This window comes from Callospermophilus lateralis (genome assembly GCF_048772815.1).
Source record: "Callospermophilus lateralis isolate mCalLat2 chromosome 5 unlocalized genomic scaffold, mCalLat2.hap1 SUPER_5_unloc_1, whole genome shotgun sequence".
NCBI lineage: Eukaryota > Metazoa > Chordata > Mammalia > Rodentia > Sciuridae > Callospermophilus > Callospermophilus lateralis.
Window position 1 is genome coordinate 96,225 of NW_027510147.1, and position 72,089 is coordinate 168,313.

Consider the following 72,089-nt stretch of genomic DNA (forward strand, 5'->3'; position numbering starts at 1 on the left):
ACCCTCTGCAAAGTCCCCTTCATGTATGTGTGCATGAATTTGGGGCCAGAGAATAAGGCAGGTTGTGTCCTGGCAGCACAGGCCCATGGCCCACCCCAGCAAGGTTATGACCCGTGATGGAGGTTCCTATACACTGGGTCAGGGTTGACTGACATTTTGCATACTAATCTGGTTTAAAAAATAAGATGGCAAATGTGGCCACATGCATGTTGACTATTTGTCTCTCAAGAAAAAGGAATATTTTAACAGTAATCTGCATTTCTAAATATAGATGGTTTTTTTCTTTGTTTTTTAAGAAGCCTGCATACAAGGAGGACAGGTTTCCCAACATTTTGGAATGAAACAGAATACTTCCACCTAATGACTTCACTAATTCCCCTGCCTCCATACCAAGCCCCATGGAGGAGTTTGTGCCCGCCTCTTGGGCCCACTTCAAGGGACATGGGCATGGGGTGCTTCTGCCCCTAGTGGTCAGAGAGCTCCAGGAACGCAGGCTGGCTCCCTTCCCTGGGAGTCCCTCCCGGTGGGTGCCTTTGGGATGGAAGGAAAGTGAGCACACAGTCCACCTCCCTGGTGGTCAGCTTTCCCAAATGCCAAGGCCATGTGGAGGAGAGGGAGGGTGAACCCAGGGGGATGTACTCTAGGTTTATGGACACAGACATGTAGCCATAGTATTTGTTTTGAAAAAAAGAATTCATTTCAAATTTTTAAAAAAATACTTAAGATTGTTCCTTTCCAGAAAGAAGCACAAGGGAAGGAGCTTTTTCCAGGTGTGATGTAAAAGCAAGAGGAACCATGCAACCCACTCAGGCTGTCCTGGACTCTGCTCTCAAGGACTCAATGCTAATTCAACAGTCCAGCCCTCACTTTGAAGACAATGTGGTCTTGATGGATATCCACTGGAGTCTTTGCAACCAACTCAAATATATTCGAATTTTGATTCCAAAGTATCCTGATAACAGATTTTGATGTATTCAGAAAGAGGAATCAAAGAAGCCAAGTAGATGTGCACAGCCTGGCCAACGCACCCTGGCCAACACACTCAGCATCTCTCCACAGGCCTAGGCCAGTCATGCAAGGCCTGACTTTGAAGTACACAGATGTGTGGACCCATCTGGGCTTGAAGAATGGCTTTTCTTTGGGAAATCAACAGGTCAATCTCATCAATGAGAATTTCAGTATTATTATCTTTTTTTTATTGTTGGTTGTTCAAAACATTACATAGTTCTTGATATATCATATTTCACACTTTGATTCAAAAGTGGGTTATGAACTCCCACTTTTACCCCGTATACAAATTGCAGAATCACATCAGTTACACTTCCATTGATTTATATATTGCCATACTAGGGTCTGTTGTATTCTGCTGCCTTTCCTATCCTTTACTATCCCCCTCCCCTCCCCTCCCCTCCCCTCTTCTCTCTCTACCCCCTCTACTGCAGTTCATATCTCCCCCTTGTATTATTTTTCCCTTTCCCCTCGCTACCTCTTGTATGTAATTTTGTATAACCCTGAGGGTCTCCTTCCATTTCCATGCAATTTCCCTTCTCCCTCCCTTTCCCTCCCACCTCTCATCCCTTTTTACTGTTAATCTTCTTCTCATGCTCTTCGTCCCTACTCTGTTCTTAGTTACTCTCCTTATATCAAAGAAGACATTTGGCATTTGTTTTTTAGGGATTGGCTGGCTTCACTTAGCATAATCTGCTCTAATGCCATCCATTTCCCTCCAAATTCTATGATTTTGTCATTTCTTAATGCAGAGTAATACTCCATTGTGTATAAATGCCACATTTTTTTCATCCATTCATCTATTGAAGGGCATCTAGGTTGGTTCCACAGTCTTGCTATGGTGAATTGTGCTGCTATGAACATCGATGTAGCAGTGTCCATGTAGCATGCTCTATTTAGGTCTTTAGGGAATAGACTGAGAAGGGGAATAGCTGGGTCAAATGGTGGTTCCATTCCCAGCTTTCCAAGAAATCTCCATACTGCTTTCCAGATTGGCTGCACCAATTTGCAGTCCCACCAACAATGAACAAGTGTACCCTTTTCCCCACATCCTCTCCAGCACTTGTTGTTGTTTGACTTCATAATGACTGCCAATCTTACTGGAGTGAGATGGTATCTTAGGGTGGTTTTGATTTGCATTTCTCTGACTGCTAGGGATGGTGAGCATTTTTTCATGTACTTGTTGATTGATTGTATGTCCTCCTCCGAGAAGTGTCTGTTCATGTCTTTGGCCCATTTGTTGATTGGGTTATTTGTTATCTTGTTGTCTAATTTTTTGAGTTCTTTGTATACTCTGGATATTAGGGCTCTATCTGAAGTGTGAGGAGTAAAGATTTGTTCCCAGGATGTAGGCTCCCTATTTACCTCTCTTATTGTTTCTTTTGCTGAGAAAAAAACTTTTTAGTTTGAGTAAGTCCCATTTGTTGATTCTAGTTATTAACTGTTGTGCTATGGGTGTCCTATTGAGGAATTTGGAGCCCGACCCCACAGTATGTAGATCGTAGCCGACTTTTACTTCTATCAGACGCCGTGTCTCTGATTTGATATCAAGCTCCTTGATCCATTTTGAGTTAACTTTTGTGCATGGCAAGAGAAAGGGATTCAGTTTCATTTTGTTGCATATGGATTTCCAGTTTTCCCAGCACCATTTGTTGAAGATGCTATCCTTCCTCCATTGCATGCTTTTAGCCCCTTTATTAAATATAAGATAGTTGTAGTTTTGTGGATTGGTTTCTGTGTCCTCTATTCTGTACCATTGGTCCACCCGCCTGTTTTGGTACCAGTACCATGCTGTTTTTGTTACTATTGCTCTGTAGTATAGTTTGAAGTCTGGTATCGCTATACCGCCTGATTCACCCTTCCTGCTTAGCATTGTTTTTGCTATTCTGGGTCTTTTATTTTTCCATATGAATTTCATGATTGCTTTCTCTATTTCTATAAGAAATGCCATTGGGATTTTGATTGGCATTGCATTAAACCTATAGAGAACTTTTGGTAATATCGTCATTTTGATGATGTTAGTTCTGCCTATCCATGAACAGGGTATATTTTTCCATCTTCTAAGATCTTCTTCTATTTCTCTCTTTAGGGTTCTGTAGTTTTCATTGTATAAGTCTTTCACCTCTTTTGTTAGGTTGATTGCTAAGTATTTTATTTTTTGGGGGGATATTGCGAATGGAGTGGTTGCCCTCATTTCCATTTCAGAGGATTTGTTGCTGATATACAGGAATGCCTTTGATTTATACGTGTTGATTTTATATCCTGCCACTTTGCTGAATTCATTTATTAGATCTAATAGTTTCTTTGTAGACACTTTTGGGTCTGCTAGGTATAGAATCATGTCATCTGCAAATAGTGATAATTTAAGTTCTTCTTTTCCTATTTTTATGCCTTTAATTTCTTTCGTCTGTCTAATTGCTCTGGCCAGTGTTTCGAGAACTATGTTGAACAGAAATGGTGAGAGAGGGCATCCCTGTCTTGTTCCAGATTTTAGAGGGAATGCCTTCAATTTTTTTCCATTCAGAATGATGCTAGCGTGAGGCTTAGCATAGATTGCTTTTACAATGTTGAGGTAAGTTCCTGTTATCCCTAGTTTTTCTATCGTTTTGAACATAAAGGGATGCTGTACTTTGTCGAATGCTTTTTCTGCATCTATCGAGATGATCATATGGTTCTTCTTTTTAAGCCTATTGATGTGGTGAATAACACTAATTGATTTCCGTATATTGAACCAGCCTTGCATCCCAGGGATGAATCCTACTTGATCATGGTGCACAATTTTTTTGATATGTTTTTGAATCCGATTTGCCAGAATTTTATTGAGGATTTTTGCATCTAGGTTCATTAGAGATATTGGTCTGTAGTTTTCTTTCTTTGAAGTGTCTTTGTCTGGTTTAGGAATCAGGGTGATGTTGGCCTCGTAGAATGAATTTGGAAGTTCTCCCTCTTTTTCTATTTCCTGAAATAGCTTGAAAAGTATTGGTATTAGTTCCTCTTTAAAGGTTTTGTAAAACTCTGCTGTATACCCATCCGGTCCTGGGCTTTTCTTAGTTGGTAGTCTTTTGATTGTTTCTTCTATTTTCTCAATTGATATTGGTCTGTTTAGGTTGTCTATATCCTCCTGCCTTAATCTGGGCATGTCATATGACTTAAGAAATTTATCGATGCCTTCACTATCTTCTATTTTATTGGAGCATAAGGATTCAAAAGAGTTTCTGATTATCTTCTGTATTTCTGAAGTGTCTGTTGTGATATTGCCTTTTTCATCCCGTATGCTAGTAATTTGATTTCTCTCTCTTCTTCTCTTCGTTAGCATGGCTAAGGGTCTGTCGATTTTATTTATTTTTTCAAAGAACCAACTTTTAGTTTTGTCAATCTTTTCAATTGTTTCTTTTGTTTTGATTTCATTAATTTCAGCTCTGATTTTAATAATTTCTTGCCTTCTACTTCTTTTGCTGTTGTTTTGCTCTTCTTTTTCTAGGATTTTGAGATGGAGTATGAGATCATTTATTTGTTGGTTTTTTCTTTTTTTAAGGAATGAACTCCAAGCAATGAATTTTCCTCTTAGAACTGCTTTTAATGTGTCCCATAGATTCCGATATGTTGTGTGTGTGCTTTCATTTATCTCTAAGAATTTTTTAATTTCCTCCTTGATGTCTTCTATAACCCATTGATCATTTAGTAACCAATTGTTCATTCTCCAAGTGATGCATGTTTTTTCCTTCCTTCTTTTATCGTTGATTTTCAGTTTCATTCCATTATGATCAGATAAGATGCATGGTATTATCTCCACTCCTTTATATTGTCTAAGAGTTGCGCTGTGACATAATATATGATCTATTTTTGAGAAGGATCCATGTGCTGCTGAGAAAAAAGTGTAACTGCTTGATGTTGGGTGGTATATTCTATATATATCAATTAAGTCTAGGTTATTAATTGTGTTATTGAGTTCTATAGTTTCCTTATTCAACTTTTGTTTGGAAGATCTGTCTAGTGGTGAGAGAGGTGTGTTGAAGTCTCCCATGATTATTGTATGTTGGTCTATTAGACTCTTAAACTTGAGAAGAATTTGTTTGATGAACATAGCTGCACCATTGTTTGGGGCATATATATTTATGATAGTTATGTCTTGTTGGTGTATGGTTCCCTTGAGCAGTATGTAGTGTCCCTCTTTATCGCTTTTGATTAACTTTGGCTTGAAATCAATTTTATTTGATATGAGTATGGACACTCCTGCTTGTTTCCGAAGTCCATATGAGTGATATGATTTTTCCCAACCTTTCACCTTCAGTCTATGTATGTCTTTTCCTATCAAATGCGTCTCCTGTAGGCAGCATATTGTTGGGTCTTGTTTTGTGATCCATTCTACTAGCCTGTGTCTCTTTTTTGGTGAGTTTAAGCCATTAACATTTAGGGTTATTATTGAGATATGGGTTGTTCTTCCAGCCATATTTGTTTATTTATGTTACTAAACATGGTTTGTTTTCCTTTTTGATTATTTTTCCCCCCTTTACTGTCCTACCTCCCACTGTTGGTTTTCATTGTTATTTTCCATTTCCTCTTCCTGTAATGTTTTGCCGAGGATGTTTTGAAGACATGGTTTTCTAGCTGCAAATTCTTTTAACTTTTGTTTATCGTGGAAGGTTTTAATTTCATCTTCCATCCTGAAGCTTAATTTCGCTGGATACATGATTCTTGGTTGGAACCCATTTTCTTTCAGTTTTTGAAATATGTTATTCCAGGATCTTCTAGCTTTCAGAGTCTGTGTTGAAAGATCAGCTGTTATCCTGATTGGTTTACCCCTAAATGTAATCTGCTTCCTTTCTCTTGTAGCTTTTAAAATTCTCTCCTTATTCTGTATGTTGGGCATCCTCATTATAATGTGTCTAGGTGTGGATCTCTTATGATTTTGCACATTCGGCGTCCTGTATGCTTCTAGGATTTGGGATTCTGTCTCATTCTTCATGTCTGGCAAGTTTTCTCATATTATTTCATTGAATAGGTGACTCATTCCTTTGGTTTGGACTTCTATACCTTCCTGTATCCCAATGACTCTTAAATTTGGTCTCTTTATATTATCCCATATTTCTTGGATGTTCTGCTCATGGTTTCTTAACAGTTTTGCTGAGCTGTCTATGTTCTTTTCAAGTTGAAATACTTTGTCTTCATTGTCTGATGTTCTATCTTCTAAGTGTTCTACTCTGCTGGTAGTATTCTCAATTGAGTTTTTAAGTTGGTTTATTGCTTCCTGCATTTCTAGGATTTCTGTTTGTTTGTTTTTTATTACCTCTATCTCCCTGTATAGTTGATCTTTTGCTTCTTGGATTTGTTTATGTAATACATTGTCGAAGCGGTCGAAGTGATCTTTCATTGTCTGATTTTGCTGTCTAATGTCTTCCTTGAGACTCCAGATCATCTGCAGCATGTATATCCTGAATTCTTTATCTGACATTCCATCTGCTGCAGCTATTACCTCTTCTAAAGTTGAGTTGACCTGCATTGCTTGTGGTCCTTTCTTTCCTTGTCTTTTCATATTGCTCGTGTTTCTTTCTGCTTGGTGAAACTGTTGTGTTTTTGAAATTTTCCTCCTATATATTTATATTGCTCTTGTATAGTTGAAAAGTCTCCCTTGCAGGGGCGGGCGGCAGCTCTGCTCCTCCTCCAATTGGGGTGATCTGTCTACCACGCTGGTGGGCCGCTGGGCCTGTTCCGCCAGTCTGTCACAGGCCTGCCTATCATGCGGGCTCGGGTGGAGGATCTGCTCTGCCCCTACTCCAATTGGGGTGTCGTGACTACTACGCCGGCAGGTCGCTGGATCTGTTCTGGGCGCGGATGGTGGCTCTGTTCTGTCCCTGCTCCAATTGGGTTGACGTGACTACGACGCTGTCGGGCCGCTGGGCCTGCTCCGACCGCGGGCGAAGGCTCTGCTCTGCCCCTACTCCAATTGGGGTGACGGGTGGCGTGTCTACCACACCAGCAGGCCGCTGGGCCTGATCCGCCAGTAGGTCGCAGATCTGCCTACCTTGCGGGCTCAGGAGGTGGCTCTGCTCTGCCCCTCCTCCAATTGGTGTGACGTGTCTACCACACCAGTAGACCGCTGGGCCTGTTCCGCCGGTCGGTCGCAAGTCTGTCTACCTTGCAGGCTCGGGCGGCGGCTCTGCTCTGCCCCTACTCCAAATGGGGTGATGTGGCTGCCACGCTGGCGGGCCGCTGGGCCTGATGCGGGCTCAGGGAGCGACTCTGCTCTGCTCTGCCCCTCCCCCAAGTGGTGTGACGTGTCTAGCACGCCGGCAGGCCGCTGGGCCTGTTCCGCCATTCTGTCACAGGCCTGCCTACCTTGCGGGCGCGGGTGGAGGATCTGCTTTGCCCCTACTCCAATTGGGGTGTCTTGACTACTACGCCGGCAGGTCGCTGGACCTGTTCTGGGCGCGGGTGGCGGCTCTGCTCTGTCCCTGCTCCAATTGGGTTGACTGACTACGACGCTGTCGGGCCGCTGGATCTGCTCCGACCGCGGGCGAAGGCTCTGCTCTGCCCCTACTCCAATTGGGATGACGGGTGACGTGTCTACCACACCAGCAGGCCGCTGGGCCTGATCCGCCGGTCGGACGCGGGTCTGCCTACCTTGCGGACTCGGGAGGCAGCTCTGCTCTGCCCCTCCTCCAATTTGTGTGACGTGTCTACCACACCAGTAGACCGCTGGGCCTGTTCCCCCGGTCGGTCGCAAGTCTGTCTACCTTGCAGGCTCGGGCTTCGGCTCTGCTCTGCCCCTACTCCAAATGGAGTGATGTGACTGCCACGCTGGCAGGCCGCTGGGCCTGATCCAGGCTCGGGGAGCGGCTCTGCTCTGTCCCTCCCCCAAGTGGCGTGACGTGTCTACCACGCCGGTAGGCCGCTGGGGCTGTTCTGCCAGTCTGTCACAGGCCTGCCTACCTTGCGGACGCGGATGGAGGATCTGCTTTCCCCCTACTCCAATTGGGGTTTCTTGACAACCACGCCGGCAGGTCACTGGACCTGTTCCGGGCGCGGGCGGCGGCTCTGTTCGGCCCCTGCTCTAGCCTGGGTGACACGACACCACTTTGGCGGGTCGCTGGGCCTGTTCCGGTCAGTATTATTATCATTCGCCTGCAAATATGTCTGCAAAGGTGAAAATATATATAACTAATATGTTATGATGTCTATTTTGATTGATTTTAGTGATAACTGAGAAGGAAAGAAGTAGAAAAGGAAAAGCCACAGTGTCTTTTTATCTTCTAAGGGCACATATAGAGATTCATATGGGTAACAAATCACCATCAGAGTTAGTATATTAGACACCAAGTGTATACCAGCTCCAAAGTAAAGCAATGTGGCTAGAATAAATATTTCTAGACTTCCCACCATGACCTACTCATAAAAGCCAACAAACACACAAACAATCCAGAGAACCACTTACATTTCTTCTTTTAATTAAATTTACTTCACAGAATCCAAATGAAAGTAAATCTGCCTCAGGTTTTCAGTTGAAGCATCCTAAATAGTCTCACCATAGTCCCCCTATATCTCTGAATTCTAATGCCATTTGTGCATAATTTTAAATTAGAATTATTTAAATGCTCATGAAGAATTCCAGGAACTCCAGCTTACTCATACTTTTTGAATCTTATTTTAGAATTTCTGGAGTTTAAAATCCATGTTAGCCATTGAGTTGCATGGGCAGTAGGTTGGAAAAATCTGAGATGTAAATATTTATCCTCAAAGGAAAACAGTGGTGAGAATGTGGATAATAGGCAGTCCAAGTGGTAGACTTGGAGACAAAGATACAGATAAAGAGATACCAACAATGATGTAAATAATTATAAACATGTAAATACCAGCTCAGGGAGGCTCAGCCCTAGAGTTAGTTCTAGCTTTCATTGGCTCCACAATTACATATTCATACAAGACGTACCAACTAATGGTATGATTTTCTTCCTGTTGGCTTCCTTGCCAGGGAATACATTGGCCACCTGTGACAGGAGTATAGCTGGGGTCATCCGGGAGCAGCAGCCCTGGTCCCCCTGGCCATGGTGGGGCAGGAGGCCCCACCTGTGCCCCTGCCAGCACCCCGCATCTGAGGCCATCGCTTGGGAAGAAAGCACACCATCTCTATTGCTGTGCCCCAAGCATTCTCAAGGCAGGCCCAAGGCTATACCAGGAATCCCTGTCCTGATGCTCCTGGGCCATCAGGCTGGCAGGAGTTAAGGAAGCAGTCCCAGCTGTGCCCCCCTGACTCCATGGTAGTCCCACCTGTGGACTGAAGAAACATTATGAGTCCCCACTCAGAGGGGAGTACAGCTCAGTGTTTAAATTCCTTCCCCAGAGACACATGGCTAGTCCATCACGGGCAGGAATAAGAACTGAAGCTCCCTGGCTCCTCCTGTCAGTGTGTCACCTCCCTCTTAGCAGACTCATGGCTGACAGGGACAAGATGTGAGAGGCACACCCACATATGTGTGTGTGTGTGTGTGTGTGTGTGTGTGTGTGTGTGTTTAGGCTACTCTCATCACCAGGCTCCCATTTCAGGAACTTTGTCTCTTCCACAGCCCAGTAGAGCCAGGGCAGTGGGGTAGGTTGCCGACAGACCAAAGAAAGTACCCAGAGACAGCATGGGAGACTGTGGTTTATTGAGGAAAGCTTACAAGAGATCAGAGACTGCTCCAAGAAGAGTTCAGTGGTGTCAGGCAGACAGTAGCACCTCCACCCCTCATGGGGCTCTGCCAAGCCATGCCTCCTCACAGTGTTCTGTCCCGGGGTGGCTGGCTGGATGTGTGACATGTATTCTTTCCACAGTTCCCTCAGTTTCATGCCTGTCCCCACTCTGAAAGGTGTTTTATATCCCGAGTTGCAGAAGAGTGGCATCGCCAGCATTAGCTTGCTAAGTGAGCTTGTCTGACCAACATCCCAAGGAGAACTGTCCAGGTATACATGCAAGAAAGTAGCTTTCTACAGATAACACTAACTTGCCCTAGTTTCCAGTGTGCCTATATAAAGCCAGTGTCCTGCAAGATAGTATGTATCTGGACTTCCCAGCCCAGGCTTGCTTGTTCCTTTACCTTGGCTGGGTTCCTGAGAACAGAAAGGGGGCCTTCAGGGACATGTATTTTACTGTCTTCCTTGGTTTTAGGGATGGATACAAATTTAAATCAGGGTCAACTTATCACAGAGTCTGGGCTTCTGAGACAGCATGGCTTCCATTCTCTTTAAGATGTTAAAATATATATAGTATTAAAACAAAAAATTTAGAGTCACACACACCTGGTGTTGAAACTCTGTTCTGCTGCTTATTAGGTGCAGATCCTGGGAAAGATTTTTTAAATTCCATTTTGATCCAACTCATCATCTGCAAATGGGGATAACACTAACTGTTGCACAGAGTTGTGGATAATGGCTACTGAGAACTCTTACATCATTGGGGCTGTAATTAAATGAGATGATATGAAAAGAAGAGCTTATCACTGTGGTGAGTTTAAAGGAAGCATCAAAGGATAGCTTCTATATTATTAGGACTTTGATAAGAAATATCTACTGTTGATGTCTTTCTTCTTATACCTTAAAAATCAATGATGACACAATTGCACTTATAAAATGAAGGTCCATCTTCATACATATAAAAATATACTTGTGAGTCCAGTTATATCCAAACATTTTACTATTTACATCCAGATTCCAGGTTTGAGAAAGTACATTCTCTCTCTTGCCTCATTTCTACACCAAATAATCTCCAAATATTTTCACAGCAATAAAAATAATTTTTTTTTGCACTAGGGATTGAAAACCAAGGGTGCTTAACCACTGAGCAATATTCCTAGCACCACCATCACCCCCGTTTTTTTCTTTTTCTTTTTTTTTTTTTTTTTTTTTTGAGACAAGGTCTCACTAAAGTTACTTAGGGCCTGAGTTACTAAGGCTGGCCTCAAACTTTCGATCCTCCTGACTCAGCTTCCTGAGTCACTGAGATTACAGGTGTGTGCTGCTGCATCTGGCTTCACGTTTCTATAGGCTTAAAATGTGCACTAATTCAGATACACTAGCTTACCTATCCATCACTCTTGCCCTGTGTTGCAGTTACTAGTCTCATTTCACAGATGAGGAAATGTTCTCAAAAAGGGTGGATGACCTGCCAAGGTGGCACAGTGTATTAGTAGAGAAGTTGGATGGAAACAGCCCTTCTCATGATTTCCCACCACACAAGTCTCTGACAAAGAAGAAAATGAATGGTTGAATCTCCCTTTGACTTTTATTTTCCCCTTCCTGGTATGCAATGTCATAAGCTTCTGCAGAGAGCTCTCCAAGGCCTCGATGAGTAGAGAATCATCCCAATTGCCATTGCCACCAGTGCAGGAAGCATGGTGAACTCTCCCTCCTGCTCAGTCATGGTTATATCCCTTTATTTAAGCTGGAATATCAGGCAGCTGGAATGAAGCTTTTTCTATAGGGGAAAACTGAGTCCATGTTTTTCACAGATTTTCATTCTAATCTTCCTCTATGCTGACGAATGGCAAATAACTCCCAGGTGACTCACCTGCATATTGGCAGCTGGTCTGTAGTTCCAGTTCAGTTCCAGATATTTATATATGACAGCGGAATGCATTACAATTCTTTTACACATATAGAGCACAATATTTCATATCTCTGGTTGTATACAAAGTATATTTACACCAATTCATTCTTCATACCCATATTTTAGATAAAAATGTCCATCACATTCCACCATCATTTCTAACCCCATGTTCCCTCCTTTCCCCTCCTACCCCTCTGCCCTATCTAGAGTTCTTCTATTCCTCCCATACTCCCCCTCCCTATTCCACTATGAATTAGCCTCCTTATATCAGAGAAAACATTTAGATTTTGGGGATTGGCTAACTTCACTTAGCATTATCTTCCATTATCTTCTCTAACTTCATCCATTTACCTGCAAATGCCATCATTTTATTCTTTTTTGCTGAGTAATATTCCACTGTGTATATATGCCACTTTTTTTACTCCTTTCATCTATTGAAGGCCATCTAGGTTGTTTCCACAATTTAGCTACTGTGAATTTTGCTTCTATTAACATTGATGTGGCTTTATCCTTGCAGTATGCAGTTGTTAAGTCCTTAGGGTATAGATGGAGGAGAGGGATAACTGGGTGAAATGTTAGTTCCATTCCCAATTTTCCAAGGAATCTCCATACTGCTTTCCATATTGGCTGCACCAATTTGCAGTCCCACCAGCAGTATATGAGTGTACCTTTTCCCCCATATCCTCACCAACACTTATTGTTGTTTATATTCATAAGAGCTGCCATTGTAATGGGAGTGAGATGAAATCTTGGAGTGGTTTTGATTTGCATTTCTCTAATTGCTAGATGATGATGAACATTTTTTCAAATATTAGTTGACTGATTGTATATTATCTTCTGATAAGTATTTGTTCAGGTCCTTGGCCCATTTATTGATTGGGTTATTTGGTTTTTGGGTGCTTAACTTTTTGAGTTCTTTATATACCCTAGAGATTAGTGCTCTATCTGATATGTGAGGGATAAAAATTTGCTTTCAAGATGTGGACTCTCTATTTACCTCACAGATTGTTTCTTTTACTGAGAAGAAACTTTTTAGTTTGAGTCCATCCCACTTACTGATTCTTGATTTTAATTCTGTACCAAAGGAATCTTATTAAGGAAGTTGGAGCCTAATCCCACGTGATGGAGATTAAGGCCTACTTTTTCTTCTATTAGTTGCAAGGTCTATGGTTTTATTCCTAGGTCCTTGATCCATTTTGAGTTGAGTTTTGTGCATGGTGAGAGATACAGGTTTAATTTCATTTTGTTGCATATGGATTTCCAGTTTTCCAAACACCATTTTTTGAAGAGGCTATCTTTTCTCCAATGCATGATTTTGGCACCTTTGTCTGATATAAGATAATTGTAATTTTAGACCTTAATTTTTGTTTGGTGCCCATATCCAGGAATACAACAGGTGTCTACAAACTAATTGTGAATCTAACTTTACTAAACTACAGATATTAACTGAATTGTCTACACACATAATCATACCAACACAGTACATTAAAAGTAGTTTAAAATACTCATAAACTCTAATTCTCAGCATGTAAAACAGGCCCATGAAGGGAAAGTATAATCAACTCTCCACAAACACTTCTCATAAACTTGAACAATATGCTTTGCACAAAGCTTTCAGGTGGCCTGGCAGCTCTAAACAGAATCTCCATGATGCCCTTTCCCCTTGCTCACATCTGTTTCCAAGGGTCTTAAGACAACTTTGCAATGAACAATTTCTATCACATTATTGGGTAGAAGGGCACTGTGTATACTCTGGGTACTCTAGAAACAGCAACCTCTTCTCCAAAGACAATTTGCTTCAGTGCTTCCAGGAAGCAGGAAGATTCGGGCTGAAGGCTCCAAGCTGAACAAGAAGATCCCCAGGAGGCCCTAAAGACAGAAAAGACATGACAGTGCCACTCTCACTTGTAAGGTCTGTATGCTCTGACTGGGTGGTATCCACATATTAAAACTGAAGGAGTTTAAATTCTGTAAGTTTTATTACAGGATGATGAAAAGGTTCTGGAAATGGACATTTATAGTCACAGGACAATGTGAATATATTAGTGTCACTGAACTGTACACTTAAAAATGGTTCAAATGGCAAATTTATGTGTATTTTACAATAAAAATATCTAAAGATGAATTTTTGTAATGTTCAGTGTTTCCTGCTATTATTTAGTAATCACAGTCATTAGGAGCACTAACCAGCTGGTGCAGTGGCACATGCCTGTAATCCCACTGGGAGGCTGAGGAAGAAGGATCATAAGATTAAAGCCAGTCTCAGCAAAAGCAAGGCACTAAGCAACTCATTGAGACCCTGTTCCTAAGTAAAATACAAAATAGTGCTGGAGATTTGGCTCAGTGGCCAAGAGCCTCTGAGTTCAATCCCTAGTACAAAAGAAGAAGAAGAAGAAGAAGAAGAAGAAGAAGAAGAAGAAGAAGAAGAAGAAGAAGAAGAAGAAGAAGAAGAAGAAGAAGAAGAAGAAGAAGAAGAAGAAGAAGAAGAAGAAGAAGAAGAAGAACTAACCATCAAAATTTGACAGCCCTGTATTTAAGATTTGGTTGTGCTTGCTACATCTGTGGAACTTAAAAGCATGTCACTTAATTAAGCCTCAGTTTCCTCATCTGTAACACAGGAATCATAAAATGCTTACTTACCCATTATAGGTTGCTGTGAAATTTCAACTTGGTAGAGTTTTAGTACACAGAAGGGGCTCAATAAATGTTATTCTGATTTTCTTTTAGGTTTTCATATCAATATGATTGTACTTTGTATAAGGAAGACTTAAAAAAACGCTTTAGCATAAAAAGGCTGTTTATTCATTTCTCCTTAGTTCTTAATATTACAGAGAACTATAAGACAACATGCCATAAAACACATTTCATATTATAGTCAAGTGATATAGAGCCCAAGTGTTGACCACTGAGTCAATGGTTAATAATATTAAAAGTATCACTTGTTGGTATTTAAAATTGTTGGTATTCAGACAAGCCACAATAACTTGAAACACTTGAAATAATTTAAATATATATGTGCATATATAAACCTATAGATATTATTTTTTAATCAATTATAACATGTCATACAAAAACATTGAGCAGAAAAATACTTCACACATTCAAAAACAGGCTATTTTATTTTTGTTCCTTTTACATCCTATTCATAAAATGATGAAACCCAGAAAATAGTTATAAAACTGAGTATTTTATACATGAAACAGATCCAGTCATGTACACCTCTCAAATTCTAAACAATGACAGTTACTATACTTTCAAAATAAACTTAAGTAAACTTTGCTCAATTCTAATGAAATATACATTTTCACTGGTTGACAGTCCAGGTAGAAAAAGTATGTAAAATGATTTATAAGTCAAAACATTTCATACAAAAGGAATGGTTTTAACAAAACCCATACAATATCAAGAGAAAATGCATTGAATTTAAAAATTTCTAAAGTAGGCATTTTTTTTTTTGCATTTTGCCCTGTCTTTATTGGTATTAGGTATTTAAACTCTGTGTTTTCATTTTCCAGAAGAAATGAGTGGAGGTCGTTGGGCAGATTTTCCATCTCGTGGCAAGAGTCTTCGGGACTTAATCCTCCTTGTCCACGCTTTCCCTGCAGATCCTTTCGAGATTCTCCACTTTGAGTGTGTGCTGCTGCAGGTTTGACAGCCATCCAGGAGAAAAACAAAAAACCTAAAAGTTCCAAATCTCCAATACCATCACCTTTGTCATAGTTCCACCATCGTTGGGAGAAGAAAATAGATCCCAAAGTCCTGTCTCACAATGGTCTAAACCCAGCTCACTTTCCCTTTTAGTGGGTGAACAATCCAATGCTTGGTGAATTCTGCTTCACAATGATAAGAAGAGCTGACATCGAAGGATCAAAAAGCGACATTACTATGAACACTTGGCCGCCACAAGCCAGTTATCCCCATGGTAACTTTTCTGACAACTTCTGCTACATTGTTCCAACATGCCAGCAGCTGTTCACCTTGGAGACCTGCTGCGGATATAAAGTAGGCATTTGTTTAGACCATTATAGAAAATTCCAAAAAGTTTGAAAATGTCATAAAATAAAAATTTATACAGATGAAACTAAGAGGTAAAAAACTCTCAAATGTATTAAAACTATCTAAAACCTAATAAGATACAACTATATGATTTAAATTATATTATATGACATTATAATTTATGCTATCATAATAATATAAATTATTTTAATCTATATTACTTGTGATAATATAATTATTATATTATTATTATTTATATTACTATAATTTATATTAACATAGTATATAATATATAATATGAATTATATAATACATATAATTTAAATTGAATTATATAATAGTATATTAATATAATATGATATTTATATTTAAATATGCAATAATTTAAATTATATATTTAGTTATATCTTATTTGGCTCTAGATGGTTTTGATATATTTGATAATGTTTTACCCCTTAACTTCATCTGTATAAACTTTTAGTTTATGACAGTTTCAAACTTTTTGGTATTTAAGTGCATTTTCTTTCTACAATTTAATTGACTACCACATCTAAAAACTGACAAATAGAATGCAATTAGATAAAGATTAGCAAGCTTTTTGGCCATTATGTAATTGATATTTATATAAAGTTAATTGCCAATTGAAAAATAAAAGCTTACATACATACCATATGTATGTGTGTAAGCTGTAATAAAAGTGGTCAAAGATTCACTATAATATTGTATGGGAAAAAATATATTCAAACCCATAAAGATTTTTCAGGCACTTGCATTGAGAAACATTTTATAAATAAGCACTTAGTTTCACTCCATAAAAAAGCTGGTTATCCCCTACCACACCTATTTGTTGAGAACAATATCATATATAAGGGATGCATATATAGGGAAAATCATTTGAAATTTTAAAATCACAATACTTATTTTATACAAAACTTCAAAAACACAGAATTTAAAGATAATACCAGTGAGCACTATCATTCTATATGACTAAAACACTACCATTTTATATGACTAGAAAACACGATACAAGGCCAAAAGGCAAAATATACACTTTGGCCATCCTATACAAAAGGGGTTCTGTCAAAACATTCTTTCAAAAAATAAACACAACACATAAAAACGAAACAAGAAAAAGAAAAACTGAATTTTGACAACCTACACAAACTGTGGGATTTCAACTTCAAGGTCTTGTAACTCTTCCATTTGTTTTAGCCTGAGTCCCTGGCACATTGGATTAACGTCAGGCCGGTCGTGCTCTTCAGAGTGCTCTTTAGGCTCAGGAGCTGGCTTCAAAGCATAAGCTGATGTGCTGTCTGCCTCTGGAACAGATTTTTCCACATGACTCAGGGGAGTAAGAACTGTGCTAGGAGGCACTGCTGCTGAAGGTGAAGCTGGTCTCTCCTCAGTCCCCCTGACTTTGCAGGTCGGGGTACGAGGTTTGTAAAATGTTGTCCAGTGATGGGGCTGCAGTGTTCTTGCTGCTCTTGCAGGAGCAATATGGTAAAAATGAGAGGACCGTCTTTCTGATGCCTCTCTTGCTGATCTGGCTGGCGTGTTGGGCTTTGTGGCACCAATGGAATGGTCACCACTAACTCTGATGCTCACTGTCATTTTTTCCTGGAGTGCGCTAGACACAATCACTGCACTCCTGCCAGTTAAGTTCTTTTGTTCACATTGTTGTCCCTGATTTTTTTGTGGAAACTGCTGATCAAAGCCATAAAATTTGGAACAAACAGTCGTAGGGGTATCTTTGTTATTAAGTCCTTCAAAAGCAAGATTCTTACAAAACTTGTCTGAATTTACATTTCCCACATTTCTGCTGTTTCTCTCACTAGGAGAGCTTGCAAGATGGAACCTATCTACAGACAAAATTGCATGTCCAATCTTGGTGGTTGGTGTATGCCTCTGTATGTCGTTCGTTGCCACATCAGATTTCAAACTAAGTGGTTCAGTGGTTTTACACATATCATCCATCTTTTGGGATAATGATTCAAGTTCTTTGTTATCTGAAAAAGAAAGATTTTTTAACTTCATGGAGCTTGGTTAGTAACGAAATGTGATTAGTCATAAATTGTCACTCTCGCAAAACAACACAGTCTTATATAACTTTCCCAACATGATATTCTCAGTCATCGATGCAGAGGAATTACAAATTCACATAGCATTGAAGGTACATTTTGAATTAAAGCATTACTTTTTTAAAAAAATTATCTAAATCAATACAATAAATAACCAAAAAGCACATCATGTGTTGGTTAAATAAAACAATAACAAAAAAATTAACTCTTCCTGAAGTAACTTGTTTTAATATATTACCTATAAATGAATATTTTCTGGGTTAAGACTGTGCTGATTTCAACAGGCAGACACTGGTAACTGCAGAACAGTAACACTATTCTATAGACCAATCAAAGTCATGTCCTGAATCCCAAGAACTTTGCCTCCTCACTTCATCTGCTTTCCAGCTACATTCTGTCCATACTGAGGGCAACACACCAGAGAGGACTTGGATGCTCTCCCAGCTGATCCATTAATACATGGCAACATCCTCTGGTCAAAGGAAGGTTGAAGAGCTGTCAAAATTGCCATTGTGCTACTGGTTCTGGTGACTCCAGATTTACCTCCTTCTCTTTCTTCTCTAGTCTGGTTCCAAGGTCCCTGTTTTCTCACCTAGAACCCTAGCATCTCCCACTCTGTCTTTGCTGCATGTACCCCAGAAGCTCCTGTTGCTAGAAAGGTGCAGCCCTCTGGCCAAGATCCTCCTCTCCCTGCTGAGAAATATCAGACAAACTGTGTGCCTTGCCAGTGGTCTGACAGCTTTCCAATGGCCCTGTTCATAGCCCATGGTCCTCATCCCTGCCACCTGCTCCTTCTTCCACATGCTTGGGCAGTGGTTTGCAGACAGACGCACACCAGCATCACTTGCAGGTCATCATCTCATCAGACCTCCTTCTTCACCTGAGGCTGCTGGTCTCTCTTCCCTGGTTCCCAGGCAGCACTCATGTGATTTGCTGTCCTGGGCCCTTCTCCACATTAATAGAAGGGAGCTGAGCCATTGTGGTTGGATGGTAAACTCCAGACCATAGTTACAGTCCTGCAGAACTTCTAGCATTATGAAGAGTGCAGGCTCTGCAGCCAGCTGCCTGGGTGCTGGCTCAGCTCCTGCTCCAGTTCTGCCCTGGGCCAGTCCATTGCACTGGCCCTTCCTGCCTTCCTCTGTCAGGACAGACTCCTATATGGAGCTATTTTGGCATGTGGTCTTAATAATCTAATAAAGAAAAGGCTTAGAATTCCCTGGTATTTAAGGAAAACTTGACAATATTTAAACACTATTTATTGTTATTACTATACCTACTTGGGATTCCAATTTCCTTGGACAGTGAAATAAGGTTACATTTAGGAATGAGACAGGATGAGGTTCAAATCCTGAATCAATAATAATTTAGGGACATGACCCTTGGCATTATTAACCTTCCTCAGACTGTTAGCTATGGCTTAAATGAGGCCAAGGTTCATAGCAAAGAAGTGCTAATAAGATCAAATCAGATAAATGGAATCAGTGAGTCCAGTGCTTTTCTTAGCAGGTAGATAATTGACTTCTTTTGTTTTCAGACTTTGTCAGGCTACATTCATTAATATTTAATTAATTTAACATATATGGCTATATTTTGAAAAAATTGGAATTTAGCTCCAGTAAAGCAGTAACAAATGGAAGCTTTCTGATCACCTTAACAGAAACCATTCACTGAAATAAAATTAACAAAAAAAAATGAACAAAAGGACTGGGACAAGAAAATGGAAGACATGTGTGCTTAATGTGCTAAAGTTTGGCCACAGGTAAAGGAACATCAAAAAACTTTAGGAGTCTATTTTTTTTTTGAGTTTCAAGAGTCCACTTTATTTCTTCCTTGACTTTAATTGATGACAAGAAGTAAAAATAAAAACGAATCTCAGAGGAGAACAAAAAATGAATTCCAAGATATCTCCTTACAAGAAAGAATAAAAAAAAATGATAATTTAAATAACATTCATTAAACTTTCTCAATGGCTAGCAAAGTTAACTAATAAAACCTTGAAGTTTGAACTGCCCTCAACTTCATTCACCTTGGTTTTTAATCGAGACTTATTTGCAAAGATTGAAAATATGTAAACATATATGTTACATGACCACTCACCAATGAGATATGCATCACATATTTCCAATGCATTTTGCTTCCATTCTGATTCCTCAAATGATGTAGCTGATTCAAAATTTTCACTTTCACTATCTGCACTGTGGATATCCATTAATGCAAAAAAATTTAAACTGAAAAAGCAAAATACACCTCAAAATAAACAGTTCAAAGACTGTTAAGTTATTAACATAAACATCACAAAGTTCTAATGTAATTCTATAATAATCAAAACTCACTTCCTTTGAAGAAAAATATTGTGATTTTGTGGAATGTTCTGGTGATATCACGGGTTTGGAAGGACAGATTTTATCCACCAGAGGTGCAATAACACCTGTACTACATGTAACATTTTGTGACTCTAGGAACTCATTGAAGATCATCTGTGAGTTGGTAATGAAGAACTCTACCAACAGGGCCTGACTGGCATATGCAGCAAGGGAGGAGGAGATAGTAACAGGAGCGGTTGCAGGTCTTGGCCTCATGAGACATGGTCCAAATACCACCCCCAAGTTTTTTGAATTCATCAGGTTTTCTTAAGAATGGCCTACTACCCTGAAAAGAAGAGCACATAAAGTATATGAGGTTTGCCCATTAGAGGTCCTTAATGTAGTTTACTATGAATTGATAAGGGTCAAGAAAACATGGGCTATAGAAGTGTACAAAACATTTGTCAAGGGTCAAGTTTGGTGGGTCTAGGAAAAGAATCATTTGTTTGATCATAATACCACACACCAAACTGAGTTTCAGAGTACTATATTAGGATAAAATTCATGTAAATAGAAGGAACTACTGAACTCTTACCAGCAGAAGGAAAAAAAAATACCCCTTAAAAAATTGCTCCATCTTTGTATATACTCCCAGTTTCTGGAAACTGAGACATCACTGTCAATTTCTCTCATAGCCCACAGTTAGTTTTCTTTTTAAAAAAATATTTTTAGTTAGTTACCTTTATTTTATTTATTTTTTATGCAGTGCTGAGTATTAAACCTAGTGTCTCACATGTGCTAGGCAAGTGTTCTACCACTAGTCACACTCCCAGCCCCTGACAGCTAGTTTTCTAGCCTAGATGATTCTCTCTCCTGAACATCTCTCTGTTCTATGCCACTATCAATGTTCTGGTTTTACTTCAAGCACTCGCTGCTTTTTAGTTCTATGACTATTCAAGGAGATCGGACACTATCATGAATGGGGTAGTTTTCCTAATTTCTCTTTCAGAGGATTCATCACTGATATATAGAAATGCATAGGATTTACGGGTATTGATTTTATATCCTGCTACTTTGCCAAATTGATTTATTAATTCTAGTTTTTTAGTGGAGTTTTTTGGATCCCCTAAGGATAGAATCATGTCATCAGCAAATAATGATAGCTTGAGTTTTTCTTTTCTTATTCATATTCCTTTAATTTCTTTCATCTGTCTAATTTCTCTGGCTAAAGTCTCAAAGACTATGTTGAATAGGAGTGGTGAAAGAGGGCATCCCTGTCTTGTTCCAATTTCTAGAGGAAATGCTTCCAATTTTTCTCCAATTAGAATATTGTTAGCCTTGGGTTTAGCATAGATAACTTTTACAATGTTGAGGTATATTCCTACTATCCCTAGTTTTTCTAGTGTTTGGAACATAAAAGGGTGCTGTATTTTGTCAAATGCTTTCTCTGCATCAACTGATATAATCGTATGATTCTTTTCTTTAAGTCTATTAGTGTGATTAATTAATTTATTGATTTCTGTATGTTGAATCAATCTTGTATCCCTGGAATGAACCACACTTGATCATGGTGCACTATTTTTAAAATATGTTCTTGTATGGAATTGCCAGAATTTTATTGAAAATTTTTTGCATCTATGTTCATCAGAGATACTGGTCTGAAATTTTGTTTCCTTGATGTATCTCTGCCTGGTTTTGGTATCAGAATGATACTAGCTTCATAAAATGAATTTGGAAGGGTTCCCTCTTTTTCTATTTCATGGAATAATTCAATGCCTTTCAATATATGAATGGATAAATAAAATGTGGTGTATATATACACAATGGAATGGTACTCAGCATTAAAAGAGAATTAAATTATGGCATCTGCAGGTAAGTGGATGAAGTTGGAGAATATCATGCTAAGTAAAGTAAGACAATCCCAAAACATCAAAGGCCAAATGTTCTCTCTGATAAGTGGATGCTGATCCATAATAGAGATGATGTTGTAGGAAGAAAGGAGGATTTTTGACTGGGTCAAGGGGAAGGAGGTAAGGGAAGAGGGCATGAGGGTAGGAAAGATGGTGGAATGAGAGAAACATCACTACCCTAGATGCATGTATAACTGCATATTTGGCACAATTCTATATCATGTACAACCAGAGAAATGAAAAGTTGTGCTCCATTTGTGTATAATGGATCAAAAAGCTTTCTACTGTCATGTATAACTGATTAGAACTAATAAAAAAATTTAAATAAATTTTTTAAAAAGGAGATCTGAATTACAGAAGGCCTCCCCTCCAATGCATTTTTCATATTGCTATCAGAAAGATCTATCAGGAAAATCTGAGCATGTGAAATTCCTGATTCCAAGTCTTTAGTGGGTACAGAAATAATATGGTCAACTCATCTGCCAGGTACATACATTTTCTTCTCAGGCCTGTAGGTAGCTCAGTTCCTGCTACTTCTTGCTATATTATAGCCTAATGAAATTATATTTTCCAAATGTAAAATGTTTTCTTGTGTCTCCATGTCTGTTAACCTCTGCCTAGTATGCTCTTCTGCACATTTTTCACCAAATCCCACTCAGTTCTTAAAATCTGACTCAAGGGCTTGCCTTCTCTCTTTTACCCCTAATCCCAAACATCCTCTGCATGCCTTCATGCTGTGCACAGCTACTAGAAAAAGGATGATGCTGTACTTTGGTTATATACAGATCTGTCCCCCAAGATGATGAGCCCACAAACAGAAACCCTGTGTTTCCATGCTGGTTTGCCCAGCCAGAGCCTGGCATACAGGGGGCATCTGAGGGAACAGTGTTGGCTGCATGAACATATATTCAATGTCTCCCTTTCCCAACACAGAATAAAAAATCATAAAAAATGAAACAATCATTTTGAAAACAATACCACAACAGTATAAATGTACTTAATACTATTGCACTGTACAATTAAAAATGGTTAAGACAGTATAAAAATTCATACCGTTTAAGATGTATGATAAGGTAATGAAAACCGTTAAAATTTGATGTTGGCAATTGTCTTAGAAGGACCTTACTTTTTAGAAGAATTCGGTTTATTTCTACACACGTATTTGGGTATGTTTTGTCCTTAGGGTTATCATTTCTGGTATCTTGCTCTTCATTAATATGTTGGATCTCTTGTGCAAGTCCATAAATTCCTTGTACCATCGGAATAAAATCAATGGTTCTGGGAGCTTAAAGAAATAAAATTAGATTAAATTACATTAAAAATATCTCGTTTTTGTTAAAAATCAGCAATTAGTGAGAGTTAAATGATTTTTTTTTATCATTTCAGTGTACCTTTGGCTACTTGATGTCCTATATTATCTGTAGATTAGGGTGTTGTCCTGTGATCAGTTTGTATCCTCACTACTCTGGGGTCTGAAGCAAGTCACTTAACTTCTTGGAGCTTTAGGTAATAATGAAGGCTACTCTCTAACACTATTGCAAGAATTGAGCAGTTTCCCACATAAAAGTCTTGGACATACAAAATTCCTAAAACAGAATGCAAGTTTATCATATTGGATCCAATTCATCTCCTCTCCCTGACTGGCTAATAAAAGAAATAAAGGATGACACATTATGAGACTTATAGTCATTCAAAGGTATCAACCTCCATTTCTCAGTTGAGGTATTTGTAAAATGTGATTAAAGAGTTATCAATAATTTCCCGACATAACACTATTGATCCAGCAATTAATACTTAATTTCTTTCTCTCCTGCGATCCCACTAAAATACAGTAGGCCAATGAGGACTAAGAAAATAGAGAAAACAAAAGCAATAATTCACAAATAGAAGAGCATATTAACAAATCCTGATGCAACAGTTCCAAGAAAGCTGACCCCTTATCATTCAACATGATTTTCAGAATCCTAAAGGGACTTGGACAATAAGTACCAGGTCCTCCGACCTTGGGGTAGGGTGCAGGTGGGCCAGCTAAGACAGCTTAGCTCTCTATAGAATCCTGTCTCCAGTCCATGTTCTTGAGCAATCTCCTTCCTAAAAATCTGGAAATGTTTTCTCTGGGCAACATGATACAGAGGCTCTCTGAATGGGGACAATGCCAAACCTAAGGAACAGAGAGGTGACTGTCTGAAAATGGGGATTTGTTGGCTGTATGCACACTGAATGCACAGATCCTGCAATCATCGTTCCCACCCTGGCTCCCACAGTATTGGTACCATATCTCTAGGCAAGGAAAACCCTTTTCCAGGGGGGATCAAACCAGTCCAAGAGCAGGGAACTAGAGACATGTAATCAGGCATATATCAGACAGTCCATCTAGATCACTTTATAATAAAGTTCCAAGTTTTTAAAAAGCCTTGATGTGTTCAAGAGCTTCCAAAGAGATTTCAAGTCCAAAATCTAATATAACTAGACATCATTAAAGACAAAAATCAAAATGGGTATAAAAAAAAAACAAATTGAAGGTCTAAAACTATGCTGTCAATATGCTGAACACTAGTCATATATGGTGAAAAAGTACTGGAAGTACAACTGATCAAAATTAAGATGTGCTCTAAATGAAAAAATAGACACTAGATTTCAAAGACTAAGAGCTCAAATATAAATCAATAAATAAATATCTCATAATTTTAAAATAATATTCAAAATGTTAAATAATATATTAAAATTAACTTTACCTATTTTTAAAATTTTATATGGCTATAGAAAATTTAATGTTATATATGAGGGTCACATTGTATTTATACAGAGGGTTAGAGGCTAAATAGAGAAAAGAACCCTTACAAAAAATCTATGACTATCCACAAAGGAATAGAAAATCATAATTCTTGAAAATTAAAATATGATCTCAGGAATGAAGTAGTTTATATTAGTCAAGAAGATAAAGTTGAGAAAATGTCTTAGAAAGTTTTGAAGAAAGAAAGAAGAAGAATAGAGGAAAGGTAAGGGAACTAGAGAACCAGTATGGGTTATTGAGTATGCAAACAAGAGCTTCAACTAGAGAGTACAAAGAAAGAGGGGGAAATGGGCAATAAAAATCAAGAAAAGTTCAAAGAACTAAAGCACTGACAACTATCAGAGCTCATGGAGTGGCCAGAATAGTGGATGGAAATATATCCACATCATTATTCATCACTGTAAAATCTTAGAATAATGTGGCATGGGAGAGATTCTATTAGCTATACAGGGACTAAACAATAGGCACAGAGTTAGGAATGAAATAAGATGGATTCACGGTGTGAACAGAACAACAACAACCAAAAAAAAACCCTTGCCTTCAAAATTCAGAGGAAAAAGAATTTCCAGCCTACAATACTAAAAAGTCCCACACTATCTACACTAGTCCATTTCTGTCAAGACAATAGGAAAACATTTATGGATGAACAGGTTTCAAATATTTACTTAAAGGACACACATAACCAAAACAGAATACCCCCCAAACAAGAAAAACAGAAGAGGTGTTCAATCAGAAAAGAGAGGAGAGGAGAATGATCTCAGGATGACAGCTAATAACCAAATTAAAAAGGATCTGCAAGGGAGCACAACAGAGAAGGACAGATCAAGGACTTATCAGCATGACTCTATCATTATCTCTTCATTTTCACCCAGGGATAGATGCCAGCTAGATTTGACCCAAATCATTTTGTACTTGGCTCATGACAAAATGCCAATTAAGTTCCTATAACCCCTCTGTAAGCTGCTGCCTAAAGCCAGCAATGTCACTTCACTTCACAGATGTGTGTGTGTGTGTGTGTGTGTGTGTGTGTGTGTGTGTGTGTGTGTTTACCTATTCCCGCAAACTGCAGGTATAACAGTGAACATAGAAAATGACAATATAGGACAGCCCACTCCCTGACCATATTCCTGCTAGACTTCTAGTATCCACCTTATAGGAAGGGTTATGCCTGATGCCCCAAATATTATGAACTTCATGGCCTTGCCTACTAACCTCCCAAAATAGCTATTTTGAAACATCACTGAAGGCAAAGCTAGACTATGATCTAGATACTGTCCTACTTATTGAATATTCCTAACAGTGTGAACACTGGTCTTTACTTATACAGATACATTTATGCTTTTAATCAGTGTTCTAAAACTTAAAGATAACAAAAACTTACTGAGTGTTATTTATTCCTGTATGTTTAGCCCTTTAACATGGTTAGGAGGGACCTCCAAGATGGAGTTGGGAGGCTGCAACATGGAAGAGGTACATGGAAGTCTTGTACAAGGAATAGTAATATTTTATTTTCTTAAGTGGAATTTGGTTTTATTATTATTGTTCTTTAAATTGTATGTATATTTTATATACATTTTATGATCTGTACATTAATAATGAGAAAAACATCAACATGGGAGGATCAGTGGAGTGGAGTGGGGAGATAAAGGGAGGAAAAAAGAGGACCGAAGTAGAGTGAGTCAGATCTATGCATGTATGAAATTGTCAGGATTAACCTAGCTACTATGTATAAATATAATGCTCTAATCAAAAAAATAGAAAGACATCGACATAATCTGTGCCAATGAAATTATATGAAATATAAAATATATTTTTGCTCTCTTTACCTGTCAAAGGTATAATTTTAAGGCTTCACAGATGTCGTGTGAATTAAATTCTGACATGTCTACCAAATGCATTCCATTCTCCAAAGCTTGACACGGTTTTGCAGTTTTTGCTTTGTTTTCACTGACACGATAAATTCCCTTGAATAGAAAAGAAAAAAAAATGATGCAAAATTCTACTTAAGTACAAAGGGCTAAATTTAGACATCTAAACATATTTGATGTATCCCCTTCAATTTGTATTAGTATTTTAGGAAAAAAAAACAAGTTAAAGTCAAATAAATTAACATTTCCCAAATAAATGTGAATAAATTCAGTTATTAAAAACTGAGAGTATTGATTTTCTTAAAGCCTCTTTTTTATTAAAACAAATCACACAGACATTTATGTTTTGAGAATTTTAAGAGTTAACAACATACCTGTAAACACAAGGGTCTCTTTTCAATCTCTGAAGCACATATTTTGAGTATAAAAGGAATGTCATCTGGCTCCTTTTTTGTAACTCATGTGAATTCTGCTCCAAATAAGTGTGTTTTCCCCAGAAGTTTCCAGTGACCACAAAAGATAACTAAGTTTTCCATACATTTCTGATGACAAACAAGAAGACACTACAAGAAAATGATATTTTAAAACTGATTAACTCACCCTAAAACTATTTAAAACTAAGCAAACTACAGCCAGACTAATAACAACAAAAACAAGTTAAAAAGTATTACTTGTGGTTTATGAAATACATTTAACAGCAAAACAAAGTAGAAAACTATAGAAGATAAACTGTGGGACTTTATTAAAAATGGACTGGCAGAGCCAGGTGTGATGGCATATGCCTATGATTCCAGCTACTTGAGGGGTTGAAACAGGAAGATCACAAGTTGAAGGCCAGCTCAACATAGAAAGACCCCCATTTCAAAACACAATTTAAAAAGGGGTGGGGATATTGCTCAGGGGTAGAGTGCTTGCCTGGCATGCACAAGACCCTGAATTTAATTCCCAGGAGTATAAACAACAAATGTATATATATTTAATACATGTGTGTGAATACACACACATCTCCTAATAAGTAAAACCATAACAAAAAAAGTATATAGCAAAAAAATAAGGGGGCCAATGTGATTCCAAAAAGATCTTACCTCCTTACATTTAACACCTTGGAACACTACAATGCCTTCACAATATCTGCATTTTGAGGGGGATTTCAATTTTCGGAACTTGTGAGTAACAGCTGCCTTTGACATCAATGGTTTCTTAAATGTTCCAAGGGAACTGGGTTCTTATAACAGAAATATAAGAAGGGTAGAATGACAAAAAAATATACTACATGATATTGTACTTGGAATAATTTTTAGACTTTGAGATTATTCATATATTATAAAAAGCTATTATTTTGAGTTTTTAACATGAAAAAAATCTCCTTTATAGATCTCTTTTATAAAACACAAACTTTTACTCAACATTTTATCCATGAGTAAAAATCACCAACAAATCAATAAAATTTTTAAGATACTATGGCATAATGTTTTTAGAATTAGCACATTTAAGCTAGGCACAATGGTGTATGCTGGTGATCCTAGCAACTCAGGGGGCTAAGGCAGGAGAATCACAAGTTTGACGCCCACCTCAGCAACTCAGTGAGACACTGTCTTGAAATGAAAAATGAAAAAGGCTGAGGATTGCAGCTTATTTGATAGAGTATTCTGGGTTCAATCCCCAGTACCAGGAAAAAAAAAGATTAAAAAAAAAGAATCAGCATATTTATACTTAATAATATTAACATGCCCTTTACACAGTTGGTAAGTATGTTCATAGGTGGCATATAAATGCTATAAATGTTTCAAAGAAATACAATTACATGAGGCGAGTATGTTAGAATTATTTACATTAAGGATAAAGCTCTTCTTAATTCATTATAAAATTACAGGCAATCTAGCTTATTATATTTTAATATTATATTGGTATTACAGGTATCAAATGTACAAAATTGATTTATGAGAGTTTAATTTGAGTCACTAAGGTAACTGACTTTACTTTTATATCCTTCGACACCCAAAACATTCCTTATTCTCAAGAAGTACACTGAATCTGCTCTTCCTGCTTGGTTTCTTATACTCTTTCTTTCAAAGGAGATTTCTCAGACTTTCTCAGGCATGCTTCCTTTTAACAGTAAGTCATTGTACTGGGTTAATGAAAGAAGACTAGACCTAGCCTGCTATTTTAATACCATGCCAATACATCTCAGATCTACTAATTTTGTTGCTATTTGTGTGTGTGTGTGTGTGTGTGTGTGTGTGTGTGTGTGTGTGTGGTGCTGGGAATTTAACCTATGACCTTGTGCATGCTAAGCAAGTACTCTACCACTAAGCTGTAATTCCTAACCCTGCCACTTATTCTTCTATTTGTATTTCAGATAACTGATTAGTACATTATTAACTAATATTTGATCATAATTACTGGGATATATTTAAGTTACTGTGTGATGCTTTTATTTATTACACAGCAAAGTAATGATTCTTTAAAATTATACTATCTTTCAGATCTTAGGAGATGCTACTACTTCAACTAATTTAATGGGTTTTCATTCAGGTGAATACAATATAATACCAGCTTCTAAAGGGGAAGGTGGCTCTCTTTCTTCTAAATCATCTGCAGAAGGCATGGTTCCACTGAATGGAGTTTGTGGAAGTTTTTTATGAAAGTCTCCTAAAAGAAAAGTGTTGATACCATTGCCTGGCTATTCATTTTAGAACAGAAAGGGGAAATGACAATATTTTTGGAATTATGCAAGTCACACTATTTTATTGGCTTCGATCCAAAAATTTGCTTCTATTCTTATACTCTAGATAACAGGGAATTACAATGCTTGTTCCTTCTTGGGAACAAAAGGAATTTAACTAAATTTATCTGACTTTTCAAAATAAATTTAAAACTTAGGATCATATATTCCTATGAGAACTTATTGCCAACTTCTGATAGAAATTATTAGAGGTTGTAAGCTTCACAAAGATAGGTATTATCTAGGGGCTGGAGTTGTGGCTCAGTGGTAGAGTGCTTGCCTAGCATGTCCAAGGCTCTGGGTTTGATCCTCAGCACCACATAAAAATAAATAAATAAAATAAAAATATAATAAAGGTAGTATCTTATATTCATGTTCTATATCTAATATCTGACAGAGTGGCTAGCAAAATAGTAAAGTTGTCATTAAGTGTTTATTAAATTATTAATAAATGTACACAATACAATCTAAGGCCTTCTAAAATACACAAAAATTATTTGATCCTGATAATCCAATAGTAAAATTAAATTATGTTATTAGTAAATCAGGAGATAGGAAACAGGGAGAACCCAGAGATCTCTAGCCAAGAGCTGAAATCACAAGTTCAAACTATGTCACAGGACACTACTATTGAAAGACCCTCTGATTCCCTGTCCAAGAAAGATGCACGAGACACTGGCTGTAAAAGCAGGAGGTTTATTCAGACACAGGCGCCTGCGGGTGCTCAGCGAAACCTCAGCCGGAGCTTTGGTGAACTGGCACACCGGGCTTTGGGGTACAGGTCTTTTATAGGATAAAGGGGCAGGTTTCACGCGCGCGGGTTATTTTAAACCCAACATATAGATTACCTAAAGGGCAGAGTTGTTTTTCATTTTATGTTCCTGGATAAACCTCATGACAGTTACATATTAACACTCTGGTTTTTCTGTTCCTGCTTATCATTATCAGTTCCTGTTTGTTCAGGCATACCTTGGGATCTGTTTTTCTGTTCTTCCTCAACCATCCTGTCCTTCCACAATAGACTACCCTTAACTGATTAACAGATAGACCTCTCCGGTGTTTATGTGGGTTAGCAACATGCCCTGATGGTTTCACAATGGGGCCTGGGGTTTCTGGGCTGGGGTCTTTCATTCCCCCCTTTTTCTATTTCATGGATAGAATCTTATATCCATTGTTCTGCCTTTTCAGGTTCTTGAGCCAGATCGGTCTGTGACCCTGTTTGCTGCTGGAGCAACTGATACTGCTGAGTAAGAACCATGGTCTGAATAATGGACAGTCTTTCTTTTATAAATCGTATTAATCTGTTGAGAATGCAAGGCCCAAACGTTAGGATTATCAGTAAAATAATCAAGGGTCCAGCTACCTGGGATAACAAAGTTGTTAACCAAGGGGACTTACTGAACCAGTGTTCAAACCATCCCTGTTGATTTTCAAATTCTTTTTGTCTATTCGCTAATCTTTCAGTGACTTTTTCCATGGTCTCTCTAACAACCCCCGTATGGTCAGCGTAGAAACAACATTGTTCTTTTAGGGCTACACAGAGGCCACCTTCTCTAAGGAACAGTAAATCTAATCCTCTCCTATTTTGTAACACAACTTCCGAGAGGGAAGAGAGAGATTTTTCTAGGGCTGTGATAGACTTGGCCATTGCAGTTAGATCTTCGTTCATAGCTGCTTGTAAATGTAAGAATTGGTTTCCCTGCACTAAGGCTGCAGTTCCTGTTCCTACCCCTGCGGCTATTCCTCCAACGCCCAGCAGTATGGCTATAATCAGGCTTATGGGCTCTCTAGGGTACCGCTTTTGCCCTTCTAGATGTCCTAGGACATAGTCTGATCTTAGATATGATATCCTGGGCCATAATTGTATCAACACACAAAAATCAGTGGTTGCGTTGAGGACAGCCATAGAAATGCAGGGGGTCAGCCCAGTGTTGCAGGCCCAGTAAGTTCCAGGGGGGCCCCATAAATAGCTATTTTGTGAGTCTGTCGTTGGGAGGGTAGTATTACAAAGAGGTTGGTGTGATAGGGGTACATTCCCTATACAGACCCCTTGTCCTGATACTTCAGTGATGGTAAGCTTATAGCTGGGTAGGGATACACACTTAGGGTCAGGGTTTGTACTACTATTCCAGTTAGACATCATTGCTATCCCTTCATAATAGGGTGGACCGGAGGTGAGACACAGCCAACAATCTTGGGTGTGATCTGGGTTGGTGGCATTGAGGGCATAAAATGCTCCTCGAATCAAATCTAATAGTTGATCTCCAGTCCCTGGGTAAACGGGTTCAGGGAAAGAACTAGAGGATTGATAGTCCATGGTTACAATTTGAGGCACGGGCGGCTTACTGGAGGGAGTTGTTGCCAAGCTCTTGGGCTGTTTAGGCGGTGAAGGGATCTTTTGGCCCCCAAGTACGGGGTTAGGTCCTATAGAGCTAATCATAGCTGGGGTTTGAGATAGTCTAACTTTGAAAATTACACCTCGATCATTTCCAGGCAAGTGCCATCTGAGTCCCCATGTTCTTCCAGTAAGCCAGGGGTCAATAGTCTCCCTGCCTTTGTCCGTGAATTGTATCTTAAGGGGCAGCGACTGGCCCACCTGAAATTGTGAGTTTTCCCTGTAGCATGTATGGCCATCTGAATTGGGGGTCGTAAAATTTTTGGCCACCTGTATCAGGTCCCAGCTTGAGGTGGGGCTCCAGTATGCATCTCCTGTGGTTTCGCAGCCCCAGGAGGAGCAGAAGTATGCTTCATATCCCCCACATCTATAAGCCTGTGATCTGTCTCTACCGTCCCGAGGGCAGACATAAAAGTCAGTTTGGGCTAGCCGGCATCTAGCGACCTGGGTTGAGCATCCATAATTAGTGCCTTGCTGAGGCCTGGGGGCCATGTAGGTCTGGAGTTGGCCATGTGATTTGTCAGGAATATCCCATGAGTCTAATCCAGTGGCTAGTTGGCAAAAATCTGGGGTCAGGGTAGGCCACCATGTGCCAGGGGTATGGGTTGCTGTAATAGACCAAATTACCTCCCCGGTTTGAGAATATACCTGCCAAGTCAACTTCATGGGAGCATGGGGGTTACTACCTAAGACAAGGGGAGTAGAGCAAAGAGCAAGAACGGTTAACAGCATGTAAGTCTTATCTTTAGTGGGTTTGGAGTGCGTTGTAGCTTCCATCCTGATGTCTCCGGGGTGTTGGTCAAGTCCGGTGGATGAGCAGCTTTCACGTGAGAGGCGTGGATCCAAGCAGCTATGCCGTCTACCTTCAGTGCTGTCGGTGTGGTCAGCAGGACGGTGTAAGGTCCTTTCCACCGTGGTTCAAGGTTTTTGGTCTGATGTCTGCATACCCAGACGGTGTCTCCGATCCTGAAGGGGTGTGGTACCGAAGGAGTTTTGAGTTCTTCCTTATATGCCGCTGCCAATGATTTCCAGACCTCGGCCTGGACTAGTTGCAGTGCACGTAAATGAGTCTGCATGGATGGGGTAAGGGAGGCATAAATTTCAGTTTCATAGAAGTTAACAGCAGGTGGTGGAGCACCATATAGGATTTCAAAGGGGGTTAGTCCCTGAGAGTTAGGAGTATTCCTGGCTCGATATAGAGCTAAGGGTAGGAGTTGTACCCAGTCTCTGGTGTCAGTTTCAAGCGTTAATTTAGTTAAAGTCTCCTTGATTGTTCTGTTCATTCTTTCTACTTGCCCTGAGCTTTGGGGTCTATATGCACAATGTAACTTCCAATTAATCCCCAGCGAATTGGCCACTGCCTGACTTACCTGGGAGATGAAGGCAGGCCCGTTGTCTGACCCAATTGTTCCAGGTACCCCATACCTTGGGAAAATTTCTTCTAATAGCTTCTTAGCAACGACCTTGGCAGTTTCATATCGGGTGGGGAATGCCTCTACCCATCCGGAAAAGGTATCAACAAAGACTAGAAGATATTTATATCCATACATACCCGGTTGGACTTCAGTGAAGTCTATCTCCCAATGTGTTCCAGGTTTGTGTCCTCTAACTCGGACTCCTGTCCCAATCTTAACTTTACCAGCATTTACCTGAGCACATGCTTGACAATTTTCTGCCAGTTGTTGGAGGAGTCGATCCCTGTTTGGGAGATATAGAGTACCCTCTCCACGGTCCAAGAGTTTTTTCATCTTTTTAGCCCCCAGGTGGGTTAGTCCATGTAGTGATTTTATTAGTTCTTTGGCATTTTTAAGGGGCATTATGGTTTTTCCTTGATGCTCCCAGGTATTGTCCTCTGAGTTGTAAGTGGCCTCTAGCTTCTGGATGATATCTAAGTCCTTATCCTCATAGATCCATTGGTCCTTATGGTCTCGTAGTGAAGAGTCCACATGTGGGATGTGCTGGGGCAATAGGGTCATTACCAAAAGTTGGGGCCCCAAAGCTGCCTTTCTGGCTGTTTCATCTGCCAATCTGTTTCCCCTGGCCTCTGGATTGTCTCCTTTTTGATGACCAGGGCAATGCATAATGCTTAACTTTTTGGGTAGAAATAAAGCTTTAAGCAAAGCCAATATTTCAGTCTTATTTTTAATTTCCTTTCCTTCTGAAGTCAGTAATCCCCACCGTCTGTAAATTTCTCCATGTATATGAGCCATGGCAAAAGCATACCTGCTGTCTGTGTACACGTTTAGTTTCTTCCCCTCTGCCAATTTTAAGGCTTGGGTCAGAGCTATCAGTTCTGCCCGCTGGGCTGATGTCCCTCCCGGCAATGCACTCGCCCATATTACCTCAGATTCGGTGGTGATGGCTGCTCCCGCTTGCCGTTGTCCATTGAGTAGGTAACTGCTTCCGTCCGTGTACCAGACCAGCTCTGCATCTTTCATGGGTTGGTCCGTGAGGTCTGGCCGGGTTCCCTGTGTCTCTGTGAGAATCTGCTGGCAGTTGTGAGGATTAGCTTTTCCTGGCAGCGGTAGGAGGGTCGCTGGATTCAGTGTGACTATGGGGCCAAACTGAATTCGGTCAGTGTCCAACAACAAATATTGGTAATGGGTGAGTCGGGCATTTGACACCCAGCGATCGGGTGGTTGGCGAATTATTGTCTTAATAGCATGAGGGGTTAATAAAGTCAATGGTTGTCCCAAAGTTAGTTTGGTGGTGTCTTTGATCAGGACAGCCACAGATGCTATCATCCGAAGACATGGGGGCCATCCTGATGCCACTGGATCCAGTTTCTTAGACAGATAGGCTATGGGACGCCTCCATGGCCCCAATTTTTGGGTTAAGACTCCCTTTGCATAGCCCTGCTTTTCATCTATAAATAGGTCAAAAGGCTTGGTAATATCTGGTAAGCCTAAGGCGGGGGCAGATAAAAGGGCCAATTTGATGCGATCAAATGCCAATTGGTGTTCTTCCGTCCAATCAAAAGAGTTACCCTGTTTAGTCAGTGGATACAGGGGGGCTGCTATCTCAGCAAACCCAGGAATCCAGAGTCTACAGAAACCTGCGGTTCCTAGAAACTCCCGCAGCTGCTTGGGACTCTGGGGGGTTGGTATGCTCGAGACAGTCTCTTTCCTGGCAGCTGTCAACCATCGCTGGCCATCATGAAGTTCGTAGCCAAGATAAGTAACTGTTGTCTGACAGATCTGGGCCTTCTTAGCTGACGTTCTATACCCCAATTGCCCCAAAGTCTGTAGTAATGCTTCCGTACCTGCCAGGCAATCCTCCTCGGAAGTAGCAGCCAGCAAGATGTCATCTACATATTGAAACATAATTAAGGAGGGGTGTCTTACACTGAAATCGGCCAGATCCTGATGTAAGGCCTCATTGAAGAGCGTCGGGCTGTTTTTAAACCCTTGTGGCAGTCTTGTCCAGGTCAGCTGTCCAGAGACTTCTTCTTTGGGATTCTTCCATTCGAATGCAAAGAGAGCCTGGCTTTGGGGAGACAATCTTAGGCAGAAGAAGGCATCTTTTAGGTCCAAAATGGAATACCAAGTATGGGTAGGAGGCAAGGTGCTGAGGAGATTGTAAGGGTTGGGCACCGTGGGGTGAATATCTTCTACTCTTTTGTTTACCTCTCTTAAATCTTGGACAGGTCTGTAGTCATTTGTTCCTGGCTTTTTGACTGGCAACAATGGGGTGTTCCAGGGTGACTGGCAAGGAGTTAGGATGCCTTGGTCTAGGAGGCATTTGATATGTGGTCTGATGCCCTGGTGAGCTTCCCTCGACATAGGATATTGTTTAATGTTTATGGGAGTAGCGGTTGCTTTTAGGTGAATGACTATTGGAGGTTGTTGTTTAGCCATTCCCATTCCTCCAGTTTCAGCCCAGGCCTCCGGGTATGAATCAAGCCAATAGTCCATGTCCTTCATAGGTTCAGAAGGTTTGTCAAAAAGTTTATATTCGTCCTCTAATTTGAAAGTCAATACATGTAAAGAGGCCTGGTTTGGTCCCGTGATGGAGGCACTCCCATCTTTAAAATAAATTTGGGCTCTCAATTTGGTCAATAAGTCTCTTCCCAGTAATAGATACGGACAATCAGGCACATGCAGAAATGAATGGGAAACTTTACCTGTGGCAAGGTGTACTTCTCTTTTGGTGGTCCATCGGTACGGTTTGCTCCCGGTGGCGCCTTGGACCCATGTTGTCTTGTGGCTCATAGGTCCTGGTGCCCGTGTTAGCACCGAGTGTTGGGCTCCCGTATCTACTAGGAAGGTTACAGGTTGCCCCCCTACTTGCAGGGTTACCTGGGGCTCAGGGGGGAGCTCCTGGCCCTGACTCCCCTAATCTTCATCCAAGGCTAGCAATTGAGGGGTCCGGTTTGTACCTCTTCTGGGGTTGGGGGGTTTCTTTGGGCAGTCCTTTACCCAGTGTCCTCTTTCTTTGCAGTAGGCACACTGGTCTCGGTCTACACGGGGTCTGCCTTGTTCCCTTTCCCTACTTAGCTTATCTCCTTGTTGCCCTGCCTGTGTTACAGTGGCCAATATCTTACTTAATTCTTTATCACGCTTTCGATCTCTCTTGTCTAATTCTTCCTTAAATTTGAGATCTCTCTCCTCCTGCATCCTCCTGATTCTTTCCTCCTTTTCCTCTGGAGTTTCTCTCTTGTTAAAAATCTTTTCTGCTTCTCTCAATAAATCTGCTAGAGAAAAATCTTGTAAGTTATCTAATCTCTGTAACTTAGTGCTAATATCTGGAGCGGACTGCCAAATAAAGGCCATAGAAACATTTTCTCTCTGATCCTCACTGTCAGGGTCAAAAGGTGTGTACCTCCGGTAAGCTTCCTTTAGTCTCTCTAAAAATGCAGTGGGAGTTTCTGTCAATCCCTGAGTAGGCTGTCTTACCTGAGCCAAATTGGTGGGCCGCCGCCCTGCTCCATGGAGACCCGCTATGAGTAACTGGCGATAGAGACGTAGGTGGTTCCTACCTGCATCAGTGTTATAGTTCCAGTCTGGCCGAGTCAAGGGGAAAGCTTCGTTAATCAAATTTGGAAGTTGAGTGGGGCGCCCGTCGTCCCTGGGCACATTTTTACGGGCTTCCAGGAGAACTTTCTGTTTCTCCTCAGAAGTGAGAAGGGTCTGTAGGAGCTGTTGGCAATCATCCCATGTTGGCTGGTGAGTCACTAGAATAGATTCTATCAGAGAGGTTAGAGCTATAGGGTCACTGGAAAAGGATGGGTTATGTGTTTTCCAGTTATAGAGATCAGAGGCAGAGAAAGGCCAATATTGGTACAGCCCATCGGGGCCTCCCGTCTGCCACAAGGGGAGAACTCTAGATGGATCCCCCGAGGCGGTTGGCTCCCAACGGCCGCGGAACCTCCCGACCATGGGGGATGGGCCCGGAGGGTTATTGGTGACTGGTTCAGCTGGTTCTTCTTCTTCCTCTGAGGAAGCCTGGATGGAATCTGGAGCCGGTACAGGCTGGGGCCCATCGGGTGGAGGTTCTTCAGTCATCAAATCTACGAGAGTGGAGTCTTCCGGCGGTAAAACCTTTTTGGGTTCTGTCCCTATTGGAGTCACCTTTTTAGATTTATTGAGAATGGGGTAGAGTCTAGAGGTTGCAGGGGGAGGAGGCGTAGGTACAGGGATAAGTGGAGCAGAAGATGGCGGAGGTGTGGAGCGGTTGGAAGTTGGCAGATGGAGAGGCTGGTTGGGAGGAAATGTCGGGGAAGAAGATTGCGGAGTTGGCTTAGACGGAGAGAAAGGAGCGACCCAAGGGGGTGGGTCAGAGACCAAATTTTCCCAGGTAACGATGTAGGGCACTTGATCGGGGTGTCTTTGAGGCCCTTGGGCGAACACCTGAGACTTCACCTGTAAAATGGGATCAAGATTAAATGTCCCTTCTTTTGGCCAGCCAACATTGAACGCCGGCCACTCCATAGTGCAGAGCGTTATCCATTTTTTTTTTTTGATCTCCACTGACAGGTTGTCAGCCTGGTTCCGGACGTCCTGCCAGGGATCAAGAGTAAGGCTCAAGGGAGTTGTTATAGATTGTCCCATGTTAGTTTCAGATGGAATGAGAAATACAAAAACAAGAAGACAGACACAAATATCAGATTGGGCACAAAGAATGTTGTGCGGCCTTGGCACAAACCTAAAGTAGGCCTCCCGAAAAAATGGGCCCTCTGAATCCCTGGGACGTCTCCCAGGGTGTCAGGAATCCCCTGGACGTCTCCCAGGGTGACAGGGGAGAAGTCCGAGTTCGTCAACTCCTTCTCAAGCTGCCCAGAAAACAGAGCGATTATGCGCAATCGTACGGACGCCGCACACAGACAGATATCAACCGGAGATTGCAAAAAGGGACACAAAATGACGGACAAAATGACACGAGCTGGCCAGCTTACCTCCCAGTGGTTATCGGGTGTTCCTCAGGCAGGGATCCAGATGGGGTTACAGGAGTTCTCCTGCCTGGCTCGCCAAATGAAAGACCCTCCGATTCCCTGTCCAAAAAAGACGCACGAGACACTGGCTGCAAAAGCAGGAGGTTTATTCAGACACAGGCGCCTGCGGGTGCTCAGCGAAACCTCAGCCGGAGCTTTGGTGAACCGGCACACCGGGCTTTGGGGTACAGGTCTTTTATAGGATAAAGGGGCAGGTTTCGCGCACGCGGGAAGTAACAGGTTTCTTATTGGTTATTTTGAACCCAACATATAGATTACCTAAAGGGCAAAGTTGTTTTTCACTTTATGTTCCTGGATAAACCTCATGACAGTTACATACATATTAACACTCTGGTTTTTCTGTTCCTGCTTATCATTATCAGTTCCTGTTTGTTCAGGCATACCTTGGGATCTGTTTTTCTGTTCTTCCTCAACCATCCTGTCCTTCCACAATAGACTACCCTTAACTGATTAACAGATAGACCTCTCCGGTGTTTATGTGGGTTAGCACATAAAACCCTGAGGGTTTCACAATGGGGCCTGGGGTTTCTGGGCTGGGGTCTTTCACTATGTATATATCAAAGCATGTTTGGAAGTAGACTGACTAGCAGAGATTTACTCTGCTGAAATTATAAACAAGTCTACAACTGATTAAAGAATTCACTTTAACTCAAGGTCTTTAAACAATCTTAGCTTCAGTTAGTAACACTTTTCATAAATGATTTTAAGCAACACCCTCTTCTCAAAAGAATTTTCTTTTCAATATGCTCACAGGTGCGTGTCTATTTTTTACTTTGAATGTGTTCCCAATGATTAAAAAATCACAAGTTCACATGTTCCATTTTAGAACTATTCTAATTATAAAACAGTTCCCTTATATTATTGAACAAAAATCTGCCTCTGAATGAATCTCAGTCTTTAGACATATTTTTTTTTTCTCACAGGGGCAAACAAGAACTCTAATTCATTTCATTTCATTTCATTCCATGTCCTTAAGTTTCTTTCCTCAAGTAAGGCATTCCTCAGTCTCACCCATTTATCATGAGATAGAAATTACAAATTTTTGCCTTCATCACATGACATCTACAAGATTCCAAATGGGTTAAGGGTTGCTCTAGATTAGGTCTTAATAAACTGTTCAATTTAACTTCCACAAGTTTCCTCTTAACCTCTTAACACACCTCCCTTTCAAAGTGCCCTCTGAAATCAACGATGACCTCCACATTGCTGTGAAATTCATGGGAAATTCTTGGCCTCATGTCATCGAACCCATGAATGGCATTTATTGGATAGTGTTAAGACCACAAAGGAGGGATCAAGCCCCTGATCCCCTCTTAGTGAGAAGCTAATGTGACTCCATTTTTAAAAATAAATAAATAACAGCAGCTTCTACTTCAAGGCCTGTCCTAAGGAAGAGGGCATGACCCTTGTCCTTGGAAAAACCCACAGAGCACTCCTAAGTACATACCCACCCTGCTGAGTTGTTTGTCTGTAAATAACAGGAGATGTCTGTGGTGCCAGGTGTCCCTGACTCAGTTAGGCTAGGTGAGGGCCCAAAGCAACCCCCCTAGCAACCTCCAATCAGCATGAGACAGGGAAAATACCTGGAATGCCAGTTGACCCCCAAGTAGTTTATGTTTATGTTGGGAAACCATGTAGTTCAGCACATATACCCCTCATGGCCTAAACCAATCAGTTCAAACAAATCCCCCTTTTGTACTAACCAATCACCCCTACCCAACTTGTTCCCGCCATTGAATGTGCTAATCAATGTTAAGAGTTGTTGTTTGACCCTCCCGAGATATGGAATGATTTGCTGTGTGATATTGTGATGCATGCAGTATCCTGCCAAAACCTGTAAAATCTCACTGAACAAAGGACCAGGACTCACTCCCTGGGACCCCTGCATTGGGAACGGTTGTGAGTCCAGGCTTGAGCTTGCAATAAAGACTCTTGTGTGATTGCATTGGATTCGGCTCCTGGAGGTCTATTGGGGTTCCATGAATCTGGCATAACATTAGCAGTTTTAAGATCTCTTAGCTCATTCAAGAGCTCAGAATGACACTCTTGTCCTGCTTCTTTCCAACCCAAATGGCTGTGCAATCTTAGGTAAAAGGCAACTTCTTTGCTATTTTCCTAACCTCCTAAGTCAGTTTGCCTTGGGGCTCAATTCTTGAGCTCCCTGTGTAGATCTTTCCCAGAGGCATTGTTCAGTCTCCTGACCTTGGATGCCACTACTAAAACAATAACTCCACTCCCAGGTTCTTTTTCTAGCCCTGTTTTTCCTTTCAGTGTTTCTTTTATGGAGTATTTTATATGCTCAGATCATGACAGAAAATCTTCAATAGGAAATATCACAATCGCCTTATTTTGTAGATGAGGAAACTGAGGCACAGAGAGTAAGAAAGCTGAGTGTGAAGTCAAGTGAGAGCCCCAGGCTGTATTCTTAACTAATGTACCAATCCACCCAATATGGCCAGTGAATGTCTTAGGAGAGGCAGTGATTCATTTTTTTTAGTTGCTGGGAAGTGATTTTTCTCTCCTCTGCACCACCACCCATTTGTTGGCTTTGTTCATTCAGGAAATAATTAATCAACGTTCATGTGTTTTTTGTGGGGCTTGCATTTGGACTGCACTTTTTATTCTCCAGGATGATCTTTTTTTTTTCAGAGAAATTATTATAATTATTATTTTTTTATTTTATTATTATTAATCTTTTTTTTAGCTTCTCATTTTTAAAAATTTATATTTTTTGACTTTTTAAAAACATAAATGAGGCAGCGGAATGCATTACAATTCTTATTATACGTATACAGCATAATTTTTCATATCTCTGGTTGTATATAAAGCATGTTGACACCAATTCATGTCTTCATACATGTACTTTGGATAATGATGTGCATCACATTCCACCATCCTTGCTAATCCCTTGCCCCTTCCCTTTCCCTATCACCCCTCTGCCCTATCTAGAATTCATCTATTTCTAGAATGATCTTACTGCATTTTTCCAACAGATCCTAGGGTAGGTAGGGCAGAAATTGTGAGTTTTTCTGTCATTTCCATTCTAGGAGGTGTCTGAACCAGCTTGGTATTCCTCGACCCTCTCAGGAGCTGCAGGTATCAAAGAGAGGCCTGGGCACTCTGCTTCCCTAGGAAGGCCTCACACTTCTTCGTTTCTCATCGTGGTTCACCCCTCTGTCCTGTAAACCCTTACCAAAGACCCTCAGATAACTTCTTATTTTGCATTTTCCATGTCAGCCCCAGGACAACCAGAAATTTGGAAGGTCCCATTCCAGCTCATGGGCAGATCTCTTCCTGAGAAGCTGCCTCCATCAACCTCTCTCACTCTGATATGTGTCCTCTCTGCCTCAAAGAAACAAAATCTAAAAGCAAATGATGCAATGCACACACTCACCCCTGACAGGCAGAGTTGGGGCTAGAAGCTGGGTCCATTGAGAGTCCTTGGGGGCTTTTCCAGGAAGGTCTCCTGGAGCATGGTCCCTGATCTGTGCCAATGGAAGATGTTGCTTCACCATGCAAGACATGGCTTGCAGCCTTCTTGCTTAGGTAGCTGGATTATTATTCCATTTTTATTTTTAGAGCCAGAGTAGACATAATCAATGTAGTTCCAATGCTCTGATCATAAACCTCCATGTTAATATTTCCCCTTTAAATTGAGCATTTATGAGTTCTTTAAGAACCACCTGGATATTCTATCTTGAGGTCACAAAGTCATTTAGCTATAAATTATCGAACATTGTCTTAGACCTTTTTCCTTGGTCTGAACTTGATTATTTATAATGATCATAAATGCCCCTCTATCACTCCAGACCTGCACTATTATAGTCAAACCATCAGTCAGAATTGAAGCAGGGGATGGAGTCACCCATGTGTCCCCAGCCCAGTGCTGAGAAGTGTAACGACCTTCACACCTTTTATTGTAGAGGAGAGAGGGTGAGGAGGATGCTGTGTGAGGGGTCGGATCTCATTGGGTATTTCTGTCTTACCTTCTGGAAACATGTGCTGGCCTCTCATCGAACTCCGTGAGCAGTGCCTGGTGATAACTCTGAAGCCAGTTCCTTATAAAGATATTTAAAAGTGGTATGTAGCATGGTCCTAAAAGCAATGTGGGGTCCTCCTTACCTTCAGAGGTCAGGACAGTTGAGTTTTGCCAGGCTGCCATGCAGCCGTCTCTACAACCTGGTGCAGCTCAGACTCACTCCTGTGTTGGAGCCAGGCCCAGGCTCTCATCCCTACTACTCCTGACACTTCCTGACATGCCTATCTTCACACAGCTCTTCTGGCAGACTGAGCAGCTGCAGATACTGGCACTGAGTCCATGTGCAGTCCTGGTGCAGGCTGCCAAAGCACAGTTACGGGAAGGGGAGAGGCAGGGCAACCTCTGACTGGGCTCTGACCTTTTCTATACTGAGCTCTATTCCAGAGCCAGTGACCTGACAGAGCAGCGGCCCAGGCAACCATCTTCTCCTCATGTGATCTCACAAACCAGAGATGCTTTTCCTCTACTCCCAACTCCCTTAAAAAATCCTGACGTATTTCGGAGCTTAATTTGGCAAACATTTGTGCCTGAGGCTGCAGGAGGCCCTGGACCCAGCACTTGCAGCTCTTCACCCGGGTTCCTGTCCATGTGCTGTCTAGTCAAGCTGTAGCTCTTGAAGGATGTTTTCCACCCCCTGGATTATTCCTCTTCCATCCTAAGAAACTCAAATAAATCTTCAGCCAGGAGGAGATGGGAAGTCCATAATAAGAAAGCAGAAAAGAGTGAAAGGAAGTCTTTAAGCCTCACCCTGCCTTCAGAAAAGAAGGAGGAATTGGAAGATTTGAACTGCAAGTTAGATTTAGAAACTTTTGCTCTTCAGTTTCTTTCCAAATAAAATGTGATAATCTCTAAAAGACCTTTTATTGAAGTCATAATAACTAGGCTTTCTATAACTATGTCATGAATGAATGAAAGATTAAATTTTTAATTTGCTTTTAAATCATCATTAGGTTTATTAATATTAAAATTACTCTGCTCATGAATACCTTTTAGATGGTTTGCTGTGACACTGTGAACTAAGGGGAAAAATGTCATTTGCTAATTACTTTAGGTGACAATTCAATAGATTCTCACTTTTTGTTTAAAAACAGATAAAATAAAATCAAGAAGATGTTCATGGAACTGCACCAGCATTTTGGATACCTGAAGACAGAGGTGAGTGCAACTGGCCCTATGGAACAACTCATGAGAAGTCTGTGGGTTTCATAGTAACCATCAATCCTGCTCTCTAGAAAAGTTGTGCCACCAACAGACATGGCACAAGAAACCAGAGAATGAGGAGGAAAGTTTCCTGAACAGCCCTCTGGGAAAAAACGCACAGATCACCCATTGCTTTTATTTAAAAAAAATTTTTTTTTGGAGTAAGGGTACCAGGGATTAAACTCAGGGTCACTCAACCACTGAGCCACATCCTAGCCCTTTTTTGTATTTTATTTAGAGACAGGCTCTCATTGAGTTGCTTAGCATCTTACTTTTGCTGAGGCTGGCTTTGAACTCAGGATCCTTCTGCCTCAACCTCCTGAGCTGATGGGATTACAGGAATATGTCACCAGGCCCATAATCACTCATTGCTTTAAAACTTCTCTCAAGCCATCCAATGATTAACAAATATTTTTTCTGCAGCAAAGAGTTCCCAGGCGCTGCAAAGCTGGCACATCAAAGGGCCAGGGGTTCCAGTCTGCTCACCAACACTACTTATCACAACCTAAATAATCAACAGCTTGAAATCCTGGGTTCCACTAGACACCCCTGAGCATCTTTCCCTCTTGGTCTCCACACACCACAGTCAGCACATTTGCTTCCAAATGCCTCACCTTTCTCCTAAGCTGCCAAGAAGTGTCTCCAACTGCCTTGCGACTGCCAGCCTGTCCTCTTGCTCATCTGTCCTCTACCCTCTGCCCTGTACTCTTTGTACAAAGCAGATCTGGTTGTGCTCTTCACTTGCTTGAAAGTAACTTTAAATCAGAGCTCAGACACCTGTAGCCTGAGAGCATCCAGTCCTGTAGGGAGTCCCAGACCTGCACTGAGAACCCCTTGGTGAGCCTTCAGATATGTCCTTGCCTAAACTCATTCTAAGGCCAATAAATGTGGATGTCTGGAGGTGAGATCCAGGCACTAAGAACTTCCCAGGTGACTCCAGGGACAGCCAAGATTCCACAGTTCTGTTTGCTGGTCAGATGACTGAAAAGTGAGCACAGGTGTGGGAAAGTGCCTTTCCTCAGCATGTGGTCTTTGTTTTCCTCTTCTACCCCCATCCACTGCCAGCAGAAATCCATGCACATCATTGAAACATTGATTGCTAATTTTCTCATGTTTCAAAAGATCTCAGATAGCAAAGATTCAATTGCCCATAACTCACATTGATAACAAACTTACATTGTCCATACTGGCCTGCTTTTATTAAATTTTTAGTTATTTCTCATAAACCTACCTTAAAAATTCAAGTGTAACAAATTTCATGGAAGTATATGCTTTCCCCTGCCTCCTTCCACCTTTAGGAGTCCTTATTCTCTCACTTTCTTTGAAGTTTTATTGCAGCTGTTAGTATTCCTAACATTACATGTGTATGTGTATGTGTTTTTTTTTTGTGTGTGTGTGTACAAATGCATATAAATGTATAACATTTTAGTGATCCTTTAATTTAACAAAAATATTCTGTTGAATGTATCTGCATTCTGTGTAGTCTTGGAAGAGATAAGGAGAGAAAGAATGGGAGAGAGATTAGTTTTGATGTGTTGTTTCATATTATGGGAGCAGACAATCTGAAATCCATGGCACTTGTCAGCAGGCTGGAAATTTAGGAAAAGTAAATGCTGCAATCTCGAGTCAATTCCATAAGTTAGCAGGTTGGAAACTCAGATGAGTCTTCTTTGTTGCAGCCTTGAGAAGAATCCTTTCTGCTTTAGGAACCTCAGTTCTTGCTCTTAAGGCTGTCAACTGATTAGATGAGGCCCACCCACACTACAAACGGGTGGCCTATGTTACACAAAGTCAATGTTAATCACAGCTAAGAAGTATTTTTCCACATCTAGACTGATGCTTAACCAAACAACTGGGGACCATAACCTTGCCATCTGGACACATAAAAATAGCCATCAAAGAGTGGTGGTCCTTAAACTCACCCACTGTGCTCACTGATTTTGACTGGAGTCAGCCTGTGGATGTACCTGGTTTCCTTGCTCACTCTCCTGCTTATGCACTTTTGAGAGGTCTCCAGGTTTTTGCTGCTCTGAACCTCATTGCTATGAGCTTCAGGCACAGGCCTCCCTTGTGTGGGACTGTCCCTGGATTATGTGCTGGGAATGTGGCTGCTTGTCACAAGGCATATGAGAGGTCAGCCCAGGGATCACACCCCGCTCTCTTCCTAGAAGCAGCATCAGTTGCCACAAGTGTCGATCACATGTGAGATGCCCTTGGTCTAGTCTCCTTGGAGGTGTCCAGGCACTTTCTCATGGTCTCTTAGCTGTTGGCAATAAAACCTTCAGAAACTATTTGATTATGAGGTCTATATTTATTATCATCGATAATATTATATTCCTTTTCTGTGTTTGATAGACATTTGTATTCCTTTGTAAAATTTCTGGTCATATATTTTGGTCATTTTTAACTAGATTAATTATATTTTTCTTACCTATTTGTAGGTTATCTTTACATATTTTTAATTTTCAAGTGTGTTAGTTATATTGAAACTCTATCAGTTACATTGAAAATATATTTTTAAATTTCTAAACATTTTTAGTTTAAGACATCTTTTTTTCCCCAGATAATGAAGCATTGATTACATTATTTTTGTATCCATTATTTATAAATGTAAATGACAGTGTGTCTCTTAGTTGCTTTGGGTATATGGGAAAAAATAATCCTTGTGAAAATATTACTAACAATCACACAAAATTGAGTACTACTTAAGTCAATGAACCATAAGTCAAACTTCAGCAATATGGTAAAAACTACTTATCTTTACATTCAAAGAAAAATGTATGAACTTCCTATGACAATATGGGCATATAATTTAAAAAACTCATACTCACTTTACATTATTCAGTAGCTAGTAACATCATGAGATGCTTTTAAAAGTCAGAAATATTGTACTATTTAGAAATACTCTGAATAGGAAAGGAATTAGCTGTAAATTTTATTCTCAAAATTGATCAATAACGAGGAAAATACTAGTTAAGCAGACAAAAATGTACCAAAAAACAGGGTATTGCTCATATATACAGAAGATATGAACAGTATAGATTCATTTCTGGTTGATTAAATCCTATTTACACATTTAAAATACAAAATTACTTTTCAATCTGTCAAGAAGCTGACCACATTTAGCACCAGAAAAGGAACTTGACTTTAGCTTCTGAACATGACCTCAATATCCTGGAATAGGAAAAGGAATTTTGTGGAATCTAGATGCATTTATCAACACCAATTAATAAAAATTAATTCTGAAAAGTAATTCCTGAATGTCATCCATTCACAAATGAGTCAAAGGCATTAGGATCTTAACATTTGGTACTACTTGAAGTTGTGAACTACTCTCCTACAGTGGTTTGTTTTCATCTCCTCCAAGGATTGTTACAGTTGCTGAACTAAATGAAGTAGGGTGGCTGAGTCTGTCTGCTGAACTTTGGTGTTGTGGTCTCCATTCTGATTTAGGTGTAGTTTTATAGTCACTGCTGGCTTAATCTGTTCCCTGAGACTTCTGCTTGCAAGCTGTACATCTAGTCGCCACTCAAGCCTGTGGTAACTGGAAAGGCTGGGTGCCAATTCATCCAGAATAGTCCTGATCTCTTTTCTGTTGTCCAGGTAAAGCTGTAGCAATAATTTGTTCAGTTCTTCAGAGAATCCCAGAACAAAAACAGAGTCTTGGAAATCCACTTCAGAAATCATGAACTTGGAGCTCTCGGTGAGCAGGTAGGTCAACACTTCCACACCTTGCTGGACAGTGTTGCTGCTCACGTTGAGCTTCCTGGCGGCACCCTCATAGACCTTGGGGATGGTCCCTTGCCTCAGGAACTCCACCCTGATCCACCCAAATTCCACCTCCTTATGCTCTTCCGACAAGTCCAGCAGCATCTTCGCTGGGCACCTTTTTCACCCAGCAGCACGCTGGTCTTCCTGTTTAAGACATCTTTGGACATATAGATGTCTTTAATTTTTTTAAAAAGTATTTTTTAGTTATAGTTGGACACAATACTTTTATTTTATTTATTTAGTTTTATGTGGTGCTGAGAATCAAACCCAGCGCCTTGCACATGGTAGGCAAGCACTCCACCGCTGAGCTCCAGCCCCAGCCCCAGATGTTTTTAATTTTATGTGCTCAAATTGCTAATCTTTTATGTTGCAATCTTGAGAAGAATCCTTTCTGCTCAATCCTTTCAGATCATGTGTTTTTCATGTGTGCGTGTGTTCTTAGGAAATATTTTGTAAGATCAAGTTTGAAAAGCTATCCACAATATTTTCCACTAATCATTTTAAAATTTCCTTTTTAAATATTAACATGGTTAATATATCTAGAGTTGACCATGCAAATGGAATGATGTAGGAATGCAAGTGTGTATTTTATTTGTGGAATGTCAGTTCTCCAGTCCCATTTGTTAAGTAATACTCTCTTTTCCTACTTCTCTATGATGCCATCTCCATCATGAATCCAAGTTGTCCATGTGGACAGTTCTGTTTCTGGGATTCTTAAGAATGTGTTGATAAACTTGTGTTTTTATTCTATTGATAAATGATTCTTGCTACATTAGTTGAGAATGTTTCCTTCCACTACAGAGTAAAAAGAAAAAATGTGATCATAAGACATCCACTTGTATAGAAGGGTAATATAGTAATCTGTGTGATAGAGTTTTCCTTGGGAAGAATATATGTTGGACATATATTTTTTTTTAATGTGGGAGTATCAGAACTCTGCTTATAGAACCCACTCAACACTAAGTAGCCATGAAGCAGAGACCTGTTCCCTACCGATGGACAGCTCTCTCTTTTTCATGACATCTATTCTGACCCTATGAAAAGTCTACCCAAGTAAAATAATTGCCACTTACTCAGTATTGTAAAGAGAGTTGTGAGAGACTCTGCGTCTAATAGAAGAAAAAATGGACCTTAATCTTCATCATGTGGGATTAGGCCCCAACTTCCTTAATAAGACTCTTACTGTACAAGAATTAAAACCAAGAATCAATAAATGGGATGGAATCAAACTAAAAAGTTTCTTTTCAGCAAAAGAAACAATCTGTGAGGTGAACAGAGAGCCTACTCCCTGGGACCAAATCTTTACACCTCACATATCAGATAGTGCACTAATCTCTAGGGTACATAAAGAACTCAAAAAGCTAAACACCAAAAATAAATAAATAAATAAATAAATAAATAAATAAATAAATAACCCAATCAACAAATGGGCTAAGGACCTGAACAGACACTTCTCAGAAGAAGATATACAATCAATCAATAAATATAAGAAAAAATGCTCATCATCTCTAGCAATCAGTAAAATGCAAATCAAAACCACTCTAAGATATCATCTCACTCCAGTCAGAATGGCAGCTAATATGAAGACAAACAACAATAAGTGTTGGTGAGGATGTGGGGAAAAAGGTACACTCATACATTGCTGGTGGGACTGCAAATTGGTGCTGTCAATATAGAATATAGTATGGAGGTATGGAACCACCATTTGACCCAGCTATTCCTCTCCTCAGACTATATCCAAAGGACTTTAAAACAGCATACTACAGAGACACAGCCACATCAATGTTTATAGCAGCACAATTCACACTAGCTAAAGGAGGGGAAGGCAGGGATGTGGGGATAAGAAAGATAGTAGAATGAAATAGACGTGAGCCAACCTAGATGTCCTTCAGTGGATGAATGGATTAAAAAAATGTGGCATATATACACAATGGAATTTTACTCAGCATTAAAAAAGAACAAAACCATGGCATTTGCATGTAAATGGATGGCACTGGAGAAGATAATGCTAAGTGAAGTTAGTCAATCCCAAAAAAACAAATACTGAATGTTTTCTCTGATATAAGAAGGTTGACTCAGGGTGGGGTTGGGAGGGAGAGCATGGGAGAAATAGAGTAGAGGGGTGGGAGAGAAAGGGAGGGGGCAGGGGATTAGCAAGGATGGTGAAATGTGATGTATGAATACTTGAATTGGGTGTCAACATACTTTATATACAAACAGAAATACAAAAATTGTGGTATATGTGTATTAAGAATTGTAATGCAAAAAAAAAAATAGTGTTACCTTAGGTAGAGGGAATTGAAAGGAGGGGAAGGCAGGGAATATGGGGATAAGAAAGATAGTAGAATGAAACAGACATTATACTTTATATATATGTGACTGTATGATCAATGTGATTCTACAATATGTACACTCAGAAAAAGAGAAATTATATCCCATCTACGTATGATATATCAAAGTATATAAGTGAATTTTGCTGTCATGTATAACTAATTAAAACAAATTAAAAATTTTAAAAAAGAGAGAATTGTGGCTTTGACCAATAGCGTTGCCACTGCATCTCCCAAAAGAGCAAGAGTGCATGGCTCTCAGAAAACTCCCTCTCCTGAGAAGCCTTGCTTAACTTCAGTCTGGTCCTCACAACTAACCTCTTACACTGTTACCGAGAAAGCCTAATGTGTGCATGGGAGTGGGTATGTCATGAGGAATAGAACATTCAAACATTTAGATTGTATATTGCTTCCATTCTGCATTCTTCTTGCTCACTACCCTAGTGTGTAATTTTGCAATGAATTTCCTCTTGCATTTTACTGAACATTTTTAAATTCTTCAAACACTCTGTGATTCTAGAATGCTGAGTTGTTTTGTGAGCCTCTGTGTTTTCATGCAAAATGGAATGTCTAATTGATAGGAGGTTGCTGTTACGTCAAAGTAAAGTTTTGTGCTTAATGTAATTTCTACATCTGCACCAGCATTTTACTATTTTAATCAGAACAACTTTATAATGACAATAGCTTAATTTATAATAATAATAGCTTAATAGTTAATTGATAGGCCAGAACCACTCCAGGTTCCTCTTTATATTTCATGGTGCTTTAGCCTTCAAAATACTTTTTTTTTTTTTTTTTTTGGCAGGGAGGATGTACTGGGGATTGAATTTAGGGGCACTCTACCATGGAGTCACATCCCCAGCCCTATTTTGTATTTTATTTCAGAGACACTGTCTCACTGAATTGTTTAGTGCCTGCTTTTGCTGAGGCTAGCTTTGAACTCATGATCCTCCTGTCTCTGCCTCCTGAGCTGCTGTCATTACATGTGTGTGCCACTGCACCTGGATACCTTAAAAATACTTTTAAAAATGACCTAGACTAAGTTTTATGTTGACAAATGTAGCATATGCCTTTATGTATTTATGTTCTTTTGAACATCCCCTAATAAAATTTTATAATTTGTCTACAGAAGTCTTAAGTCTATTATTTGATTATTTAGGCAATTTCAGTCTCTGATACTATTGTAAATAGTATATCCTGTTCAATCACAATTTCTAATCATTTGCCACTGGAATATAAAACTTTAATTTTACTTTTATACCGCAAACTTTTATTCAGGAACCTTGACAATTTCTATAGGTATTTCCAATAATCTTTCTGGAGATTACATTTTTTTTTTCAAAATATAAATAGTTTGGGCTGGGGATGTGGCTCAAGTGGTAGTGCGCTCGCCTGGCATGCAGGAGGCACTGGGTTCAATCCTCAGCACCACATTAAAAATATAAAATAAAGATATTGGGTCCATCTAAAATTTAAAAAATAAAAAATATATTAAAAAAATCGTCATCATTTGAAAATAATCCAAGTTTAAGCTTTCTATATTTTAGTATTTCATTCTTCTACTTTCTTTTATTCTCATTATATTTTACTCATGAGGATCTCCACTACAAATTTGATTAAACATGGTGATACCGGGTATGATTATTCTGATTTTAAAGTAAACATTTCTAGGGAGGAGAGATGGTAGCAAGAAATCTGACTAGAAGTCCTACCATCCTTCCCTCCCACAAAGACAACTCCCAAAATAAGCAATGCATTTTGGTGAGGGTAAGTGAAGAGAGCCCCAGAGCACATCTAAGGATCAGCAGAAGCCAGATAGAGCATGGGATCCTGGGATGTTCACACAGAGTATAGGACACACTTAGTGTCTGACACACCATCAACTGCCAGGAGCAGCTCAGAACAAGGGAGCCTCCTCCCTGTGTGGACTAATCAAGCAAGAGGACCCCAGCAGCTCCCACCCAAACCTTGGACACCTTCCATACTCACTACTAGGACTATTGTATTCTCATGCCACTCAGCTCTCCTGAGGGGACTGCCTGGAGTCCACACATCTGAGCTCCCAGAAGAGAAGGAGGTGACGGTGTACCCCACTCCTGTGGCCAGCACAGCTATTAGACCATGACACCTGGGGACTGGAAATACTCCTGGATTGTGTCTTGCTCAGGTGACAAACAGCCATGGCACCCCACCTTCCCTGAGACTTAGCACTGCTAAACCACCCACACTTGGTGGCCTGCCACTCCTGAGCTCAGCCCCTATCATAGTCTACCCCATGGGGCCAGCCTGCAGTGAAGCCACACATCAGTGCTCCCAGTCTCTGGTGCACCCTGTCCCTCAGGGCCTGAACTGGGACTGTAGGCTGCCTCCTGGAAGAGGCATCTGAGTGCCCACAGCAGTCATAACCTACGTCTGACTGAAGTTTCACATCACTTCTTGGGACCTAGCAGAGCAGCCAGACTTGCAAGGGCTGAGATGAATGTAGTGCCGTGGGTTCAGAAAACAGCATTGGCTGAGCTGCATCCTCACCCTACAGGTCAGAAAACCCTACAACCCTGGGTAAGACTGAGGACTCTGCAATGCTGGAACTGTGTGATCTTCCTAGAACTCCCACTCCTAGAACTGGATAGGCCTCTGTGGGGGGCTGTTGCATTTTCCTTCCCTGATTGGTTGCAGCTCTGTCAGTCACTTGCAGTGATCTGGCCACATTCAAAGTGGCCCTACATGGCTTCCCTGATCCTGGAAGTATCAGAATGTGTCTTTATGCTTAGGCATGCCTTCCTATAACCCCAGGGGTCAAATTACCTTACTTGTCCTTGTAACCCTGCCCCTCTTGACCTTATTTGGATGAAATTTTCTAAAGAATGAGGGTCTCCCTGGTAAAAGTCCACTCTTGGACATGCTCACTCTCACCAGCCCCTCATGACATTCCTTGCTCTCCCATTTGGAGAGCTTGAGGTAGAGGAGCTGTCCTGGGTGTTTTATTGGTATCCTAGGAAATTCACTCGAGTAACCTTTAGTTTGGATGCCTGTGCTGCTGGGGGCGGCAGGCCTCCCAAGATTCTGCAGTCCTGGAACTGGATAAGAATCCTAGACCCTACAATGGAGTGATCTCCCAGAACCCTGCAGTTCTGGAACTGGGTGAGTTTTCTGGACCCGCCCCCATTCCTGGAACTGGGTGACCCCCAAGCTGCTGAGCTGCTGAGCCACTCCGCTCCCTAGAGAGGAATCATTATATATTTTTGTTTCCCTTCCCTTCAAAGTGCAGCACTGTGGGAGTCCATTCTTGAACTGACTGAGTTTACTCCCTGGCTAGGTGTGAGGTGCTCAGACACTTTTAATGTGGCAGAGGTCTCCCCCACCCTTCTTGGGTTTGAGAGCTTTTCTGTGTGCTGTGGAGGCATGACTCACCACTGCCTCAAAGATCCAATCAACGCACCTGACCTTGCCACATTGCTCCCCCCCCCTTGACCTTCATTGGATAAAATTTTCCCCAGAATTTTTTGTTCCCCAATAAAAGCCCTATCCCTAGCATTCTCTCTCTCTCTCTCTCTCTCTCTCTCTCTCTCTCTCTCTCTCTCTCTTTCTCTCACTCTCTCTCTCCTCTTCAGTTAAACCTCACTGCCTCCCTGGGGGGCTTGAGACTGAGGGTTCAAGGAGCCATCCCAGAGCTGGTTTAAAGGTAAAATGGTGTCTGTGTCTTTAATTTAAACTCCCTGAGGATTTTCCCACGTGACCAAACTGTTCACACCATCTGCACTGGCCCTGGACTAAATAGCACCACAAACTCTTAGAATGAGAAAGGGCTGACTCTTATGTAGATCAACTAGGAGTTCCTTTGAGTTTGTTGAGATGAAAAGTGCTTAGAACCATAACTCACCTAATAAATTCTCAGTACACTTCACCATCACCTGGTTAAGATCAACATTTCTTATTGTGTACTATATATCCTGAGATAGTGGAACTGTGTGCCTTGCCAGTGGTCTGATGGCTTTTCAATGGCCCTGTTCATAGCCCATGGTCCTCATCCCTGCCACCTGCTCCTTCTCCCACATCCTTGGGCAGCGGTTTGCAGACAGGTGCACACCAGCATCATTTGCAGGTCATCATCTCATCTGACCTCCTTCTTCACCTGAGGCTGCTGGCCTCTCTTCCCTGGTTCCCAGGCACTGCTCATGTGATTTGCTATCCTGGGCCCTTCTCAACATTGATAGAAGGGAGCTGAGCCATTATGGTTGAACATATTTACAGTCCTGCAGAATTTCTAGCACCATGAAGAGTGCAGGCTCTGCAGCCAGCTGTCTGGGTGCTGGCTCAGCTCCTGCTCCAGTTCTTCCCTGGACAAGTCCATTGCACTAGCCCTACCTGCTTTCCTCTTTGAAGACTGACTCCTATGTGGAGATATGTTGGCATGTGGTCTTAATGATCTACTAAGGAAGAAGCTTAGAATTACTTGGTATGTAATAAGCAGTCAAAATTTAAAAAATTAACTTATCTTTTCTTAATATTCCTCATTAGGAGATCTAGATCTTGGGATAGTAAAATTAATGGAAGCTAGCTGGGTTCAAATTCTGACTGAAGGACTCATTGGGAGCACAATTTGGAGCACATTATTAAACTAAGATCAGCCTGTTAGGCTATAGGATTAATACTACCTACTTCCTAACACACAGTTATTTCAGAAGTAAATAAAATAAATGGAATTAAGCACTTTGTATAATGCCTAGCATGTAATAAATAGGAATTACTAAACTTCAGTGCAGTGGTTTTTAGACTTTATAATTACTGATACCAGATTTAAGATCAAAGATATCATATAGGACCCTATTTTCATATATCAATTGGAATTTAGCTCTACTAGTATCTAGAACTGCAGTAGCAAGAAGTAGTTTTTTAAATCAGTGTTTATGAACTCTTACAACAAAAATATACTAGAAAAAATTGAGTGAAATATAGTTTAAAAAAAAGTATATTCACATATGTATATTCACTAAAGGCAGACCACAGTCAAAAAAAAGTTAGAAATTTCCTTATGAATTTCAAAAGTCTAGTTTGACCCCTGTTGAGCAGTTAGTCAAGAAAGAACTTTCACTGTGTTAACACACCCCTCAGTGGCTTTGTTTCATGGAAGAATTTCCAGTCTGTTATTTTAGTGCTGTGCTATTATGCATTAGATGAACTAGTTTTCCTGGTTGGTTTTCTATTTGTAACATTCAATTGATAATCAACCCAGATTTGTATACAAGATTTGGGACTTTTAAACTCATTATGATGCTTTTTTGTATATACACAGCAAAGAGGCTATTTTCCAAATGATGTTATTTTGCCAACATCATGAATGAGATGCTGCCAATTTGACTGGTTTGTTAAGAAGGTCCTTTTTTTTTTTTAGTTTCAGGATTTCCTCTTGTAGGTCACAATTTGCTAAGTGTTTTTTTTTTTTTTTTTAACATGTATGGTGCTTAATTTTATTGAATATTCTTTAACACATCCACAATACCAGTATCTTGATATGATGCTTCCTCTTTATCAGTGTTGTCCAATAGACCTTTCTGCCATGACAGAAATGTACAGTATCTGCACTGCACTCTCAGGTATAATAGCCACCAGCCCATGAGCTCATATGGTTACTGAGTTCTTGAAATAAGTGGTGGGATTGAGATACTGGAATTTGATTTTGTAGAATTTTAATTAATTTAAATAGTCATACAAGGGCTTTGGTTCCTGTATTGAATGACTAATATGTAGGTTAGCAGAAGACCTTTTAATTGGTGTTCATTATAATTTTTTTTCCTGATCTTTTTCCTTGCCTGCCTTCCTTTCTTTGTTCCTTCCTTCCTTCCATTCCTTTTTCCTCCCACTCTCCCTCACTTTTCCCTTTCTCTTTCTCCCTTTCTCTCCTTCCCCCATTCCTTCCTTTCTTTTTTCCTTCCTTCCTTCCTTCCTTCCTTCCTTCCTTCCTTCCTTCCTTCCTTCCTTCTCTCTAGCACTGGAGCTCAATCCCAGGGCCTCAGCATGCAAGGAAAGTGCTTTACCACTAAAACACATCCCAGCCTTTAGGAGAGTTTTCAATTAAAGTCTCCTGAAATAAAGCTGGGTGCACAAATATAATAATTACAATTTTAGAAATGGGAGGTCCATGCCTTTAATTCCAGTGGCTTGGGAGTGTGAGGCAGGAGGATCATAAGCTCAAAGCCAGTCTCAATAAATTAGTGAGATCCTGTTTCAAAAAATAAGATCTCTAAATGTCACTCAGCGGTTAAGCTCCCCAGGGTTCACTCTGAAGTTCCAAGGGTAAGATAAGAATTTTACAAATGGGAAATAATGTTTTTGAAATAGTACAAGTTACATATTTTAGCTTCAATTTAAAAGTTTAGTCCTATTCTCAGACCTTATTTGCAGGACATTCTGCTATTTTTTTTTTCTTGAAAACATGGTACTTAAACAAATCTGACTTTTTCAAATGTGAAAATAGAATCCACTGAGAGTTAGCTGCCAATTCCTGATAGTATTTAGTTCTAAGTTCCACAAATACAGAAAGGTTTTTTGTTTGTTTTTAGTACTGGAAATTGAACACAGAGCCTTGCACATGTTAGGCAAGCACTTAACTGAACTTTATTCCAGCCCAGAAAGTGTTTTTAAAGATTGTCTTGTCTCTGTTATCTAGCATGGTGATGGTGTATAGTAAATTGTCATTAAATGTTTGTTTAATTATTGTAATTAAATATCAACAACCTAAAGCTTTAAACTACACAACAGTCCTTAAATCCTACAATCCAATAGTAACATCAGTTTATGTTAGTAGCAAGATGGAGATGGAAACCAGGGCCACAGTGCAGTGATCCCTGGCTGGTAGCTGAAGCCTCAGGATGCAAGCTGAATCAGCACAGGGCACTGCCATGTATGGACACATATTTGGAAACAGCCCACTAGAATCAAGGTCTATTTACCCTACAGTCTTAGGTTCAGAGTTAGACTTTCCACATGATTTAAACCAACATTCTTTCCCCAGAAGGATTTCTCTTTACAGTGTATTAAACATGGTTGCTATGGTCTGAATATGGTCTTCCCAAATGTATATGTTGTGACAATCACTATTGTGACAGCAGCAAAAGGGAAAATGAGACCTTACTATACTCTCAAAATCAACTTAAATAAATTATTTCTCAATTCTAATGACATATACGTTTTCACTGGTTTATAGTATAGGTAGAAAAAGTATGTAATGTGATTTATAAGTCAAAACGTGTGATTAGGTCATAGAGCTCTATATTTTTTAACAGAATGAATGCCCTTATATAAGAGGCTTCACACATCATTCACATCCCTTTCCCCCCTTCTGCTTTCTGTCAACTGATGACGCAGCAATACACGCCACCTTGGACAATGTGAATATACTTAGTGTTACTTAACTGTACACTTCAAAATGGTCTAAATGGCAAATTGTAAGTGTATTTTACAATAAAAAATCGAAAGATGCATTTTCTATTGTTCAGTGTTTCCTGCTATTATTTAGTAATCACATTCATTAAGAACACTAACCAGCCAGGCACAGTGGCTCATGCCTGTAATCCCACTGTGAAGCTGAGGCAGGAGAATTGCAAGTTCAAAGCCAGCCTCAGCAAAAGCAAAAGCAAGGTGCTAAGAAATTCAGTGAGACCCTACTCTAAATAAAAAACAAAATAGGGTTGTGGATGTGGCTCTCTGGTACCCAAAAAAAGAAGCACTAATCAAAATTTCACAACCCTGTATTTGAGATTCAATTCTGCTTGCTGCATCTCTGGAAACTAAAAGCATGTCACTTAGCTAAGCCTCAGTTTTCTCATCTGTAACACAGGAATTATAAGATGCTTACTTACCCATTAGAGGTTGCTGTGAAATTTCAACTTGGTAAAGTCTAAATACACAAAGCTCAATAAATGTTAGCTCTGATTTTATTTTTAAGTTTTCAAACCAATATGATTCTTGTACTTTGTATAAAGAAGGCTAAAAAATGGCTTTAGCATTAAAAAGGCCATTTGTTCATTTCTCCTTAGTCCTTAATGTTATGGAGAACTATAAGACAACATGCCCTAAAACCCATTTCATATTATACTCAAGTGGTGAGCCCATGTGTTGACCACTGAGTCAACAGTTAATAATCTTAAAGTATCATACTCCAAGAGGCAACAATTTCAGAGAGGCCACAATAACTTATTGTACTTGAAATAATTTACATATAATAATGTGTGTATAAACCTGTACATATAATTTTTATCAAGTATAATATGATCATACAAAAACATTGAGTCACAATATAGTTCACACATACCAAGAATGCTATTTTATTTTTGTCCCTTTTACATCATATTTTAGGCAAGATGATGAAACCCAGAAAATAACAGGAATGGACTAGTTTATAAAAACTGGGTATTTTATAAGTGAAACACATTCAGTCATCTACATCTCTCAAATTGCAAACAATGTGACTTACTATACTCTCAAAATGAACTTAAATAAATTATTGCTCAATTCTAATGACATATATGTTTTCACTGGTTGATAGTCCAGGTAGAAAAAGTATGCAAAGTGATTTATAAGTCAAAACATTTCATACAAAAGGATTTTTTTTGGGGGGGGGTACTGGAAATTGAACTAAGGGACACTCAATCATTGAGCCGCATCCCCAGTCTTTTTATGAATTTTATTTAAAGACAGGGTTACTAAGAGTTTTGCCATTGCTAAGGCTGACGTTCTACTTGAGATCCCGCCTGTCTCAGCCTCCCAAGCTACTGGGATTACAGGCATACATCCAAAGGAATGGTTTTAACCAAACCCTCATAATGTCAAGAGAAAATGCATTGAAATTAAAAATATCTGAAGCACGCATTTTTTAAGACCATTATAAAAAATACAAAAAAGGTTAAAAATGTCATAAAATAAAAATTTATACAGATAAAGTTAAGGGGTTAAAAACTATCAAATGTATTAAAATCATCTAAAGTCAAATAAGACATAATTTATCTATATAATTTAAATTATAATATTATATAAATATATTGCATATTATATAATACATATATAATATAAATTAAATACAATATATTTATATAACATTCTAATTTATATTATATAATACATTTATTTTATCATATATACATATAACAAAAATATATAAAAAACATATATAAATTTTATGTATATTAATATATAAATATATTATATATTAATAATATATTATATATAATTTATATAATATATTTACATAACATACTTATATATTAATATATAAATATATAAGTATATATATAATATAAATTATATATTACATATCAAAATGTTTATGATTCATATGTATTTAATATAAATTATATATAATATATGAAATACGTATATTTATATACACATATAATAAAATAATATATAAATTAAATATATAAATATTATTTTATTATATATAACATATTAATTATATATTATATAATATATTTAGATTTATATTAATTTATATTATATTACATATCATTGTAATGTAATTATATAATAATATAATTTCTATTATTAATAAGATAATAATACAATTATTATGTTAGTATAATTAATATTAATATGATATATAAAACATGGATTATATTATAATTATATATAAACAACTTATATCATATAGATATATGTAAATCTATAATATGTAGTATATAATATATAATACATAATATATAATATATAAATATATTATAATTTAAATTACATAGTTTAGTTATTTGGCTTTAGATGGTTTTAATGCTTCTGATAGTGATTTATCCCTTAGCTTTATCTGTACAAATTTTTATTTTATGACAGTCCAAACTTTTAGTATTTTTTTTGTTAAATAACAAACATTTATTTGTGTCACTTATGGTAGAGAAAAGTTCCTACACCAGATGTGCATGACCCAATCATTAAATAGAACATTTCTGAGGTGAACACACATCCTGACCCACATTTTTATATCCAGTTTTTTAAGATAGCCAATTCCTCCTCTCTCTCTTCCCCAAAACATGTGAGCAATTGCTCATGGAAAGCAGTAAACAGCCACTTGGGCTATGGCATTTTCAACTCCACTCTGAGGTGAAGATTCCAATTACATTCGAGACTTAAGTTCTCTTGGTTTTCTCCTAAGGAAAGTTCTGAGTCCAGTATTTACAATATTACAGCACTAGCAGATCAGTGTCTTTAACTCATCTCTTTCTGCTGTATCCTCTTACCAGTTGGGGGAGGGCCTACACTTCCATAGAATTTGCTGATAATTGGCTGAACAATTTCTTCTAGTTCCTTTTTAGTTTTGAAGTCTTCAATGTCAGCTTTTTGGTGGCTTTCCAGCCATTCAATCTTTTCCTCTACAGCTTTTTCCATGGTCTCCTTATTTTCAGAGGAAAGTTTGCCTCCCAACTTTTCTTTATCTCCAATCTGATACTTTAGAGAGTAGGTGTAGCTTTCCAAGTCATTCCTAGTACCAAGGCACTCCTTGCATCTTTTGTCTTCCTCAGCAAACTTCTCAACATCATTAACCATCTTTTCAATTTCTTCAGGTGTCAGGCAATTTTGGTCATTGATAATTGTAATCTTATTTTTATTCTCTTTACTTTTGTCTTCAGCTGTAGCCAAAAAAAAATAACATTCACATCTATCTCAAAAGTGACTTCAATCTGGGGGATCCCATAGGAGGAATTCCAGTGAGATCAAATGTACCCAGAAGGTGGTTGTCTTTTTTCAGGGGTCCTTTACCTTCATAGACCTTGATTACAACAGTAGGTTGATTATCAGAAGCTGTAGAAAAGATCTGAGACTTCTTGGTGGGTACCACAGTGTTCCTTGATATCAGTTTGGTCATGACACCTCCCACAGTTTCAATACCAAGCATCAGGGGACATACATCAAGCAGTACTAGGTCACCTGTATCTTGATCATCAGAGAGTACACCAGCTTGGACAGTGTCACCATATGCAACAGCCTCATCTGGGTTTATGCCACAGTATGGATCTTTGCCATTGAAGAACTCTTTAACAAGTTGTTGAATCTTTGCAATTTGAGTAAAGCCACCAACAAGAACAATCTCATCAATATCAGACTTCTTCAAGTCAGAATCCTCCAGTACTTTCTGAACAGGCTTCATGGTAGACCAGAACAGGTCCATGTTTTCTCTTCAAATTTTTCCTGAGTCAGGGTTTCAGAAAAGTCTTCTTCATAGAAGGACTTGATTTTAATTCTTGCTTAATGTTGAGCAGGCAGGGCCCACTTGGCCTTTTCTACTTCATGCTGGAGTTTCTGCACAGCTCTGTTTTCTTTCCTAACATCTTTGCCAGTCTTCTTTTTGTACAGCCTGATTAACACGCTGGTCAAAGTCTTCTCCACTCGGATGAGTATCTCTATTGGTGGCCATGACTTCAAAGACATCAAATTGTCAATGGGGAGAAGAGACACATAGAAGTTTCCACCACCCAGATCAAACACCAAAATGTTCTTCTCTCCCTCCCTCTTATCCAGACCATAAGCAATAGCAGCTGCTGTAGGCTCATTGATGATCCTCATAACATTCATGCCAGCAATAGTTCCAGCATCTTTGGTTGCTTGCCAGTGGCATCATTAAAAAAGGCTGATACAGTAACAACTACAAAGGTAACCTTCTTTCTCAAATAAGCTTCAGCAGTCTCTTTCATTTTAGTGAGAATCATAGCAGAGATTTCTTCTGGAGCAAATGTCTTAGTTTGCCCACCTCCAATATCAACCTGAATGTATGGTTTATGTTTAGGTTTCTCTTCCAACACTTTGAAAGGCAAGAACTTGATGTCTTGCTACAAAGAAGGGTCATTCCCAGTGCTGCCAATGAGCCGCTGGGTGTCGAAGACCGTGTTCTCAGGATTGGAGGTGAGCTGATTCTTGACTGTATCGAGGATCGGATGTTCTTCTTCAGGGGTGAAGGCCACATAATACGGCCTGATGCACTTGCCCTGATCATTGTAGATGATCTCCAGTGGCCATTCTTGAACACCCCGAAGCAGGAGTAAGTGGTCCCCAGGTCGATAACGACCACGGTACCCATGTCCTTTTCTTGTCATCCTCCTCAGCCGTGCTGCACAGAGCAGCAGAAGAACCGCAGCCACTAGAGAGAGCTTCATCTTGCCCTAGCTGTTGGCCACTTGCTCTCATCAGCAGACAGCCAGAAGTCGCAGGCAATCCAGCAACAGGGCGCAGCTGACAGCAGTGAGGTTTCAGGTCTCTCACACTCAAGATCCCTCAACTCTGTTCGTCTGTGTTGTCTCTGCCAATGTCTCAAACATTTTAGTATTGAAGTGCCTTTTCTTTCTATAATTGTATTAATTACCATATGTAAAAACTGACAAGTAGAATTCTAGTAAACACAGATTCACAAGCTTTTAGGCCACTATGTAAATATTAAAAAAGTTAAGTGAATTGCCAATGCTTCCATACATGCTATAACAACACAAGTGGTCAAAGATGCACTAGAACATTATGTGGGAAAAAAATATATTCATACCCAATCAAGATTTTTCAGGCACTTGCATTCAGAAGCATTTTATGAGTCAGCACCACGTTTGCTCCAAAATAAAGCTCATTTTTCCCTACTGCCCCTATTTGTTGAGAACAATATTATACATTAAAGATGAATTTACATAAATCATTTTAGAGAGAAAATTATTTTAAACTTAAAATTATAATACTTATTTTATGCATAACTTCAAAAACACAGAATTTAAAGACAATACCAGTGAGGCACTATTATTCTATATGACTAAAACACTATCATTCTATATGACTAGCAAACACAATACAAGGCCAAAAGGCAAAATATACACTTTGGCAATACTATACAATAGTGATTCTGTTACAACATTCTTTCATAAAATAAACACAATACATAAAAACAAAACAACAAAAAGAAAAACTGAATTTTGACAACCTACACAAACTGTGGCATTTCAAATTCAAGGTCTTGTAACTCTTCCATTTGTTTTAGCCTGAGTCCCTGGCACATTGGATTCATGTCAGGCAGGCCAACCTCCTCACAGTTCTCTTCAGGCTCAGCAGCTGGTTTCAAAGCATAAGCTGATGTGCTGTCTGCCTCTGGAACAGATTTCTCCACATGACTCAGGGGAGTAACAGCTGTGCTAGGAGGCACTGTTGCTGAAGGTGAAGCTGGTCTCTCCTCAGTCCCCCTGACTTTGCTGGTCAGGATAAGTGGTTTGTAAAATGTTGTCCCGAGATGGGGCTGCAGTGTTCTGGGTGCTCTTGCAGGAGCAAGACGGTGAGAATGAGAGGACAGTCTCACTGGTGCTTCTCTTGCTGAACTGGCTGGCGTGTTGGGCTGTGTGGCACCATTGGAATGGTCACCACTATCATTGATGCTCATTGTCACTTTTTCCTGGAGTACACTTGGCACAATCACTGCACTCATGCCAGTTAAGCTCTTTAGTTCACATTGTTGTTCCTGAGTTTTTTCTGAAATCTGCTGATCAAAACCATTAATTAGGGAGCCAACAGTAGTAGAGGTATCTTTTATATTAAGTCCTTCAAAGGTAAGATTCTGGCAAAACTTGTCTGAATTGACATTTCCCACATTTCTGCTGTTTTTCTCATTAGGAGAGCTTGCAAGATGGAACCTATCTATAGGCAAACAGAAACATCTGATCTTAGCATAGGCCTTGCTTGGCATAGGCCTATGTATATCATTTGTTGTCACATCAGATTTCAGACTAAGTGGTTTCATGGCATCAAATTATCTCCAGACAAAATTAGAGGGAACAAGGGCAAAGTTCCGATTATATACAAGATGCTCATGAAACTTATATCTGAAGGGGCAAAGACACCTTACCTGTCCATGTGTTCATCACAACACATTACCATGCAGTGATAAGCACTATGACTTACAGCTGGGTAAAATAAAGAATAGCCAAAGTATCGGCCTTGATCAAAGTCAAGCAAAGACTTCGTAATGTTGCGACAGGTGAGGGATACCTGGAGAAATGGAGGATGCCATAGGTGAGGAAGGATTACTGGAGGGCAGAGTGGAGAGTGCACCCCCCACCTCCAACCCCCCCATCCATGAGCTTGCTCTTCTGGGCTGGGGCGATGGAAGAAAGAAGTGCAGGGCACACTGGATAGTGGTCAAGCTGAAGCAGCAGGTGGGTGTGTCTCAGATGATCCTAAGGGACGTGGGGAGTTCATATTCTGTTTTAAGTGAACCCTCGACTGTGTCCTCTGTGTGTGTGTGTGTGTGTGTGTGTGTGCAGCATGAGTTATTCCTTCCTGAATACCTGAGTGCTTCTTTTTTCTGCATAATGTCAACTCAGTAAACCACCACACTCAACAGGAGGCAATGTGACTGCAAACTATCACTGTGACCATCTTGGAGAGCGTGCTATCCCCACACATTGATGATCTATGATGTGCAGTTCTGTAGTGTCCCTGTGACCATCAAAGTGCTTTTTAATCTTTAGTCATCTTAAAGTAATTCATATACAAACACAATCTCACCATGTGACTGTGAGTGTAGACGAAGGGAACAAAACACAGCCACCCTCTCCCAGCTGTAGTGACAGATCCTTAACTTGCTCTCTGTGGGGCTGAGGGTCTTGTACTTTGAGGTCCACTCCCAAAGATCTTGTCACTTAGCCTCATCCCTGGAGGATGTCTGGCCTCAGCCAAGTGTCCTCCAGTGGGTCTTTCGTGGTTTCATTGCATAGGCTGAAGGTGAAGGGATTTGGGAGAGGTGCCATGACCCTGGAGCTTCCTGTCCATGACAGGCTGCTCATCTGAGAGGGGATGACTCAGGCAAAGCTGGGGGTCCCAAAGCCACAGAGACCACTGAGCAGAGAGAGGTGCTGCTTCCATGGGCTGCCCTGGGCCCCTGCAGAATGGTGGAGATGGTGTGGACCTAGGAACCTCTGTGAGTGCCAGGACCTGCTGAGAGGGACAAGGGGCTGAGGAAGCCCAGGGGTTCATGGCACCAGTGTCCACCCAAGTCCAGAGGAGGAGCAGCGCTTCCACAGAGAGAGTGATCTGTCAACTTGGACCACAGAGCAGCAGCCCTGCCTTGAAGATGATAAATGGAAGGGTGAGGAGAGAGCCACCCACCCCAGAGGGGACGAGGAGGTGGGTAGAATGAACTGATCTTCTTCGCAGGGTATTGAAAGAGGCTGCAAATGGCCACACAGTGGTCATGGGATGCGACAGCCAAGGGAATAACTCAGAGCCTCCAGAAAGAAAGTAAACAGGACTAGGCGAAACACCCAGGAAATGAGGCTCTTTTCTGCTGGAAGGAAGCCTGCTAGCCTCACAGAATAGCATGGGCTGTAGTTAATATGTCACTGAAAGCGAAAATTACTTGGAAGAGAGGAGCCTGCCCAACAATTAGGACAGTGATGTCAAGCTCTGCACCAAATAGGACATTAAAAACATCAAGAAAAGGCTCCGGGCCCTGGTGCTGGCACCTATGTAAGAGTGCATTTCACAATGCTCAGTGCATTGTCATGATGAAAACACTCAAAAAACTTGGGATATAAGGAAATTTCCTCAACTTTTAACAAGGAACTTGTGTGAAAATCCATAGTCAACATATTACTCAATGGTGCAAGACAGAAACCTCTTCCATTACCATCAGGAGCAAGACATGTGTGATTGTTTTCACCACAAGCTAAAACTAGAAACTCTTCTTTTCCAAAAAGAATATTTTATTTTTAATTGTACATATTTATGGGATACACTGTGATATTTCACTACTTGTGTACAATGAGTAATAGATCAGGGTAATTAGCCTCTTATCCTTAAATGTTTATCCTTTCTTTGTATTGATAATCTTTGAACTATTCTCTTCTAGTTCATTTAAAAATACTTAATAAATAAGTTGTTATTTATTAAGTAGTATAGAGAAGTAGTATAGAACGCTAGAACTTATTCCTTCTAACTATTTTGGTTCCCATTATCCTAGCCCCCACTTTCCTCCCTGCTCTCTGTTGGAGTAACCTTCGGTTCACAGCTAGCAGCTACAAGCAGCTCAGAGTGCTAGGAAAACCTATGCTAGCTAGTACAGACCTGACAGGAACACCAGCAGGATGGGGCGCCCTGCTCTAGCCAGCCGTCTGTGAATCCACATCCTCAGCACTTGTGGTCAGCATTGTCAAGCTACCAGACTACCAGGTCAGGAAACCAAGCAGTCAAGTGCTTCAGGGAATGTAACCCCCCAACTCATAGCCCCCCTCCCGTAGGGTCAAAGACCCTTCCAGACTGCCTTCCATCATGACAGCAAGATTTAGGCTTCCTCATAGTGCGGTTACATTAGTCATAAGATGATTGGTTTATAGATGTTAAGGTGCTTATGTGTGATTGGTGGGCATGCCCTACCTGAACCCTATAACAGCTATATGCATTCCAAAAATAAATGAGCTGGCCTGGAGGTCAACTGAGATTGTCACCTGCCAGCTCTCAACAGCTCCCAGTGTTCCTGTGATGCTTTGACACCACGTCTTTACCCCCCACTCCCAACCCCCACTAAAGTAGCAGAGTAACCATTGACCACACTAGGAACCCAGGAACACATACACTCTACCCGTCCTCTATGAACACTACTCTGTTTTCTCCTTTAAGAAATCAACTTTTTTAGCTTCCACATGTATAACTATGAAACTCGTTAAAATCCTAGGGGAAATGCTTTATGACATTGATTTGGCAAGGATTTCTTGATAAGATCAAAATAGCAGGCAACACAAGGAACAAAGGAAGTAAATTGTGTTTCACCAAATTAAAAACTGTGCATCAACAGACACAATCAGCATGGTGAAAAGGCAATTCATGGAGTGGAAATAATTATTGCAAATCATATGTCTGGTAAGGAAGTCATATTAAGAAAATGTAAGGAACCTGCAAAGCTCAACAATAAAGAAAAAAAGTCAACCTAAGAATAGCTATCCAAGTCAACAATGGGCAAAAGACTTGAACAGACTTTCTCCCAAGAAGATATACAAATGGCCAATAGACATATCAAAACCTATTCCACATCACTCATTATTGAGGGAATGCAAATCAAAAGCTCAATGAGACACCACTTCATATCCAAATGGATGCCAGTTATTCAAAAGGCCCCCAAACTGTAAAATAACAAGTGTTCACAGGATGTGGATAAATTAAAGCCCCTGAGCATTGCTAGTGATGACAGTATGAAGGTCCTCAAAACTTAAATGTAAATATCTATCAATTTTAGAAGATTAAACATAGAATTACCTAATGGCATGTCATTTTAACTACTGGTATATACCTAAAGGAATTGAAATCAAACAGATATTTGTAAACCAATGGCTATAGAACCATTATTGCTTTTAACCAAATGGTAAAAGGACCATGGGAATCTAAGTCCATTGGCAGAGAGCAGGATAGCAAAGGAGTGTGTGTGTGTGTGTGTGTGTGTGTGTGTGTGTGTGAGAGAGAGAGAGAGAGAGAGAGAGAGAGAGAGAGAGAGAGAGATTAGTTAGCCTTGTAAAAGAAATGAAATTCTACATAACCTGACCTGGATGCAAGAGGACAGGCATCTTTACAGGAGGAGCCTGGAGGAGCACAAATCCCCTGAGGCAAGTGGTGCAAGGGCTGAGGACTCTCTGTCCCAGGGGGCGTGGAGTTTCATTTTGAGAGGATGCATATCTCTGGATAGGGAACATGGGGACAGCTGCCCACAGATGAATGCACCTAAGGCCACTGAACTGTGCCCTGCAACAGGGAAAACACAGATTTTACGTTGTGTGCATTTTGCCTTAGTAAAGTTATCATGAATGGATCATGTATGGATCAGTTTTTGTATAAAAATGATATATATATATATATAAATATTAATTTAGAACCTTCATGTGAGTCTATGTGCAAAAATGTGGTAAGGTTATTGACAAATAAACCATTTATTGTCTTGTGTTATTGTTTATCTCTCTTCCCCATGTTTTTTTCATATTTACCTAGGTTGTCTACACTGGCTCTCATTAACTCTATGAGTAACCTTGCACTTAACAGGATAAAAATACATATTAAGCTCGAGAAATAATAACTGAATCTCTGAGCTCCATGCAGCCCCTGCCTTGCTTACTCTGTGGCCTCAGACCTCCCTTCTTATCTCCACCATGTAAGAAGTTAGAATAAGGTATTCTAGATATTTTTCATCTATACAATTTTGTTATCCTGTTGACAAATAGTTGAACTTATCTTTAATCTTGAAAAACTTATATGGTGATCTTACTTTGGCATGCTTTTGAGTTTTATTTGAAAGTTTCAGGAAAAGGGAAAATTTCAAAAAAAAATTCTGAACTTTTTAACACATTTTTGAACACTTTCAAATTCTCCCCAGAACATTGTTAAACCTACATGTGAGTAATACAAAAGTACGCATTTAAAGAAGATATTTCACAAATGAATCTAACTTACAAGTACAAGAATTGTTTCAGATGCTGCAGGGCATGGTGGCGCACACCTGTAATCCCAGCAGCTCAGGAGGCTGAGACAGGAGGATCGCACATTCAAAGCCAGCCTCAGCAATGCATTAAGCAACCCATTGAGACCCTGTCTCTAAATAAAATACAAAATAGGGCTGGGGATGTGGTCAGTGGTCAAGTGCCCCTGAGTTCAAATAAATAAATAAATAAAAGTAAAAAGTTCAAATAAATAAATAAAAATAAAAAGAATTGTTTCAGTTGCATTAACAAATCAGAAACGATTTAAATTATATTATTTAATCTCTCCCATTTTCCTCAACTAATGGAGGCATACCAAGACAACCAGCAACAGAAATATAAGTAAAACAGCCACAGGAATGACCTATTCTGTAAATTCTGTATCATAGGCAATGAGGTTTACCAACCGATCGCAATAGAGGATGCAATACAATCTCAAGTAAAGGAAAGTAGTGTTTGATATAGGAGGTCCAGGACATGCAATTCCCCGGGAAATGTGGAGAGCCACCTTATCTGGGGACAGTGAGGGGGAGGGAGCTGCCTCCAGGAGCTTCCTGACTGCCATCATCCCCATCTGCAAGCTGGCCAGCTGCTCTAGAGAGGCTTTTCTTCGGGAGTTCACGCCCACTAACTTTATCACTAATCATATTCCCAGGTTTTTCTCATGACAACATAGCGGAATAAAACGGTGACTTCCAGACGTTATACTGGGGGAACTCTAGCCCCCTTCCGCTGGCCAGCCGTGATTGAACTCTAGGAGAGTGCTCCAGATGTGCCCTAGAAGCTTGCTGGCAAGTGAGCAGATGCTGCTGGGAAGACCGGAACACGAGGAAGATTATTAGGACTCACTCTTTCTATTAGAAGAGGAGAGTCAGACTTTCAAAATCGGAGAGGTGCAGGGCATCCGCAGTTCACAGTGAGGAACCAGTTAGATCCCCAAGAGCAACGAGGAGCAACGGAACCCACCAAATGCAGATGCTGTAGCTTTGCGGTTTCTTTTGTCACAACCTACAGCATGCCTGACAAATGCAGCACGTGTTTTATTTCTCATCTGTCAGCCTCTGTTGGAGAGTCTGACAGGCATTAAGAGGTCATTAACCCCTCACACGGAAAATTAACTCTGTGCAGACAAATGCTTTTGCAGCCCGTCCTGAGGGCACCTTTGTGGAAGTGTCACCTTGGGCACATGGTTGTCCCTAGTCTGCTAGGGCATTTCGCCAGGGCGTCTCTGAGCGAGCCTTTCACTTTCTCGTTGCGCAGACTGTATATGAAGGGGTTCAGCATGGGCGTCACGATGGTGTTCAGCACGGTGGCGAACTTGTTCACGTCCATCACACCGCCCTTCCGCGGGCGCACGTAGATGAAGATGGAGCTGCCATAGTACAGCGTTACCACCGTGATGTGCGAGGCGCAGGTGGAGAAGGCCTTGTGCCGGCCCTGCGCCGAGGGCATCCTGAGCACCGTGATGATGATGCAGGTGTAGGACACGCCGGTCAGGAGCAGGGAGCCCAGGAGCAGCACCGCCGAGGAGGCGAAGTCCGCCAGCTAGGCCAGAGAGGTGTCCGCGCAGACCAGCTTCAGCACCAGGGCGCTGTCGCAGAAGAAGTGGTTCACCACGTTGGGACCGCAGAAGGGCAGGGGGGCCGTTAAAACTGATGGCGCCAGGATGGACAGAAAGGCGCCCACGTAAGACCCCAGAAGCAGCGCCGCGCACGTCTGTCTGTTCATGATGAGCGCGTACCTCAGTGGGTTGCAGATGGCGACATACCGATCAAAGGACATGACCGCCAGGAGGAAGAACTCGGTGGACCCCAAGAGGAAGTAGAAGAAAGACTGCGTGAGGCAGCCCACAAAGGAGATGGCTTTGGTGAGGGAGAAAGTGTTGGCCAGCATCTCAGGCACCACCGTGGAGGTGATGGCCACCTCAAGGAAGGAGAGGTTGGCTACAAAGAAGTACATGGGTGAGTGCAGGCGACGGTCACAGCACACTAGAAGGATGATCAGAGTGTTGCCTACTAGAGATGTCAGGTACATGAGCAGGAACACAGAGAAAAGAAGAATGTTCACGGGTTTCTCATTCTGAAACCCAAGCAGGATGAACTCAGTGACCCTGGTCAGGTTGCTCCCATCCATGCAGCTTCCACTTCCACCTGTAGTGAAGGAAAGAGGGGTTCATTGCCGTTCCTTGCATATCGCCCTGGAGGCACTCATCCTACCTACATGAATTAAGCCCCTTTTGTTTTTTATGGAGGGAATCATAATGAAAGCAAATGATTATTATCCAGTGTTCAAATAGGCCCTGAGATGAGCCAGGGAAGAAAGAGAGCTCATAACTGAGACACCCTCCTAATAGCAATGAGTCTCAAGGACTTTATGACAACTTCCACCTCTCCTTAGGAAAGCTGTGAACCTCTTGTGATGGGGAATCCAGCGGCTCTCAAGACCTGTGGACAACTGCATGGACATACTGTAGTGCCCACCCTCTCAGAGGCCAAATATTCATTTACAGTGCTGACAGGCACAGCTGCAATCACGACCAACTCTACATTAGTGCATAGATACAAAGTGTCTTGTAAAGTTATTTTATTACCAATGAGAAAGAAAAATATTGAAAAAACACAACTATACACAATCGCATAATCGGTTGATGACCCCTTTGCACCAACCAACACTGTCAAATTGGCCACTAAAATAGTTAAAGTCAGCCTTGTGCCAATTCCCCATGGAATCTGATGTCATTGTGCATTAAATGTTAATAGAGCATTCAGAAGTAAGTAAAAGATCGAAAAATACAACTTTTAAAAATATCACTGTTGTTTATTCTTATCTTGGAATTCAGACAGATAAAGCAAATGTTCAGGAAGAGGGGTAGAGGAGTTGAACCTCTGGGACTTCGCTTTTCTTATGAGTAACAACAAGAACTTAAGATTATGCAGTTGATCAGAAATCAAGGGCCAGAAGTACAGAGAAAACAGGAACCTGTTGCAGACAGTTTTGTATGTGTTAAGTTGACACTTAGAAATATTTATGTTATCAAGGTAATCAACTGAAGTTATCCACTCTTATGAGTAGAAGTTTGAAATGAGGCATGATTTCAAATCCCAAATTGCAATACAAACAAAAAATTGATATTGACAGGCTTTGACAAAGCTGACTTTAGGAAAGTGGATATTTTTATTGCTACTTTCCCATAGAGTGATGGATGAGTGTGTTAGAGGCTAGTGGAAAATTTTATCACAAAGGCCCATGCTGCAAACAAGATAAGCTTTTGTATCTAATTAGGTTTTAGGTTTGGATGCTTGTATGACACAAATACTTATTAGTTTGTTCTTTAATTCACTTTTATTATTACATATTTATAGCACACTGGAAAGCAAGTAGATGTGCAGATAAATTTCTTATAGGAATTTCTCTTCCTCATATCCTTTATCATTTCAGGATATGAGGAAGAAAAAGGATTTGGCTTAAAATGGAGGTTTGTACTATAATCCTATATAATGATCTTTCCAAATACATTAACCTGAATTCAATATTTTAATTAATTAAGAAGCACTGTCAGTAAGGTGATGTGGTGAGAAAAACTTCAATCAGTTTCATTCCTGTGATCATGACAGAGGACATGTGAATGGCTGATGGAGAAGTGCAAAGCAACATTTGATTATAGGATGTCACTAGAAAGAGCTCTTCCTGTGGTCCCCATAGAGCTGGCTTAACTGTGAGCAATCACTCGGTGCCGTGATGTACAGCAGGGTCTGGCAGAGACTGAACACAGGTGGAGAGGTAATGGGGCTCCATCTAATCAATCAAAAAACTCTGCATGGCTTCCTCAATAAGTGAGAGCAGATGGAAAAGAGCCAGAGAGTCACAGTCATAGAGAGAATATAAAAAGGAAATGGGAACAAAGAACATCTACTCACCCGCTACAGTGTATCAGAAGTTTGTGAGTGCTTAAGGGCATTGCTTCCAGTTCTCTTTACTTTTAAGTGCATGACTTGGGTATGGTCCACAGTAGGAATGCTTCTAAAGATTATTTCCTTTTTCAGACAGTCTCTAGAAAACAAATTTATGGAGATTACAACTCTGTGTGTGTGTGTGTGTGCACGTGCATGTGTGTGTGTGTGCGTAAGTGCAGTCGCCTGGGGGTGGTGTGCCTTCTCCATGTGTCTCTGGGAAGATCTGAC

At 40.2% G+C, this 72,089-nt stretch overlaps 3 pseudogenes; all 3 read right to left on the bottom strand.

The window, feature by feature from the left end:
- Nucleotides 1-16,738: 16,738 nt before the first annotated feature.
- On the bottom strand, nt 16,739-30,340 carry LOC143637794 (rho GTPase-activating protein 29-like; annotated as a pseudogene).
- A 16,318-nt stretch (nt 30,341-46,658) lies between these two features.
- On the bottom strand, nt 46,659-47,219 carry LOC143400293 (COMM domain-containing protein 2 pseudogene; annotated as a pseudogene).
- A 12,402-nt stretch (nt 47,220-59,621) lies between these two features.
- On the bottom strand, nt 59,622-61,581 carry LOC143400294 (endoplasmic reticulum chaperone BiP pseudogene; annotated as a pseudogene).
- Nucleotides 61,582-72,089: the final 10,508 nt, after the last annotated feature.